Raw genomic sequence first — 72,089 nt, forward strand, 5'->3', positions numbered from 1 at the left:
AGGAGCCCGCATCATACCCGGTTAAGGGCCATTGGATGTGTATACACGTCCATGGTCCTTAAGAGGTTAAAGTTAGACATAGGCTTTAATAGTGACATGTTTATGCGGCTTCCTGATCGGCTGGGTGAGCTTTTTGAAAGACATTGGATTCCCTGAGGTCATATGATCCTTTTTCCTTTTCCTTTCTGCTGATGATGTTATTTAAGCACATTCCGATCAACTGAACCACCTGAAGTTGAATTCTAGCCAAACCCAACTTTTAGCAAAGTACTGATCGAACCTGGGTACTACGGGTTTGGTTCGTCATCACTACTTAGTATACTTCGCGTTATTAGCCCTAAGAATGCTGTTGTCTTTGTTTTTTTTCTACCTCCCTATGCTCAGTGTATGTTTTGCTCGTTCTACTTCCCCTCTTCCTCTTGATGTTTTGGTTCCTGAGGGACCAATACTAGGTCATTTCTTATTTTCTCTCGGGACAACTCTCAGTGGACGCTTCTTGCATAGATGACCAAATTTAACAATGAAGCAGGGAGAAATATGTGATCAATTCTAAGGTATGTGAGAAAAAAAAAGAAATATGGGGGCATAGTTTGGCCTCTGTGTAGAATGGCCACTTGAACAGAGAACTCCTGCAATAACAACGAATGACCTGGAATAATCTGCCGCCAGAGACTACAGGTTTCAATCGCAGCCTCAGCGACGATCATAACAACTATTGGCAGAAAGAGGAATGCAAAAACTGTGCAATTAAAGCCATTACAGCACTTCTTTTTGCCAGTCCTCCAGAGCATGGCTCCATGACTCTGCCTTTAGAGCCTCTAGACGGAACAAACCCCGAGTCAGGCGCCTGCAGTGAAGACGAGACCCACCAGGCTCAACCACCAACTGTCCTTTGAGGTCTCTGAGCACTGAAGCTTCCCAAACCCACCTCAGGGTCTTTACTAATGGTGCTCGGTCTGACCAGTTCACCAGTAAGCTGGCACTTTTTGCCGATGACATAATACTTACTATGATGGACGTCTTGACTTCCGTTCTTCATCTCTTTGACATTATAAAACAATTTAGCAACATTTATTTTCACAAGCTTAACTCTCCTTTTCCTCCCCCAACAACTTTTTCCTCTCTTCGCTCCCAGTTCCCTCTAGATTGGCCAGTCACCTATCTTAGTATTCAACTTTCTTACACCTCATCTCAGTTGTACCAAACCAACTCAGTTCCTTTCTCCCTATCCCTGATTAAAACTATGCAAGAATACTCCAAGAATTTTCTCACTTCTATATTTATACCGGACAATCCCCCATCTCATTGCCTAAGTCCTTCTATGTTACTTTGAACAAACAAATTGGGCAGTTTATATGGAATGGCAGAAAACCAAGGATCTCTAGATCTATAATGACCTTCCACAGAGGTCTAGATCTTCCCCACCTGGAAGAAAATCATAAGATGTGTCTCCTTGACCAGTTGAAACACTGGTGGTCCCAGAACCTGGAGAAGATATGGGTAGCATTGGAAATGGCCTGCTCAGCTCCTTTCTCTCTAAAGTCATGGATGCTTCTCCTTCACCTAAATCCTACCTTTTGGCTATCAACTCCTCAGATTTAGCCTGGGTGTGGGCCCTTAAAGGGGTACTCCCGTGGAAAACTTATTTTTAAATCAACTTGTGCCAGAAAGTTAAACAGATTTGTAAATTACTTCTATTAAAAAATCTTAATCCTTACAGTACTTTTTAGGGGCTATATACTACAGAGGAAATGCTTATCTTTTTAAATTTCTCTGATGTCATGACCACAGTGCTCTCTGCTGACCTCTGCTGTCCATTTTAGGAACTGTCCAGAGCAGCATATGTTTTCTATGGGGATTTTCTCCTACTCTGGACAGTTCCTAAAATAGACAGCATAGGTCAGCAGAGAGCACTGTGCTCGTGACATCAGAGAAATCCAAAAAGATAAGCATTTCCTCTGTAGGTATATAGCATTAAAAAGTAGTGGAAGGATTAAGATTTTTTAATAGAAGTAATTTACAAATCTTGACTACTGAAGAAAGGGTCCATTCATATACCCTGAAACGCGTCTAGTCAGTTTGCGTACTATCACTGACTGTACTTGGCACTTAAATTTTATCTGGACATACCTCTGTGGCCTTGCTGGTCCAGTCCGGAGACGACCCTGTTGATCTTGCCGCTCCGGTCCATAATTTACATCTAGTTTTGCGTGGATCCCCAGCAAGCTGTGGAATCAAAGCACATCCTGCAGGTGCTGGCACTGACATCACACGCCATCCTCACGAGGCAGGGGCATCTACTACCGGTCTGCAGCAGACCTGGTCTCCACGGCAGGACTTTTCCACCAGCGAGTGCCACCTCTGAAAGTGTCCATCCCCGACGCCTGCCAGTGCCGGGACTCGGAGGTAGCCCACCTGCAGTGACCATCCTAGTGCTAGATCCATCCAGCCTCACGGGAGTCTTCCGCTCTCAGGATCGGTAATGTACCACCAAGCTGCCTGTTATCTGTCCTAACACAGTGATACAGTGAAGCTAGCAACTGTGAACGTTAATACTTCCTCAGTTTAACACACCAAACATTGTTTCATTGCCATCCATTAAGAGGAACTTGTTACAATATTACATTATCATCTCTCCAGTGAAAAGGACTGTTTTCCAAGAGACTTTCCGGCAATTCAAGTAACTCTTTCAGTCCATATCAGCATATTTTGCCTTCACTATTTCAGTGCAATTTGTCTATAACTGTTCCAGTTTAATAGTGCATTCTGTGATATTAATTAGTTACCAGTGATAGTCTATTTTAGGTCATTGTCTACTTCTCTCACAATGGGCCCCTTGTGAGGTGGAATATTTTATATTTTATATACATTTTTAATAAAATCTGTATATCCATAATAATTGAAGCACGATCCTTGTTTCTTCAATTGATTCATATAGTTTACCTTCCTTGAGGTCTGGGTATTTTTGTCTCTTTTTCTAATATTTATCATTGGCACCATAGGTATAGGTGCATTACCCATTTGTCCTCGGTTGGTGATATAATTGTGAGCTGCACATATTTCTTCCTCTTTTGTTTCCTAGTAATTTACAAATCTGTTTAACTTTCTGGCACCAGTTGATAAAAAAAAAAAAAAAAAAAAAGTTTTCCATGGGAGTACCCCTTTAAACAAGATCTTCCCAAGGTTCCATGCCCTATGAATAATGTACCACTTAACTATCAAGAATAGCACATACCTTACTTGGATTTGCAACTCTGGAGGTCCTGTGGAATAACTTCCACTCAGGATCTTTTTGGCTCATAGGGGGATGTGCATTTTCTTATGCTATGTACAAAATGTGGCCTTCCACACAAGGAATTCTACAAAAGTCTTAAACTTAGAAGTCTACTCACTAGTGAATTTATACGACAACTCCAGTTACCACAAGTGTATCTTCCATACCTGAATAGCGACTCAAAGACTCTAAATAGTATAACATTTTTCTATAAGCTACTGAGTGATAGCATGTCTAAGCAAAATTTTATGATCAAATGGAAATCTGACTTACATGTAGAAATTTCCCTTAACCCCTTAAAGAGGTACTCCAGTGGAAAAAAATAATAATAATAAACTGGTGCCAGAAAGTTAAACAGATTTGTAAATTACTTCTATTTAAAAATCTTAATCCTTCCAGTACCATTATACCATTTGCCTACTGAGGAAGGGGTCATTCTTAGCACCCTGAAACGCATCTAGGCTTATATTCAAATCTGAACCGAGCGATACAATATAGCACTGCCGAATATATCACTGCCGACATACAAAAAAGAGAAGGAGGCCGTCCATTGCACCTGCTTTCCAAATCAGCTATCCTCCTCACCGGGTGTACTTACAGTTTGACCGCTCTCACCACGAGTATCCTGCTACAAGATCTACAGCGAGGGTCCGAGACGCCAACATGGGCACACTGCCAGTACGGACCCGCACAGAGGAGTCTCATGCCAGAGCTCTGCAGGCTTGTGAAGATCCCGTCGCAGTACGGGACCAGCGGCTCTGGATACAGTGAGAAAATCATACATTTGTGCAAAGACTAAGGGCAGCATGTTTAAACCTCCGCAGAGACTTAAAAACATATAACATCCAATTGCCGGATTATCAGTTTCCTCCGGATTATCGGCTTTTTGCACCAAACATAATTGCAGACTTTTATATTATCGGCAGTACTACACCTATTATCTCATATTTTTTTTGCAATTAGGGCCCAATGGCATAAGAATTATAATTTAATTCATTCGCTCTAATAATATGTTATATTTCATGCTCATTTTAGGTAACTTTTCATTTCAATTTTAATAAATATTCCATATTTTTTCAAACAAACTGTTTCTTCTCATTTTCATTGTGTGCCCAGTAGGGCAGTGTCCTTGAGGTGTGGTTAATTTGTATTCATAATTTACAAATCTGCTTAACTTTCTGGCACCAGTTGATTTAAAAAGAAAGTTTTCCACGTGAGTACCCCTTTAAGGACCAAGCTCATTTTTACTTTAACCTGTTGGGGACTGAGGGCGTACCTGTACGCCCTCTGGCCACTCCCTTTCTATAATGCGGGGCCAACAAAGGCTGGGACCCGTGGCTAATAGCATGGCACTGATCGCGGTGCCGTGCTATTAACCCTTTAGACGCGGCATTCAAAGTTGAACGCCACATCTAAAGTGAAAGTAAACTAATGCCTGTTAGCTAAGGGGGCTGTTCGGGATCGCCGTAGCGAAATCGCGGCATCCCAAACAGCTGTAGGACAGCAGGAGGGTGCCCTTACCTGCCTCCTCTCTGTCCGGTCACCGAATGACTGCTCAGTGCCTGAGATCCAGGCATGAGCAGTCAAGCTGCAGGATCATTGATCAATGGTTTCCTATGAGAAACCATTGATCAATGTAAAAGATCAGTGTGTGCAGTGTTATAGCCCCCTATGGGAGCTACAACACTGCAAAAAAAAAGTTAAAAAAAAAAGTTAATGAAGATCATTTAACGCCTTCCCTAATAAAAGTTTGAATCATCCCCATTTTTCCATTTAAAATTAAAACAGTGTAAACAAAAATAAACATATGTGAAATGAATTTATGAAAATATATAGTTAATTAAACCGCACGGTCAATGGTGTACGCGCAAAAAAATTCCAAAGTTTGGTCACTTTTTATATCATGAAAAAATGAATAAAAAGCGATAGGGGTTATGGCGGTCAGAAGAGGACAATTTTAAATGTATACATTTTCCTGCATGTAGTTCTTATTTTTTCCAGAAGTACCACAAAATCAAACCTATATAAGTAGGGTATTATTTTAATTGTATGGGCCTACAGAACAAAGAGAAGGTGTCATATTTACCGAAAAATTTACTGCGTAGAAACGGGAGCCCCCAAAATTTACAAAATGGCGTTCTTTCTTACATTTTGTCGCACACTGATTTTTTCTTCTATTTCGCCATAGAGTTTTGGGTACAATGACTAATGTCACTGCAAAGTAGAATTGGTGACGCAAAAAATAAGCCATTATATGGATTTTTAGGTGCAAAATTGAAAGGGTTATGATTTTTAAAAAGTAAGGAGGAAAAAAACAAAATTGAAAAAATTGAAAAACCCTCCGTCCCCAAGGGGTTAAAGAACAGAGCATTTTTGGCACATCTGACCGCTGTCGGCATTAATAACTCTGGGATGCTTTTACTTTTGATTCCGAGATTTTTTCGTGACATATTCTACTTTAATATAGTGGTAAATTTTTGTCGATACTTGCATCATTTCTTAGTGAAAAATTTCTACATTTTATGAAAAATTTTGAAGCTCTCTGCTTGTAAGGAAAATAGACATTCCAAATAAATGTTATATTGATTCACATATACAATAGGGGGGAGATTTATCATTGCTTTTAGAGCATTTTTTTTGTTTGTATATGTTTAGGCACAGTTCAAGCGCAAGCAGCATATTTTAAGACTTTTATGCGCCTTTCAATATAGACAGTTTTACTCTTTTTGCCTACCCGTAGAACTTTTTCTTTTTGACCATGCAGTGGTCACATATTTAGCATTTGCGACTTAATAAAGTCCAAAAATGCAGCTTTTTGTCACATTTTATTCCCCCAAAAAATTTATACAAAATTATCTAAAAGTTTTATATATGCAAATACAGTATAGAAAAAAGTGCAGATGACAGTGCAAAAATTGAGCACCATACTGCCCTATATGCGGAAAAATGAAAAAGTTATAGGTGGCCAATATAGGGCGATTTTAGATGACTGATTTTGTACAAAAAGTTTTAGATTTTTTTTAAGCGGTACAAAAATATAAAAGTATCTAGCCATGGGTATCATTTTAATCGTATTGACCCACAGAATAAAGAATTGTTACCATAAAGTGTACAGTGTGAAAATGAAACCTTCCAAAATGTTCAAAATTGTGGTTTTCACTTACATTTCCTCCCTAAAAAAATAATAAATAAAATAAAAAGTTTTGGGTTCGCCTACATTTTATGGTAAAATTAGAGGTTTCAGTACAAAGCCCTTATATGGGTCTGTAGATGGAAATATAAAAGAGTTATGGATTTTAGAAGGTGAGGAGGAAAAAATGAAAAGGCAAAAATTTAATTGGCCTGGTCCTGAAGGTTAAAATGGGCTTGGTACTTAAGGGGTTAAATATGTGTTGAAAATAAGTGTTTAAAATTTGCCAAGAATTTATTCTATATTCATTTCAATGAGGAGGGACTTTGCTGCTGATTAAATCTTGTATCCATGATAGAAAACCTTTTCTCATTAATGAAAGTTCCCGTATGCATTGGTTCTGAATGTATTTGTGTATGATATTCATATTCTGCTCTATAACGTCAACACTCGTATTTTGGCAGGCCTTTGTTAAAAATGTATTATTGCCTTTATTAACTTTGCTACTGTTCTCTGAACTCTTTCTAGATCCATAATAGATCTTAGTTATGAACTGTTGCCAAAATTATAATCCCAGGCAAGGAGAGATGTTACTAAGATTTATGTAGTAACAAAGTTATAGTGTCTTCCGGTAGATCAGTGCCTCTATCTTTGCATGTTAATTTGTTGCATTTTTTGCTACAGTCTGACATTGAAAGTTTTTAGGCATGTTTTTAGCCACCAAAAGTGATTCAAAATAAAAACATAAAAATGTATTATTGGCAGATATATATATATATATATATATATATATATATATATATATATATATATATATATTAATGAATATATTAATGTGGAATCTAATAAGATATCTTGAGGAGAATATAGTAAAATTTCCAAGATGAAGATGTTTTGTAAAAAAAATATGTTTGTTTTTACATATAGTATGAACAGACAACAACTTTCCCATAGACTTTCATCCTGTACATTGATGTAAAAAATACAAACACAACATTTCTGATTTTGTAGAAACAATTATTTACAATTAAATATATTCCTAAACAAAAAACTGCTACCGAAGCCTAACATGTCTAATCTTCTCATTCTAACATTGTGTTTCTAAGGCAACACATTGATATACATATAATGTTATGAATAAGTGCAAATTAAATGTGAAAATTCCACACTGATTGTCAAGAGGATGTCTTGTGAACCACAGGAAAAAGCATGCATGTGCGATTCAACACTACTGTACTTTATAATGAATTTTGTTAATATAAACAATTATTTTGAGGTGTTTTGTGGTGTTTTCTTTTTAAAAAAATATATCACTCACTAAACTGAAAGGGGTATTCTGGGCAAAAACATCTTATCCCCTATCGAAAGGATAGGGGATAAGATGTCTAATCGCGGAGGGCTTTCGATAGGGGATAAGATGTTTTTGCCCGGAATATCCCTTTAACACTGATGTAAAAACACAACCGAACACAAACATCTGGCCAAAAGGTGATGTAGTAGCAATGTTACCGGTTGTGTTGATTGAAAAGGAAAACATGGTCATTTGAAGGAAAAAATTTGAAATATAAGCAAAATATGAAGATAAAGGATATGAAGAATTAATAAGCTAGGAAGGGTAAGGAGAAGGAGGTGAGAGAGGCCACCAAAGAGTTTGTAGTATTGGACTGGTGCTGGCCAAAGTGTTGTGATTGGAATGCATAAAACCTGTCAACAATACATGAAAAATCTGCAAAATGACAGATAAGCAGCAAATTACAAAATGTGTTCTGCATTCTGATGTTGATACTGATATAAAAAAATCATAAACCTGAACTGTAAATTGCAGCAGACATGCAACTCAGATTCTGCTTCCCTAGTCTCAAAGTTTTGAGCCATGCACCTTTTGTGCACCGTTTTCTCATTTTCTGGTGGAACTTTGTTTTATTGTTCTATCTTTCAGAAAACCTTTTTTTTTTTCAACTATAATTTTTATTGAGCATATAGTGACAGAAGGACAAAGCAGAAAATCAGCCCACGTGCAGGTGGGGGTACAGTCAATGCTCACAATTTTCCAATACAAATAACAAGAGAGACAAAAATGGCATGAACAAGTATACTCAGTAACAAAAGTACCAGTCATGGGGAGATAACCGCACAAATGGCTTGACACAATAAATGCTCATGGTAAATAACATGGAGTATATCTAATAACAACTAACGAAAAGAATTGGTAGTGCATAGCGACACAACGTATGCGAGAAGAGGAGGGATGTAATGGATTACTGAAATTTGGGCAGCACGGTGCGCCGTAAGGGGGGGGGGATTAGGAAGCAAGAGCCAAACATGTGAAGTACGAGAGGTAACAAAAAGAGGAGGCAAGAGCAGAGGGGAACAAAGGCATGCAGGGGGCAGATAAAAGAGAGGGAAGAGGAGTTGAGTCACGGGGGGGGAGGTGGGAGAAGTAGATGACAGCAGGGATACGAGGGAAGAGAGGATTGGGAAAGAAAGAGGGCCAAGAAAGGTAATTAGAAGACATTAGGTAGGAGCAGAAGAGAAAAGAAGGAAGGAGGGGGCCCAGGGGAATGGAAGAAAGTAAGAAGAAGAGAGAAAAAAAAAGGAAAAGAAGAGGAATGAGCAGGTCTCAGCGGCCTTAGCAGGAAGAGAAAGCTGGGAAATGAAGGGGGTGAGAGTATAGGCATCCACGGTGGGCTCAGCCTTCAGAGCCACAGATATCCAAATCCATCCAGGGTCCCCAGACTTTGAGGAAAGAATCATGGGTTCTGTTGATTCTACTGGACATTTCTTCAACCTACAGATCTGGGTCACTTTGCTGAGCCAGTCCCATCTGGAGGGAGGGGGGGGGGGGTCTGCTGGAGCCAGTTAATGGGCACTAGGCATTTAGCCGCTGCCAATAGATGAGTAGCTAAGAGATCGGAAGAGGGGACGTATGAGACAGAGGGACAACCCAACAGGACTTCCTCAGGGGTTAATCGCGTGGTCTTACCCAAAAACGTGGAAAGCACAGAACCCACTTCTTGCCAGAAGGGCTGGATCAGTGGGCATTGCCACCAAATGTGTAGATGGTTGCCAACCTGTGCACTGCATCTCCAACACAAATTTGAAGCAGAGAGACCATGGTCATGCAGGAATTCAGGTACTTTGTACCAGCGAGTTAAAACTTTAAAGTGGTTCTCCTGTAGCCGTACACGCCTGGACAGACCATGCGAATTTAACAAGAATACGGGAGACCTCAATGTCCGTGAAAGACCGTCGAAGCTCTTTCTCCCAAGAGGCGAGCTACCCTGGCCTAGACGGGGGCAGGGCCTGTTTACACAATTTCCTAGCTTTTGACAGTTTCCAGGGATAATCAGTAGTAGGGAGCAGGGAGTGTTCGAAATCCGTTAGGTGTCGGAGAGGAAGAAATTTTTCGGCAAATGTCTTGAGGCAGTCCCTAACATGACGGAAGTGTAGGAAAGAAGTGTTACCTCAGGCATCAGGGCACGAAGTTGTTCATCGGACGGAATCCCACCATCAGGGAAAAGCTGCATCAGCGGTATGTGCGATACTCTAGTCCACATAGGCAGGTACGTTGATGAAGACCTCTCCATGACAATAGGCAAGAGGTGTGAGGGGAGTAAGAGGGAAATAGTGGGAGAGAGAGAAGGGGACAGAAAAGACCAGGAGGAGAAGATCCCTTTGTACAAGGACCACCCGTCGCGTCGTCTGTACCTACAGCAGGAAGGAGTAGGCAGCCAAAGGTCGCCCAGAAAATCCCCCATATAGGCTGTCCTGGCCCACTCAGCTACCTTCGAGGAGTGTGGTGAGCGGGTGAATTGAACCCAACGTTTAAGTTGGATTTCTCTGTATAGCCTACGAATGTCTGGGAACCCCAGACCCCGTCATGTTTCGGGCGAGAGAGGAGACAGTGAGGCATACGAGGTATTTGGAAAAAATGGATTTTATAGCAATAAAGAATTTCTCGGGTAGGGCAATGGGTAACATAGTGAGTTTGTATGAGATTTTAGGTAAAACATAACATTGCAGGACATTCCTCCTCCCTAACCACGATATCATAGGGACGTCATAGTCTCGGAGGATAGAAGTGATGTCCGAGAGTAATGGTACAAAGTTGGATTCGTAGAGAGCCACCATATTTTCAGTTATATTCACCCCTAGGTATTTGATATGTAAGGACGCCCATCGAAATTAGGATTGCTGACGCAGTCTAGAGGCACTCTCAGGGGGTAGTGTCACATTGAGCAGCTCAGATTTACTCACATTTACTCTGAAGTTGGAAACAACTCCGAAGTCAGTGAGGAGTTCCATCAGCGAAGATAGGTCATCCAGAGGGTCCGACAATAAAAACAACAAGTCATCCGCGAAAGCTAAAACCTTCAGTTCGCCATGCGGAGTGTTGAATCCCTTGATGGAGGGGAGTTGGCACGTCTTCTGGAGAAGGGTTTCCATCACTAGAATGAACAGTGAAGGGGAAAGGGGGCACCCTTGCCTGGTGCCGTTCATTATGTGGAAAGGGGGGGATATCGAGTTGTTCACCAGGAGAGAGGCAGAGGGGTTGGAATATAGCGACATGATGGCAGTAAAAAACGGTTCAGGGAAGCGAAAGTGCCGAAGGACTGCCACCATATATTGCCAGCTAACTCTGTCGAAGGCCTTCTCGGCATCTACTCCAAGAAGAGCCAATGACAGCTTGGAGGACTGAGCCTGCGAAATAGCCAGAAGAAGTTTCTCCGTATTTGTGCAGCCCTCCCTGCCCGGGACAAAGCCCACCTGTTCCTCGCCTATCAGGTGGGGCAGTCATTTTTTGATGCGTAGGGACAGAAGCTTGGCCCATAATTTGAGGTCAAGGTTCAGCAGGGATATTGGGCGGAAACTCCCACAATCCATCGGGTCTTTGCCTTCTTTGGCTATCAAGGTAATATGGGCTTCTAATGACTGATTAGGTATGCGGGCACCAGCAAAGAGGGAGGGGCACCAGTTAGTCAATTGGGGTAAAAGTATATCACAGAACTTTTTATAATAGGAGAGGGGGAGGCCATCAAGGCCTGGACTCTTACCTGGGGGGAATGAAGACAACACTTTCTCCACCTCCACCTGAGTAATGGGTTCAAGAAGAGAGGCTGCCATACCCTCATCCACATATGGGAGGAAGATGTCCTTCAAAAAAAAAGCAACGCACCCCTGTCAACCATAATCGGTGCCAAGGCCACACCATCCAAGTTATACAATTTAGAGTAGAATTGTTGAAATGCCACTGCGATGTCGGGAGTAGAGGTACAGAGCGCCCCGTTAGCCCCCCTAATCTCATGAATATGCTGTTTCTCTTTTGCCTTTTTAAGGAGGGAGGACATGAGTTTTCCACCCTTATCACCGTGGGCGTAGAAACGATGTCTGAAGTTGAGGTAAGCTTTGGAAGATTTGTAATTAAGGTGTTGTAAGAGCTTTTCCCTTAGGGAAACCAGTTCCCTCTGGGTGTCAATACTTCTAGATGATTTGTGAACCCTTTCCAGCAAGGCAATCTGACTCAACATGGAGTCTATCTCCCTCTGGTAGGCCTTCTTCAATTTTGTGCCCCAGGATATAAAAATACCCCGAATGTAGGCCTTATGAGACTCCCAGACAATGGGGATGGACGGGCCTGAGTCTACATTAGTTTCAAAGAAGGTAGTTAAGTGTGACTCAATATCAGCTCTCGCCTGCGGATTTTCAAGTATGTGTTCGTTGAGACGCCAACGGGTGACCCTGGCAGAAGAGGGAGGGGTAGAAATAGAGAGGAAGACAGGAGCATGGTCAAAAATAGAAATTATATCAATACCTGTGGTCGTGAGAGAGGGCAGCAGAGAAGAATGCAGGAACAGATAGTCCAGCCTCTGGTGGGAATTATGAGCAGCAGCAAAATGAGAGTAGTCCCTGACCGTGGGATTCCGCGTCCTCCAGGCGTCTATGAGGGATAAATCAGAAAGTTTGTTACGTAAACATGCTAGCGCTATGAGAGAAATAGAGGGTTTGGAGACAGACATATCGAGAGAAGGGTTGGGGGTAACATTCAGATCGCCTCCAAGTATTATGGGGCCATCGGCAAACAAGCGTACGTCATCTAAGACCTTCAGCAACCACGGAACTTGAGCATGGTTTGGTGCATAAATATTCGCCAGAGTGTATTTAGAGTTGTGTATCAGCACCCTCAAAAAGAGCACTCTTCATCAGAGAACTGTTGGAGGACTCTAAGAGGCACGCTCCTGTGAATAGCGATGGAAACACCTTTGGATGCTGAGGTTGCGTGGCATGCATGGAGCCAGGAGGGAAAGTGTTTGGTAGGCAATTTAGGTATTTTTTCACGTTTAAAATGGGTTTCTTGCAAAAACAATAAAGTGGAACGAAGCCTCCTAACTATCGAGAGGACGTGGCTCCGTTTATTAGGGGTCAACATGCCTCTCACATTAAAGGAGACACAGGACAGGGTGGCCATGTCAACAGGGTAAGGGAGAAATTAGCCCAGCAGGGGGAGAAGGGGAGAAATGAAGAACAGGGAGGGAAGACCGAGAGCTTCTGAGCCTCCGAAAAGAAGAAGCAAAGAAAGAGAGCAAGGGAGGAAGGGTAGGTGAGGGAAAGTAAAGAGAAGGCAATAGAGAGAGCCCAGAAAGGGCGAGTAGAGAAGGATCAGGGGACTGAGGGGGTTAGAGGAGAGAGGACAAGGAAAACCAGGGGAGGAAGAGAAAAGATGCAGCCAAGGGCGAGGAGATAGGAGAGGAGGGGGGGGTTTCTCCAGTAGAGGGGGGGGGGGTATCACCGAAAATAGGGAAAGGAAGAAACAAAATAAATAAAGAAAGAAAAGGTATGAGAGACAAGCTAGGTGCAGAGCAAAGTGTCAAGAAGCGGGGGGAGAGGGTAATCTAACCTGTGGCACACCTCATACACTACCAAATACATGAGGACTAGTCGAGCAGCGATGGGGACATTCAAAGTCCCAGCGGACAATAACACTATTACAAAGTACAGCGCACAAGGGTAGCACATAACTATGAGTAAGGAACAACACAGTGGCGTGACATCCGCAAATCAAACAACATGGCACTGGCAGGGAAGCTGTAAATAGCATCCAATAGTGGGAGGGGGAGGGGGAGGGCAAGAAGGGAATGGGGAGGGTAGGGGGGGAAGGGGGGCTGGGGATGAGGGGGGGGAACAAGGACAGGGTTAGGGGGGGAGTACAGGGAAAAAAAGGGGGGGGGGGAGGGAGGGGAAAGGAGAGAGGGGGGGTGGATGAGAAAAAAGTGAAGGGGGGAGGGGGGATCGTAGTGCAGGGATTAAAACCGTGGGTCAAAACAGGCTGAGCAGATGAAGATAAATTACAAGTGGAAAAATACAGGCCAGATAGAGGACAATGAGCCAGGTCTTCAGAGGGGTCTTCTTCTGTTTAGCTGGTTTGGAGCGGGATACCTGTTTCCATTCCTCTACTCGGGGAGCTGAGGCAGAGGTATATGGTCAGACAGCGGCATCCATGAGGGAACTGGAACTATTCGCCTCCCGTCTTTGAGGACCGAGAGGCCGAAGGGGAATAGCCAGGCATAAGAGAGTCCCTTGTCCCTGAGCTTGTCAAGCAGAGGTCGCAGTATGCGACGCTTCATTAACGTGGTGGGAGCAATGTCCTGATACAGCGCCACTTCTCCGTCACCATAGTAAATCGGCCGCTTCTCCCGTGCAGCTTGTAGAATGGCCGCAGTGTCCACATAGGACAAAAGGCCACAGATAACGTCTCGGGGCGGTTCTGACGGCTTAGGCCGTAAAGCCCTGTGGATGCATTTAATGATGACCCCGGACGCCCTCTCTACCCCCAGGAGGCCTCCGAATATTTCCTTAGCAATGTTAGGTAACGAGTCGGCCGCCCAGGACTCTGGCAGACCCTTGAATCTTATGTACTTTCGGCGGCTTCTGTTCTCCTGATCCTCAATCAAGGTAAGTGCGTTATTAACATGGGTCTCCAGCACCTCCACTCTTTCCGCCATGGCTGCCGAGTGTGTGGTGAGGTCTGCGCAGGCAGCTTCTAGCGCTTCAGTGCGATAGCCAATGGCGTGCACGTCTGACTTAATTTCGGCTAGGTCAGCACGTACCGGCTTCAAAGCTTGAGAGAGGGCCTTCTTCATAAACGATTTGAGAAAGGCAGGGGTCAGTGTCACAGAACTCCCCTCATCGGAGTCACTGTCAGGCTTCGTCTCCTCTTCAGTGTTGCACTGCGAGGCGGGCTCCAGCGCCATTTTGAGGGAACGGGCCGGGGAGCGGTCCTCTCTCTTAGTGAAGAATTTAGCCACGTCCGCCAGACTTTTTTGGCTTTTAGGCATATCCGTAGGGTCACTGGGCTGATAGCGACCAATCTTTCCCATCACAGTCCAAATAAAGTGGGAATAAAGTAGTGTAGGAGAGGTGCGTGGCAGGAGAGCTCAGACTCACACAGCCATTCCAGTCCGCGATCAGAAAAACGTCTTTCAGAAAACCTTTATGAATATGAGTATGCATGTTTTTAATGCGTAATGAATCTTCTTACTATTAAAGCAACAGAATTTTTTTAATGAAAGATAGTGTCTAAAACGTAGCTTTTAATTAGTGTTTCACTAAAACACACCAAAATAAACGTGAGCTCATCACCATTAAAAAGTTATTAAATGACAGGCTGACTAAATACCTGAGCAGTTCTTACTCAGGATTTATATTAAACGGTATTATGTCCTATGTAGGACAAAATATGCTACACATTCGTCAGTCCCAGAAGGGACAAATTCACTCCAATACTCGCGCCTTCAACGTGTTTCTGTAATCTGTAATTATCAACGTCATCAGGATGGCGAGGAGCGGTGATGGAGAAATGCACATACTGATATATAGATCATACACACTGGGAAGTGCCTATAGTATAGCGCTAAGTTAGTTGCACTATAATATGCCAATTTATCAACCCTGTGAATAGAGCATAGCAAGTATAATACAAAATATACACACTCCTATATAGCAACAATAGCTTGGTTTCCCTATCTCATGCCAGTTAAGTAAATCTGTGGGTATAAAATAATGTAGATTTCCGCCTGTAAAAGAAATCAGAGGAGCATCGTATATTCACCGGCACTCGAAAGTGTCCGTCACTTTTCAAGTGGTTTCTGTTTTAATGTGCCTAGAATAAAAAGAAAACTGGTCATTGTTGCGATCATGCTGATGCCTGCAATTAACCCTTCAGATTCAGTGGTCAATATTGCTCATGGCATCTTAACAATCTGCGGGGCTCAGGGGGACTCAGGGGGCTCATCAGACTCTGCATAGCACTGATCAGTGTTTGCAATCAAAAGATTGCAATAAATAGTCCCTTGTGGGAACTTAAAAATTAAATAAAAAAGAGTAACAAAAAGTTATAATAAAAGTGAAAAAGCCCCTCCCCCAATAAAAATATATTTCCCTTCTTTTGCCATTTTCTAGAAATAAATTTAAAAAATAAAATAGGAAAACATATTAGGCATTAACTCAGGTGAAAATGTCCAAACAATTAAAATATAATGTTAATGATCGATCCTGTACAGTAAAAAAAAATAAAAAGTCCAAAATTGGTGATTTTTTCAGTCACATCCAAGAACAAACTTTAAAGGGATACTCTGCCCTTAGACATCTTATCCCCTATTCAAAGGTTAGGGGATAAGACAGGGGTCTAAAACTCCCGGCCCGCAAATGGCCCATGAAACGAAAGTTTGTGGCCCACACCAGGTATGTGTAATTTGTATTGTCCGATGCCCGTTACATACAGTTCCGGGCGTTGGGCAGGAGACTTCTTCAGGCATTTAGCCCTGCTTTGGGCAAGCAGTGCTAAATGCCAGAAGGCTTTATTTACCTGACCCTCCTCCGCGTCTCTGGTTGGCCGGCCCGAGTCTGATGAGGGACACGCACAGGAGGACATCAGTGACATCACTCGTCAGGCCGCCGCTGGAGAGGAGAAGCGCAGTGCAGGACAGGTAAGTGTGTCTATGAGTGTGTGCGTGTTTGTGTGTGAGAGTCGAGGATGACGACGACAATGCTACCTAATGTGAGAAACTGCTTCTACCTAATGTGGGGAACCTGTTACTACCTAATGTGGGGAACCTGCTACTACCTAATGTGGGGAACCTGCTACTACCTAATGTGGGGAACCTGCTTCTACCTAATGTGGGGAACCTACTGCCTACCTAATGTGGGGAACCTGCTGCCTACCTAATGTGGGGAACCTGCTGCCTATCTAATGTGGTGAACCTCCAGAAGTAGCACCCCCATCATCCATCAGCTCATGCTATTACCACATGGGGTAGGGGGAATTGGGGGGGGTTGCTGATGGATGATGGGGGTACGACTACTAGTGGGGGGTGTTGCTGGTGGATGATAAGGGGTGCATGATGGGGGAATTATATGTAAGGGGCGCATGTGGCCCAGCCTCACCCAGCTGCTACCTCCAGTGGCCCCCGGATAATTTGAGTTTGAGAACCCTGGGATAAGATGTCTGATAGCGAGGGTCCCGCCGCTGGGACCCCCCGCGATCTCTCCTGCAGCACCCCCGTCATCTGGTGCCTGGAGCAAGCTTCATTTCATGCCTGATGACTGGAAATGCAGGGCCAGAGGATCGTGATGTGACAACCCCCTTAATGCAAGTCTATGGGAGGGGGCGTGGCAGCCATCACGCCCCCCATAGACTTGCATGGGGGGGCATGGCGTCACGATCCTCCAGCCCTGCCTCGCCAGTGATCAGGCACGGAATGAAGCTTGCTTCGTGCACCAGAAGACGAGGGTGCTGCAAGAGAGATCGCGGGGGTTCCCTGCGGCGTGACCCTCGCGATCAGACATCTTTATCCCCTATTCTTTGATTATGGAATGAAATGTCTAGGGTCGGAGTATCCCTTTACTGTTTTTTTCTGGGATGTGACTTAACATAAATGGCGTAAATGTAAAAAGATTAAAAAAAAGTCCAACATTGCTGATTTTCGGTCACATACCAGACAAAAAGGAATAGAAAGGGATAAAACAGTCAAATATATGCAAAAGTGGTACTGATAAACTTCAGATCACAGTACAAAAAATAAGCCCTGTTTAGGTGGGGGGGGGGGGGAGAAAGTATTTACTATCAATGGGATGAAGAAACAAGAAAATAATTGGAGTCACTCCAAAAATTGTTTGAAAAAAATTAGCATATTTTATTAAAATAAAAGCATATGTATCCACAGAAAAAATGTGTCATATAAATCAGTGCAAGAAGAATCCCAGAATACAAGCAAATCCCAATAGCAAACTTCCCCTGCTCTGGACAGTTCCTGACATGGACAGAGGTGTCAGCAGAGAGCACTGTGGTCAGAATGAAAAGAACAACTCAACTTCCTCTGTAGTATACAGCAGCTGATAAGTACTGGAAGGGTTAAGATTTTTAAATAGAAGTAATTTACAAATCTGTTTAACTTTCTGGCACCTGTTGATTTGAAAAAATAAAATGCAGCCCATTTTCACCTTAAAGGGGTAGTCCAGTGGTGAAAAACTTATCCCCTATCCTAAGGATAGGGGATAAGTTTGAGATCGCGGGGGGTCCGACCGCTGGGGCCCCCTGCGATCTCTCTGTACAGGGCCTCGGCTCTCGGCCCAGATAGCGGGTGTTGACCCCGAAGCGGCGGCCGACACGCCCCCTCAATGCATCTCTATGGCAGAGCCGGAGATTGCCGAAGGCAGCGCTTCGGCTCTGCCATAGAGTTGTATTGAGGGGGCGTGTCGGCCGCCACCTCGTGCGGAGGTCGACACGCCCCCTTCCCGCGGGCTGTTGGGGCTCCGTACAGGAGATCGCAGGGGGCCCCAGCTGTCGAACCCCCCGCGATCTGCAACTTATCCCCTATCCTTAGGATAGGGGATAAGTTGCTCACCACTGAGTCACCACTGGACTACTCCTTTAAGGGCCCTAGCATTTTTTGCACATCTGACCATTGTCACTTGAAATGGGCACTCTCATTAAAACTAATTTTTGGCATTGCACTCCTTATGGTAAATAAAAAATATTTCTAATATACTTTGTTTAAAAAAATCAAGTTTTCTATGTTTTATTTGTGCTTAAAGAAGCTCAAGAGCACTTTTTCCCCCATCTCATACACAGACTTAGGACCGAAGCCCAAACACAGGAACTGCAGCCTGGAGTGCTGAGGGGTGTGTCCAACTAACAGCATATGGCAGTTCAGTGTGAGAGGAGCTATGATAGGATGAGGCTGGACACACACCCTCAGCACTCCAGGCTGCACTTCGTGTGTTTGGGCCCTCAAAGCAAAAAGAAAGTTTATCAATGCTTTAGGTGTTTCACAGGAATAGCAGCAATGTGAAGGAGAAAATTCCTAGACCCAGGTATTGAATTTTTACAAGGGGTAAAAGGAGAGAAATCTCCCTTAAATATGTAACCCAATTTCTATCTAATATGTGGATGTTAAGTGCTCTGTGGGTGCACTAGAGGGCTCAGAAGGGAATGAGCAATAATGGGATTTTGGAGAGTGAGTTTTTCTGAAATGGTTACATTTAGGAAGCATGTTACATTTAGGAAGCCCCTATTGTGCCAGAACAGCAAAAAAAAAAAAAAAAAAAAAACATGGCATAACATTTTGTAATATTTTGGAAATTACACCCCTCAAGGAACATAAAATGGGGTACAGTGAGCCTTAATTCCCCACAGGTATTTGACACATTTTGTTAAAGTTGGATGTGTAAATGAAAATGTTTTTTTTTTTTCACTAAAATGCTGTTTTTTCCTAAAATTTTACATTTTTACACGGGGTAATAGGAGAAAATGCCCCCAAATTTGTAAACCCATCTCTTCTGAGTATGGAAATACCCCATGTGTGGACATCAAGTGCTCTGCGGGCACACTACAATGCTCAGAAGAGAAGGAGTCACATTTGGCTTTTGGAAAGCAAATTTACTGGAATGTTTTTTGGGGGGCATGTAGCATTTAGGAAACCCCTTTGGTGCCGGAACAGCAAAACAAAATAAAGAAATAAATAAAACCCACATGGCATACTATTTTGAAAACTACACCCCTCAAGGAAGGTAACAAGGGGTACAGAGAGCCTTAACACCTCACAGGTATTTGACGACTTTTCGTTAAAGTTGGATGCTTAAATGAATTTTTATTTTCACTAAATTGCTGGTGTTACCCAAAATTTTAATTTTTTACAAGGGGTAATAGAAAGTGCCTCCAAAATTTGTATCCCTATTTCTTCTGAGTATGGAAATACTGCATGTGTGGACGTAAAGTGCTCTGTGGGTGCACTATAATGCTCAGAAGAGAAGGAGTCACAATTGGCTTTTTGAAAGCACATTTTGCTGAAATTGTCTTTGTGGGGCATGTCACATTTAGGAAGCCCCTATGGTGCAAGAACAGCAAAAAAAAGCCCCACATGGAATACTGGTTGGGAAACAACACCCCTCAAGGAATGTAACAAGGGGTACAGTGAGACTTTACACACCACAGCTATTTGACAAATTTCCGCTAAAGTTGGACTTGAAAATGAAAAATTCTATTTTTTTCACTAAAATGCTGGTGTCACCCCAATTTTTTTTATTTTCACAAGGGGTAATAGAAGAAAAAGCCTCCCAAAATTTTTAACCCCTTTTCTTCTAAGTTTGGAAATACCCCATAAGTGTATGTAAAGGGCTCTGCGGGCGAACTACAATGTGCAGAAGAGAAGGAGCGCCATTGGGCTTTTGGAGAGAGTATTTGTTTGGAATGGAAGTCGGGGGCCATGTGCGTTTACAAAGCCCCTGTTGTGCCAGAACAATTGACCCCCCAACATGTGACCCCATGTTGGAAACTACACTCCTCATGGAATGTAGTAAGAGGTGCAGTGAGCATTTAAACCCCACTGGCATTTTGCAGATCTTTGGAACAGTGGGCGGTGCAAATGAAAAATACAATTTTCAAAAATCCAAAAATCTGTCAGACATCTGTGATGTGTAAATGCTCACTGCACCCCTTATTAAATTATGTGAGGGGAGTAGTTTCCAAAATGAGGACACATGTGGTGGGGGGGTCCACTGTTCTGGCACCATGGAGGCTTTGTAAACGCACGTGGCGTTCAATTCCAGACACATTCTCTTTGCAAAAGCCCAATGGCGCTTCTCCTCTCTTTTGAGCATTGTAGTTTACCAGCAGAGCACTTTACATCCACATATGGGGTATTTCCATTTTTCCTATTACTCCTTGTGAAAATGAAAAGTTTGGGATATCACCAGCATTTTAGTAAAAAAAAGAAAAACATTTTAATTTTCACGTCCAACTTTAACAAAAATTCTTCAAACACCTGTGGGGTGTCAAGGATCATTATGACCCTTTTTAAGTTCCGTGAGGTGTGTAGTTTCCAAAATGAGGTCACATGTGTTTTTGTTATTTTTTTGCATTTATGTCAGAACTGCTGTAAAGATCAGCCACTCCTGTGCAAATCCCCTCAAATGTACATGGTGCTCTCACTCCTGAGCCTTGTTGTGCGTCCACAGAACATTTTACATCCACATATGGGGTATTTCCGTACTCAGAAGAAATTTCGTAGACTTTCGAGTAGACCCCAAATTTGCCTTTTCATAAGGGTTAAAATGAGAAAAAGCCCTGCAAAACTTGTCAGGCAATTTCTCCCGAGTAATAGAGAAATACCCTATATGTGACCCCAAACTGTTGCCTTGAAATACGTCAGGGCTCCGAAGTGAGAGAGCGCCATGCGCATTTGAGGCCTAAATTAGGGACTTGCATAAGGACAGACCCGGATGCAAAAATTACACTTGCCTACTATACCAAAATTTCCCTACGGCAGTGTTTCCCAAACAGGGTGCCTCCAGCTGTTGCAAAACTCCCAGCATGCTTGGACAGTCAATGGCTGTCCGGCATCATTGAAGTTGTTGTTTTGCAACAGCTGGAGGCTCTGATTTAGAAACCATGCCATACCAGACCTTTCTCATTTTTATTGGGTGGTTGTAAGGGTTATGTGCAGTGTTTTACTTTTTATTTTGTGTACTGTAATGTAATGTATTATTTTAGGGTACAATCACATGGGCGGGTTCACAGCAAGTTCCTGCTGGGAGTTTGAGCTGCAGCAGAAGATTTGCTTCACCTCAAATTTGCAGCTAAAAACTCACTGTAAACCCCTGCCCATGTGAATGTAGCTGTTACGCCTAGCGCTCCAGGTCCCCGCTCCTCCCCGGAGCGCTCACGGCGTCTCTCTCCCTGCAGCGCCCCGGTCAGTCCCGCTGACCGAGAGCGCTGCACTGTCATGGCCGTCGGGGATGCGATTCGCACAGCGGGACGCGCCCGCTCGCGAATCGCATCCCAGGTCACTTACCCGTCCCGGTCCCCTGCTGTCATGTGCTGGCGCGCGCGGCTCCGCTCTCTAGGGCGCGCGCGCGCCAGCTCTCTGAGACTTAAAGGGCCAGTGCACCAATGATTGGTGCCTGGCCCAATTAGCTTAATTGGCTTCCACCTGCTCCCAGACTATATCTGCTCACTGCCCCTGCACTCCCTGGCCGGATCTTGTTGCCATTGTGCCAGTTAAAGCGTTTCCTTGTGTGTTCCAACCTGTGTTCCAGACCTCCTGCCATTGCCCCTGACTACGATCCTTGCTGCCTGCCCCGACCTTCTGCTACGTCCGACCTTGCTCTCGTCTACTCCCTTGTGTCACGATGCCGGCTGGCAGGTAGTGGATCCTCTGTGCCAGAGAGGGATTGGCGTGGACCGTGCTAGTGGACCGGTTCTAAGCCACTACTGGTTTTCACCAGAGCCCGCCGCAAAGCGGGATGGTCTTGCTGCGGCGGTAATGACCAGGTCGTATCCACTAGCAACGGCTCACCTCTCTGGCTGCTGAAGATAGGCGCGGTACAAGGGAGTAGGCAAAAGCAAGGTCGGACGTAGCAGAAGGTCGGGGCAGGCAGCAAGGATCGTAGTCAGGGGCAACGGCAGAAGGTCTGGAAACACAGGCAAGGAACACACAAGGAACGCTTTCACTGGCACTAAGGCAACAAGATCCGGCAAGGGAGTGCAGGGGAAGTGAGGTGATATAGGGAAGTGCACAGGTGAACACACTAATTGGAACCACTGCGCCAATCAGCGGCGCAGTGGCCCTTTAAATCGCAGAGACCCGGCGCGCGCGCGCCCTAGGGAGCGGGGCCGCGCGCGCCGGGACAGAACAGACGGAGAGCGAGTCAGGTAGGGGAGCCGGGGTGCGCATCGCGAGCGGGCGCTACCCGCATCGCGAATCGCATCCCGGCTGGCAGCGGAATCGCAGCGCCCCGGGTCAGAGGACGTGACCGGAGCGCTGCCGCGGGGAGAGTGAAGCGAGCGCTCCGGGGAGGAGCGGGGACCCGGAGCGCTCGGCGTAACAGTACCCCCTCCCTTGGGTCTCCCCCTCTTCTTAGAGCCTGAGAACCTGAGGAGCAGACTTTTGTCTAGGATGTTGTCCTCAGGTTCCCAGGATCTCTCTTCAGGACCACAACCCTCCCAGTCCACTAAAAAAAAATTTTTCCCTCTGACCTTTTTGGCAGCTAAAATTTCTTTGACCGAGAAGATGTCCGAGGAGCCGGAAACAGGAGTGGGAGGAACAGATTTGGGAGAAAAACGGTTGAGGATGAGTGGTTTGAGAAGAGAGACGTGAAAGGCATTAGGGATACGAAGAGAGGGAGGAAGAAGAAGTTTATAAGAGACAGGATTAATTTGACACAAAATTTTGAAAGGACCAAGATAGCGTGGTCCCAACTTGTAGCTAGGGACACGGAAGCGGACATATTTAGCGGAGAGCCATACCTTGTCTCCAGGGGAAAAAACGGGGGGAGCTCTTCTTTTCTTATCCGCGAACTTCTTCATGCGTGATGAAGCCTGTAAGAGAGAATTTTGGGTCTCTCTCCATATGATGGAAAGGTCACGAGAAATTTCATCCACAGCGGGCAGACCAGAGGGCAAGGGAGTAGGGAGGGGGGGAAGAGGGTGACGGCCGTACACCACGAAAAATGGGGATTTGGAGGAAGACTCAGAGACCCTGAAGTTATACGAGAATTCGGCCCATGGGAGGAGATCTGCCCAGTCATCCTGGCGGGAGGAAACAAAATGTCGCAAATAATCACCCAAGATCTGGTTAATCCTTTCTACTTGTCCATTGGACTGGGGATGATATGCAGAAGAAAAATTTAATTTAATCTTGAGTTGTTTACAGAGAGCCCTCCAGAATTTAGACACGAATTGGACGCCTCTATCCGAGACAATCTGCGTAGGCAACCCGTGAAGACGAAAAATGTGTACAAAAAATTGTTTAGCCAACTGAGGCGCAGAAGGAAGACCAGGAAGAGGGATGAAATGTGCCATTTTGGAGAATCGATCAACGACCACCCAAATAACAGTGTTGCCACGGGAAGGGGGTAAATCAGTAATAAAATCCATACCAATCAGAGACCAAGGCTGTTCGGGGACAGGCAGAGGATGAAGAAAACCAGCGGGCTTCTGGCGAGGAGTCTTATCCCGGGCACAGATAGTGCAGGCTCGCACAAAGTCCACAACATCCGTCTCCAGAGTCGGCCACCAATAGAAGCGGGAGATGAGTTGCACAGATTTCTTGATACCCGCATGACCTGCGAGATGGGAGGAGTGACCCCATTTGAGGATTCCGAGGCGTTGGCGAGGAGAAACAAAGGTCTTTCCTGGAGGAGTCTGCCTGATGGAGGCAGGAGAAGTGGAGATCAGGCAGTCAGGTGGAATGATGTGTTGCGGAGAGAGTTCAACTTCTGAGGCATCCGAGGAACGAGAGAGAGCATCGGCCCTAATGTTCTTATCGGCAGGACGAAAGTGAATCTCAAAATTAAATCGGGCAAAGAACAGAGACCACCGGGCCTGGCGAGGATTCAGCCGTTGGGCAGACTGGAGGTAGGAGAGGTTCTTGTGGTCGGTGTAGATAATAACAGGAGAACTTGATCCCTCCAGCAGATGCCTCCATTCCTCAAGTGCTAATTTAATGGCTAGAAGCTCTCGATCCCCGATGGAGTAGTTCCTCTCCGCTGGAGAGAAGGTCCTAGAGAAAAAACCACAAGTGACAGCATGCCCGGAAGAATTTTTTTGTAGAAGAACAGCTCCAGCTCCCACTGAGGAGGCATCAACCTCCAATAGGAAGGGTTTGGAAGGGTCAGGTCTGGAGAGGACGGGAGCCGAAGAAAAGGCAGACTTGAGTCGTTTAAAGGCGTCTTCTGCTTGAGGAGGCCAGGACTTGGGATCAGCATTTTTTTTGGTTAAAGCCACGATAGGAGCCACAATGGTAGAAAAATGTGGAATAAATTGCCTGTAATAATTGGCGAACCCCAAAAAGCGTTGGATAGCACGGAGTCCGGAGGGGCGTGGCCAATCTAAGACGGCAGAGAGTTTGTCTGGATCCATCTGTAGTCCCTGGCCAGAGACCAAATATCCTAGAAAAGGAAGAGATTGGCATTCAAACAGACATTTCTCAATTTTGGCATAGAGTTGGTTGTCACGAAGTCTCTGAAGAACCATACGGACATGCTGGAGGTGTTCTTCTAGATTGGCAGAAAAAATTAGGATATCGTCCAGATATACAACAACACAGGAGTATAACAGATCACGAAAAATTTCATTGACAAAGTCTTGGAAGACGGCAGGGGCGTTGCACAGTCCAAAGGGCATGACCAGATACTCAAAGTGTCCATCTCTGGTGTTAAATGCCGTTTTCCACTCGTCCCCCTCTCTGATGCGGATGAGGTTATAGGCGCCTCTTAAGTCCAATTTAGTGAAGATGTGGGCACCTTGGAGGCGATCAAAGAGTTCAGAGATGAGGGGTAAGGGGTAGCGGTTCTTAACCGTGATTTTATTAAGACCGCGGTAGTCAATGCAAGGACGTAGGGAGCCATCTTTTTTGGACACAAAGAAAAATCCGGCTCCGGCAGGAGAGGAGGATTTACGGATAAAGCCCTTTTTTAGATTCTCCTGGACGTATTCGGACATGGCAAGAGTCTCTGGGGCAGAGAGAGGATAAATTCTGCCCCGGGGTGGAGTAGTGCCCGGGAGGAGGTCGATAGGGCAATCGTAAGGCCTGTGAGGAGGTAGAGTCTCAGCTTGTTTTTTGCAGAAAACATCCGCGAAGTCCATATAGGCCTTAGGGAGACCGGTTACTGGAGGAACCACAGAGTTACGGCAAGGGTTACTGGGAACCGGTTTTAGACAGTTCTTGGAACAAGAGGACCCCCAACTCTTGATCTCCCCAGTGGACCAATCCAGGGTAGGGGAATGAAGTTGAAGCCAGGGAAGTCCAAGGAGAATTTCCGAGGTGCAATTGGGGAGGACCAAAAGTTCAATCCTCTCATGATGAGATCCGATGCTCATAAGAAGGGGCTCCGTGCGGAAACGTATGGTACAGTCCAATCTTTCATTATTTACACAATTGATGTAGAGGGGTCTGGTGAGACTGGTCACCGGGATGTTGAACCTGTTGACGAGAGAGGCCAAAATAAAATTTCCTGCAGATCCAGAGTCCAAGAAGGCCACTGTAGAGAAGGAGAAGGCAGAGGCAGACATCCGCACAGGCACAGTAAGACGTGGAGAAGCAGAGTAGACATCAAGGACTGTCTCACCTTTGTGCGGAGTCAGCGTACGTCTTTCCAGGCGGGGAGGACGGATAGGACAATCTCTCAGGAAGTGTTCGGTACTAGCACAGTACAGGCAGAGGTTCTCCATACGGCGTCGTGTCCTCTCTTGAGGTGTCAGGCGAGACCGGTCGACCTGCATAGCCTCCACGGCGGGAGGCACAGGAACAGATTGCAGGGGACCAGAGGAGAGAGGAGCCGAGGAGAAGAAACGCCTCGTGCGAACAGAGTCCATATCTTGGCGGAGTTCCTGACGCCTTTCGGAAAAACGCATGTCAATGCGAGTGGCTAGGTGAATAAGTTCATGTAGATTAGCAGGAATTTCTCGTGCGGCCAGAACATCTTTAATGTTGCTGGATAGGCCTTTTTTGAAGGTCGCGCAGAGGGCCTCATTATTCCAGGACAATTCTGAAGCAAGAGTACGGAATTGTACGGCATACTCGCCAACGGAAGAATTACCCTGGACCAGGTTCAACAGGGCAGTCTCAGCAGAAGAGGCTCGGGCAGGTTCCTCAAAGACACTTCGGATTTCCGAGAAGAAGGAGTGTACAGAGGCAGTGACGGGGTCATTGCGGTCCCAGAGCGGTGTGGCCCATGACAGGGCTTTTCCGGACAGAAGGCTGACTACGAAAGCCACCTTAGACCTTTCAGTGGGAAACAGGTCCGACACCATCTCCAGATGCAGGGAACATTGGGAAAGAAAGCCACGGCAAAACTTAGAGTCCCCATCAAATTTATCCGGCAAGGATAAGCGTATCCCAGGAGCGGCCACTCGCTGCGGAGGAGGTGCAGGAGCTGGCGGAGGAGATGACTGCTGAAGCTGTGGTAGTAACTGTTGTAGCATAACGGTCAGTTGAGACAGCTGTTGGCCTTGTTGCGCTATCTGTTGTGACTGCTGGGCGACCACCGTGGTGAGGTCAGCGACAACTGGCAGAGGAACTTCAGCGGGATCCATGGCCGGATCTACTGTCACGATGCCGGCTGGCAGGTAGTGGATCCTCTGTGCCAGAGAGGGATTGGCGTGGACCGTGCTAGTGGACCGGTTCTAAGCCACTACTGGTTTTCACCAGAGCCCGCCGCAAAGCGGGATGGTCTTGCTGCGGCGGTAGTGACCAGGTCGTATCCACTAGCAACGGCTCACCTCTCTGGCTGCTGAAGATAGGCGCGGTACAAGGGAGTAGGCAAAAGCAAGGTCGGACGTAGCAGAAGGTCGGGGCAGGCAGCAAGGATCGTAGTCAGGGGCAACGGCAGAAGGTCTGGAAACACAGGCAAGGAACACACAAGGAACGCTTTCACTGGCACTAAGGCAACAAGATCCGGCAAGGGAGTGCAGGGGAAGTGAGGTGATATAGGGAAGTGCACAGGTGAACACACTAATTGGAACCACTGCGCCAATCAGCGGCGCAGTGGCCCTTTAAATCGCAGAGACCCGGCGCGCGCGCGCCCTAGGGAGCGGGGCCGCGCGCGCCGGGACAGAACAGACGGAGAGCGAGTCAGGTAGGGGAGCCGGGGTGCGCATCGCGAGCGGGCGCTACCCGCATCGCGAATCGCATCCCGGCTGGCAGCGGAATCGCAGCGCCCCGGGTCAGAGGACGTGACCGGAGCGCTGCCGCGGGGAGAGTGAAGCGAGCGCTCCGGGGAGGAGCGGGGACCCGGAGCGCTCGGCGTAACACCTTGTACCGCGCCTATCTTCAGCAGTCAGAGAGGTTGAGCCGTTGCTAGTGGATACGACCTGGTTACTACCGCCGCTGCAAGACCATCCCGCTTAGCGGCGGGCTCTGGTGAATACCAGTAGTAACTTAGAACCGGTCCACTAGAACGGTCCACGCCAATCCCTCTCTGGCACAGAGGATCCACCTCCTGCCAGCCGTATCGTGACAGTAGATCCGGCCATGGATCCCGCTGAGGTGCCGCTGCCAAGTCTCGCTGACCTTACCACGGTGGTCGCTCAGCAATCGCAGCAAATTGCCCAACAAGGACAGCAGCTGTCGCAGTTGACCGCCACGTTACAGCAACTTCTGCCTCTGCTACAGCAGCAACCATCTCCTCCGCCAGCTCGTGCACCTCCTCCGCAGCGAGTGGCCGCTCCTAGCCTCCGCTTGTCCCTGCCGGACAAATTTGATGGGGACTCCAGACTCTGCCGTGGATTTTTGTCTCAGTGTTCCCTGCATATGGAGATGTTGTCAGACTTGTTTCCAACAGAACGGTCTAAGGTGGCGTTCGTAGTGAGCCTTCTTTCAGGAAAGGCCTTGTCTTGGGCCACACCGCTCTGGGACCGCAATGATCCTGCCACAGCCACAGTCCAGTCCTTCTTCGCTGAGGTCCGTAGTGTCTTCGAGGAGCCAGCCCGAGCTTCTTCTGCCGAGACTGCCCTGCTAAACCTGGTCCAGGGTAATTCTTCAGTGGGCGAGTACGCCATCCAATTTCGTACTCTTGCTTCCGAATTATCATGGAATAACGAGGCTCTCTGCGCGACCTTTAAAAAAGGCCTATCCAGTCGCATCAAGGATGTGCTGGCCGCACGAGAGATTCCTGCCAACCTGCAAGAACTTATCCATTTGGCCACCCGCATTGACATGCGTTTTTCTGAGAGACATCAGGAGCTCCGCCAGGAAAAAGACTTAGATCTCTGGGCACCTCTCCCACAGCATCCTTTGCAGTCTACGCCTGGGCCTCCCGCCGAGGAGGACATGCAAGTGGATCGGTCTCGCCTGACCCAGGAAGAGAGGAATCGCCGTAGGGAAGAAAATCTCTGTCTGTACTGTGCCAGTACCGAGCATTTCTTGGTGGATTGCCCTATCCGTCCTCCACGTCTGATAAACGCACGCACGCACCCAGCTCACGTGGGTGTGGCGTCTCTTGGTTCTAAGTCTGCTTCTCCACGTCTCACGGTGCCCGTGCGGATTTCTCCTTCAGCCAACTCCTCCCTCTCAGCCGTGGCCTGCTTGGACTCTGGTGCCTCTGGGAATTTTATTTTGGAGTCTTTTGTGAATAAATTCCGCATCCCGGTGACCCGTCTCGTCAAGCCGCTCTACATTTCCGCGGTCAACGGAGTCAGATTGGATTGCACCGTGCGTTACCGCACAGAACCCCTCCTGATGTGTATTGGACCCCACCACGAAAGGATTGAGTTATTCGTCCTTCCCAACTGTACCTCTGAGGTCCTCCTCGGTCTGCCATGGCTCCGGCTTCATTCTCCCACCCTTGATTGGACCACCGGGGAGATCAAGAACTGGGACTCTGCCTGCCATAGGAAGTGCCTCTCCCCCCCTCCCAGTCCCGTCAGGCAAGCCTCAGTGCCTCCTCATGGCCCCCGTCCTGGTGACACACTGCCCCGTGCCAGGCTTCGCCCTCTGCCCTCCCTCCCCATTCCCACTCCTGCTGTACTGCCTGCCGTTGAGGAAACCCTCCATTCTTTCCCGGTGTCCTCGTCCCAGGGGAGGCAGTTACCGGACAAAGAAAAGGGGAGACCTAAGGGGGGGGTACTGTTACGCCTAGCGCTCCGAGTCCCCACTCCTCCCCGGAGCGCTCACGGCGTCTCTCTCCCTGCAGCGCCCCGGTCAGTCCCGCTGACCGAGAGCGCTGCACTGTCATGGCCGTCGGGGATGCGATTCGCACAGCGGGACGCGCCCGCTCGCGAATCGCATCCCAGGTCACTTACCCGACCCGGTCCCCTGCTGTCATGTGCTGGCGCGTGCGGCTCCGCTCTCTAGGGCGCGCGCGCGCCAGCTCTCTGAGACTTAAAGGGCCAGTGCACCAATGATTGGTGCCTGGCCCAATTAGCTTAATTGGCTTCCACCTGCTCCCAGACTATATCTGCTCACTGCCCCTGCACTCCATGGCCGGATCTTGTTGCCATTGTGCCAGTGAAAGCGTTTCCTTGTGTGTTCCTAGCCTGTGTTCCAGACCTCCTGCCGTTGCCCCTGACTACGATCCTTGCTGCCTGCCCCGACCTTCTGCTACGTCCGACCTTGCTCTCGTCTACTCCCTTGTACCGCGCCTATCTTCAGCAGTCAGAGAGGTTGAGCCGTTGCTAGTGGATACGACCTGGTTACTACCGCCGCTGCAAGACCATCCCGCTTTGCGGCGGGCTCTGGTGAATACCAGTAGTAACTTAGAACCGGTCCACTAGCACGGTCCACGCCAATCCCTCTCTGGCACAGAGGATCCACCTCCTGCCTGCCGTATCGTGACAGTAGCCTGTACATATACACGGGGGGGGGGGGGGGGACACAACAACACACCTTCAGGTGTTGCACAACTACAATTCCCAGCATGCCCTTTGGCTGTCCGTGCATGCTGGCGGTTGTAGTTATGCAACAGCTGGAGGCACACTGGTTGCAAAACACTGAGAGTTTGTTACTTAACTCAAAGTTTTTCAACCAGTGTGCCTCCAGCTGTTGCAAAAGTACAACTCCCAGCATGTACGGACAGCCAATGGGCATGCTGGGAGTTGTAGTTTAGAACAGCTGGAGGCACACTGGTTGTGAAACACTGAGTTAGGTAACAAACTCTGTGTTTTGCAACCAGTGTGCCTTCAGCTGTTGCAAAACTACAACTGCAGTGACTGCTGAAGGGCATGCTGGGACTTGTAGTTATGCAACAGCTGGAGGCACACTACTACAACTTCCAGCATGCCCTTTAGCTGTCCGTGCAAGAGTTGTTACTTAACTCAGTGTTTCCCAAATAGTGTTTCTCCAGCTGTTGCAAAACTACAACTCCCATCATGCATGGTCTGTTAGTGCATGCTGTGAGTTATAGTTTTGCAACAGAATGAGGCACATGGGTTGGGAAACACTGAGTTAGGAAACAGACAATGTTTCCCAACTAGTGTGCCTCCAGATGATGCAAAACTACAGCTCCCACCATGCCCAGACAGCCGGAGGGCATGTAGGGAGTTGCAGTTATGCAACCACTGGAGGAGAACAGTTTGGAGACCACTGTTTAGTGGTGTCCAAAACTATTGCCCTCCAGATGTTGCAAAACTACAACTCCAAGCATGCTACTGCCCAGGCATGCTGGGAGTAGTAGTTGAGCAACATCTGAAGGGCCAGAAGTTACAGAACTACAACTCCCAGCATGCCTGGGCAGTCTAGGCATGCTTGGAGTTGTAGTTTTGCACCATCTGGGGGACTACAGCTTGGGCACCACTCTAGAGTGGTCTCCAAACTGTGGCCCTCCAGATGTTGCAAAACTAAATCTCCCAGCATGCCCAGACAGCCTTTGTCTGTCTGGGCATGCTTGGAGTTGTAGTTTGGCAACTCCTAGAAGGCAGCAGTGAAGATCACTTATCACTGATCTTCACTGCTGCCTCCGCCGCTGCCTCCGCCGCTGACTTCTTACTGCCGCCGAAGAAAAACACGTCATAAAAATTATTTATTTCTATGGTATGAGGTATGTTTCATGAATCCGGAATGCTAAAATACATATGGTGCACTAATAAGGGTGATACTCAGACACCCCATTTATATTGGTTCTTAAGTTGGTAATGGGAGTCATATGTTTATATACTCCTGATATGTGATATATGTACTTTCTTTATATTTAACTACATACATATATAAACAGCACTTACCGCTGCATATACACATGTATTGTCAGAAGTAGTTCTATTGATTTTTACCTTGCTTCCTGTATGATAATACCAATCACATTGGTATACTAGTTACCTAGTATTTTTAGACTCTTTTGTTTGCTCTCTTTTAGACATCTTTTTCTAGTTTACGTTTAGTGAAAGAAAGATGATTACTTCACACCTTTTAGTGAGGGGAGAAGCCCTAACCAGACCTCTGGTCCTATGGGGTTCTAATATTAAGCTGTTAAACATTGTTTTGTGCCATATCTGTATCTGAGATTTCTGTATTTGCTACAAAGTGTAAAAAAAAAGTGTGACTAATGCCTACTGAATCTAAGGAATAACAGTTAACGTTTTGATTTATTTTAAAGTGTCCCTGTCATAAAAAAAAGAACTTGACATGTAATACCTGTCAAACCTTTTGCCTATAATTTATGCAAGGTTTATTAAAAGGTTAGAGTCCATTTAATATAATATTCTATAAGAGTACCAGAGACTCCAGATATTTCATACTTTGCAGTGTTTCTTTGGGCCTCAAGAAGTACTGAAGATGTACTGTGAAGTGCGGAGCATCTGTAGCCTCCATTCAGCTGTAAACCCCCTTCTCTCTTTATGGGGGAGATTTATCAAAACCTGTCCATTGAAAAAAAATTGCGGAGTTGCCCATAGCAACTAATCAGATCGCTTCTTTCAATTTTGAAAAGGCCTCTGAAAAATGAAAGAAGAAATCTGATTGGTTGTTATGGGCAACTCAGCAACTTTTCCTCTGGCCAGGTTTTGATAAATCTCCCCCTATGTCTCTGTCCCCCCTGTATTTTTCCATCATCCAGCATGGCGGCCAGAGGTCCCCTTACATTCCTTCAGCCGTCTCCTGGGGTCTTCTTCTCTGGTCTCAGATCGAGCAGACCAGAGCAGAAGATAGCCGATAAGACTGATCAGTGCTATGCTCTATGCATAGCACTGAACAGTATTAGCAATCAAATGATTGCTATAAATAGTCCCCTCCCCGAATAAAAATGTAAATCATCCGTTTTTCCCATTTTACCCACAAAAAAAGAGTAAAAAAAAAATGTATAAATGTATTTGGTATGACCGGGTGTGTAAAAGTCTGAACTATCAAAATATATTATTAATTATCCCTTATGGTGAACGTAAAAAAACAAAATAAAAACTGTCCAAAACTGATGCTTTTTTGTCCCGTTTTATAATTTTTTTTTTATAAAAATGTAATAAAAATGAAAATATTAGCAAATGTGGTAACGATAAAAACTACAGATCACGGCACAAAAAGTGAGCCCTCATACTGCCCCATATACGGAAAAATTAGAAAGTTATAGGTGGCCAAATAGAACAATTTCAAACTTACTAATTTTGTTAAAATAGTTTGAATTTTTTTCAAAGCGGTACAATTATAAAAAGGCATATAACATGGATATCATTTATCGAATTAACCCACAGAATAAAGAAAACATGTCATTTTTACCGTTAAGTATACAGCGTGAAAACAAAACCTTCCAAAATTTGTTAAATTGAGGTTTTCAATTTTCTCACATAAGTAATATTTTTTGTTGTTGCGCCGTACATTTTATGGCAAAATAAGTCATGTCATTATAAAGTAAAATTGGTGACACAAAAAATAAGCCATCATATGGGTCTGTGGATGGAAATATAAAAGAGTTATGATTTTTAGAAGGTGAGGAGGAAAAAACAAAAATTTAAAATTTAAATTGGCCTGGTCCTTAAAGGGTTAAATAAACAGCTGTAGAGCAGCCATTGTAATATTTTGTATGCCAGGTCATTTAGTTGTCTATGCACATAAAACTTTTTTTTATTGAAGGTTCTGTTTAGAGATGAGCCAATTTTTGAAAAATTAATTTGCAGCGAATTGCTATTAAAAATGGCTATTTCCAGGGTTACAGAGAGCCTCAATAGGGATGTAGAACACTTTGCCTTGCCGTAAGACGCATAGGGAGTGTGCTTGGTTAGTGAAATACTACTGTTATTCAGTATGACATGCAGATTACAAGTGTACGTATAGGTTACACTTATGAGAGGACAATATGTCCTAGTGCGGTTAAACCTTAATAAGGCGTTAAAAGCAGGTGTGTAGGTATTGCTGGCCTTTAACAGTAACTGGCTCTTATGAGTTTAACACTAAAAAAACATACACCGCCTGAGTGTACATATAGGTTACACCCATGTAAGGACAATACGCCCTAGTACACCTGTATTAGGCGTTAAAAGCCCCTATTAGGTTTAGAGTAGTACACCCCAGTACAGACTAGCTTAAGAGTAGTACGCCTCAGTACAGCAACAGAAAAAAGTGTACTTTCTCTCCTATCCCTGCTTTTCTGCATTGACTTGGGCTTGAGGTGAATACATTTGCTGCTGTAAAGCATTTTTTTCCTCTGGATTACACACTCTCTCTGTTAAGAATCCCAGAAATGCCTGGCTGCAGCAATGGCTGCTGATTATATAGGGCTGTGACATCAAAGGGGTGGCTGGCTGCTGATAGGCTGCATGCCACCATGTGATTCAGGGTCATCCCTCCTACCCATCTTTCCCAGAATTCCTTTGCCCCATGTCCGCCATTTTAGCCCCCCAGCCTGCACAAAATGGAGTTTAATGAAACGATTTGTTTTATCGAATCTCGGCGATATTGGGATTTGTTACAAATCAAATTTTTCAGGAAATTCGTAACCAATTCGGATTCATCCGATTCGATTCGCTCATCTCTAGTTCTGTTCCATTTTTCTTCTGTTGGCTGCATGTGTTCATACACTTTGCTGGCTGCCATCACCCTAGCTGTCTGAAGGCGCAGTCTGATGCCCTTATCTATCCTCTCCTGGACAATGTTTTAAGCTTATTTAGAACCAATTTTAAGTTGACCTTTCATTTGGTGATATTGGTTTAGAAGATTGTTTTCACTCTGAATAGGAGCTGCCTGTAATTTTTGTGAAAACATACAGGTTACAGAAGAAAAGTAAAGTGACCAACATTTTCTTACTACCTACTGCAACAAAGGTTGATGTTTTTAACAAAAAATTTTATACAATACAAAAATGTAAAGGTGTATGAGACCTTTAAGAAACTGAAGAGCAGCTGCATAATACTAGAAGCGGGTTTGACTACTGACTGATGCATATATCATGTTTTAGATCCCAGCTGAACATCCACTTCAAAACACTGATAGATTATAAAGAATCAAAACACAAAACCTGTTCAAAAGGAAGCTGGCAGAATGCATTGGTAAAACTTTGGAAAAGATCATATTCTTGGTTTTCAACAGTACATTTTATGAGATAACCTGATGAATCGTAAACTTGCAGATGGACCAATTATGTGAATGAAGTGGAAAATGCAGATTACCCATTTCCATTTAAACCACCCTATTGTGTATTTAGAATTTAAATTAAACAGCAACAGTAGACAGTATTTTGCGTCATTTGAAACAGCTCTAAAAAAAAATTATTTTTCATGTCACACATTTCAGCCTAAGAAGCCAGTTGTATTTTCTGGAGTCCCTTTCACAAAGAGTGCATATGAATAATTCATTTGCTTAAAGCACAATATAAAAGGATTAGCCTGGATGTTCTTTCTTGCTGTATAATTGTAACAAATTAGTGAGGTTAAAGCTGATGAAGCTCTTCTCAGGTATTTGGAATACTTTATAGAACAGTTCAACATAAAATATAAGGTCTGGACAGAAGGTTAGGTATTTGAGGTGAACTCCAGTTATTCCAGAGAGAAAAAACAACAACTTAAAAAAGGTACATTATGCAAATATGTAATTTTCCAGCAGCTGCCATGTTTTGAACATTATGGATATAACTGAGTCATCAGTGGGTGATTCAGTCCTGTTGCTGTACTATTTGTACTATTACATATGAATACAGTGGAACTGACATGGGATAGAAGGGCAAATTTTAAAAGTGTACCTGTCATTTGCAAAAACTTTTTACATAATAAAATATAGCAGGACAAGATGGGCTCTTTTCACGCTCCTGGCTTCTCAATCAGCTTGCTATGTGAGCCTGAGACATGTCAGAGAGCCTCAGTGCACATAACCCTGCTTATCCTGCTCACATATTCGGTATTTTGTCTCTGCATAGAGACACAGACAATAGCTGCAGGGACAAGACGTAACATATAATGTTATTATCTACATTAAATACACACACACACATATATATATATATATATATATATATATATATATATATATCATTTTTTATTTTTTATTTTATCTGTTTATTTTTTTTTTATTGCAAAAAATCTTTATAAAAAGCTACATTGAACAAATGTTCAAACTTTGTGTCATGGTCACTGTTTAATTTCCTAGTTCTACAGTTAATGCATAGACTGCAGTTGAACCATATTGTGCTTTTTTCTGGTATACAAAAACTTAATAGGGGAGATATATATTAATATGCTTCACCTGCTGTTTAGGCATAGAAAAGGGGTTGTATAGGTTGAGTTTAAGGGGGAAAAAAACTCAATATAAGATGATCAGCTGTAGGGACACAACAGAGATATAGGTTGAACTTGATAGACTCTGGTCTTTTTTCAACCTTATGAACTATGTAACCATAAAGTTGAACTCTATTAGCAGGTCAACAAAAAGGGTATTCTTTTCTGCTTTATTGTATGCTCTTGGAGAAATAACCACAAGAGAAATATCTGTACAGTAATGGTATACCATATTTTTTTCAGTAAAACATAGAAATGCTATCTCCTGTACACCTGTCAAATGCCATGACATCTCATGATACTTATAATGGTTTAGGTTAAATGAATTTTTTATAATAAACATATATTTTAATCATTTTTACTTACATTTTTTTAATTTTCCATTTTACTGAATAATAAATTAAAGGGGTATTCCAGGCAAAACCTTTTTTTTTTATATATCAACTGGCTCCGGAAAGTTAAACAGATCCTTTTGTATCAGTTTTTATATGTGAGTATGCAATAAAGAAACTACCCTGAAAAAGAAGTCCATGGTGAGTCTGCCGACTTTTTTCACTATTTTTCTCTGCTTCAAGATTTGTGATTTGCTATTACCAGTCAGAGCACCACCAACACTTCGGGGAACACTCCTACACGTCCCATAGTCCAAGCCCGTGAGAATATCAGCAGCAGTGCCGGACATTACACTCTTCTTCTGAAGATTTGTTAATTACTTCTATTGAAAAATCTTAATCCTTCCAATAGTTATTAGCTTCTGAAGTTGAGTTGCTGTTTTCTGTCTAACTGCTTTCTGATGACTCACGTCCCGAGACTTCAGAAGCTTCAGAAGCTAATAACTATTGGAAGGATTAAGATTTTTTAATAGAAGTAATTTACAAATCTGTTTAACTTTCCGGAGCCAGTTGATATATAAAAAAAAAGTTTTTGCCTGGAATACCCCTTTAACCCATTCAGGACCCATGACGTAACGGTACGTCCCGACACCCTGGGTCTTAAGGACCCATGACGTACAGTTACGTCATGGGCAGTTCCGGTCCCCACCGGGCGGGGATCGGAGCAGGATGCCTGCTGAAATCATTCAGCAGGCATCCCGTGCAAATGCCCAGGGGACCCCCCCATGTCGGCGATCGCGGCAAATTGCAAGTGAATTCACACTTGTGATTTGCGCGATTCCGGGTCATTACCGGTCTATAGTGACCCGGTGACCCGGAATGTAAGGGGGATCGCGGGTGTCTAAGACACAAGGATCCCCCTGAAGCGATAGGAGTGAGGTGGCACGGGTGCCACCCCTTCTATCCCTGCTATTGGTGATCGGGGGCGGGGGGGTTTACTTTCGTTTTCCCCGTCCTGCCCTCTCACACTAGGCGGACGAGGACGGGGAAACGACGGGGACCGCCGCCGAAGATCCACTTAGCGATCCGGGTGGGCGACGGAGGCAGCGGGCGACGGAGATCGGCGGGCGGCGATGACGTGCGGCTGGATCTGACGGAAGCCGGTGAGTTGCTTAGCAACATCTGGAGGGTACAGTTTGAGACCATTATACAGTGGTCTCTAACTGTAGCCCTCCAGATGTTGCAAAACTACAACTCCCAGCATGCCCAGATAGCTGTTTGGGCATGCTGGAATATGTAGTTTTGCAACAGCTGGAGGGCTACAGTTTGAGACCACTATATAGTGGTCCCTAAACTGTAGCCCTCCAGATCTTGCAAAACTACAACTCCTAGCATTCCCAAACAACTGTTTGCTGTCAGGACATGCTGGGAATTGTAGTTTTGCAACAGCTGGAGGACCACAGTTTGGAGATCACTTTGCAGTGTTCTCTAAAACTGTAGCCCTTCAGATGTTGCAAAACTGCAAATCCCAGTTGTAGTTTTGCAACAGCTGGAGGCACATTGGTTAGAAAATGCTGAGTTAGGTAACAGAACCTAACTGAAGGTTTTCCAACCAGTGTGCCTCCAGCTGTTGCAAAAGTGCAACTCCCAGCATGCACGGTCTGTCAGTACATGCTGGGAGTTGTAGTTTTGAAACAGCTGGAGGTTTGCCCCCCCATGTGAACGTGCAGGGTACATTCACACGGGCAGGCTTACAGTAAGTTTCCTGCTTCAAGTTTGGGCTGCGGCAAATTTTTCGCCGCAGCTCAAACTCCTAGCGGGAAACTCACCATAACACGCCAGTGTGAACGTACCCTAAAAACACTACACTACACTACACTAACACATAATAAAGGGTAAAACACTACATAAACACCCCTTTACACTGTCCCCCCCAATAAAAATGAAAACCGTATTGTATGGCAGTGTTTCCAAATGGAGCCTCCAGCTGTTGCAAAACAACAACTCCCAGCATTTCCGGACAGCCACTGACTGTCCAGGCATGCTGGGAATTTAGCAACAGCTGGAGGCACCCTGTTTGGGAATCACTGGCGTAGAATACCCCTATGTCCACCCCTATGCGATCCCTAATTTAGTCCTCAAATGCGCATGGCGCTCTCTCACTTCAGAGCCCTGTCGTATTTCAAGGAAACAGTTTAGGGCCACATATGGGGTATCTCCGAACTTGGGAGAAATTGCACTACAAATATTGGGGGCTTTTTCTCCTTTTACCCCTTATGAAAAGGAAAAGTTGGGGCTACACCAGCTTGTTAGTGTAAAAAAATAAAAAAAATTTACACTAACATCCTAGTGTTGCCCTTTACTTTTTATTTTCACAAGCGTTAAAAGGAAAAAAAGACCCCCAAAATTTGTAACACAATTTCTCCTGAGTACAGAAATACCCCAGATGTAGGCGTAAAATGCTCTGCGAGCGCACAACAAGGCTCAGGAGTGAGAGCGCACTATGTACATTTGAGGCCTAAATTGGTGATTTGCACAGAGGTGTATGATTTTACAGCAGTTCTGACATAAACGCAAAAATATAAATACCCACATGTGACCCCATTTTGGAAACTAAACCCCTCATGTAATGTAATAAGGGGTACAGTGAGCATTTACGCCCCACAGGTGTCTGACAGATTTTTGGAACAGTGGTCCGTGAAAATGAAAAATTAAATTTTTCATTTGCACAGCCCACTGTTCCAAAGATCTGTCAAATGCCAGTGCGGTGTAAATACTCACTGCACCCCTTATTAAATTCTGTGAGGGGTGTAGTTTCCAAAATAGGGTCACATGTGGGGGGGTCCACTGTTCTGGCACCACGGGGGGCTTTGTAAACGCAGATGGCCCCTGACTTCCATTCCAAACAATTTTTTTCCCAAAAGCTCAATGGCGCTCCTTCTCTTCTGAGCATTGTAGTGCGCCAGCAGAGCACTTGACGTCCACACATGGGGTATTTCAATACTCAGAAGAGATGGGGTTACAAATTTTGGGGGGTCTTTTCTGCTATTAACCCTTGCAAAAATGTGAAATTTGGGGGGAAGCGCACATTTTAGTGAAATTTATTTATTTTTTTTACATATGCAAAAGTCGTGAAACCCCTGTGGGGTATTAAGGCTCACTTTATTCCTTGTTACGTTCCTCAAGGGGTCTAGTTTCCAAAATGGTATGCCATGTGTTTTTTTTGCTGTTCTGGCACCATAGGGGCTTCCTAAATGCGACATGCCCCCCGAGAAAAATTTGCTCTCAAAAAGCCAAATATGACTCCTTCTCTTCTGAGCATTGTAGTTCACCCGTAGTGCACTTCAGGTCAACTTATGGGGTACCTCCATACTCAGAAGAGATGGGGTTACAAATTTTGGGAGGTCTTTTCTGCTATTAACCCTTGCAAAAATGTGAAATTTGGGGGGAAACACACATTTTAGGGAAATTTTTTTTTTTTTTTTTACATATGCAAAAGTCGTTAAACACCTGTAAAAGGCTCACTTTATTCCTTGTTACGTTCCTCAAGGGGTCTAGTTTCCAAAATGGTATGGCATGTGTTTTTTTTTTTTGCTGTTCAGGCACCATAGGGGCTTCCTAAAGGCAACATGCCCCCCAAAAACCATTTCAGAAAAACGTACTCTCCAAAATCCCCTTGTCGCTCCTTCGCTTCTGAGCCCTCTACTGTGCACGCCGAACAATTTACATAGACATATGAGGTATGTGCTTACTCGAGAGAAATTGGGCTACAAACATAAGTATAAATTTGCTCCTTTTACCTCTTGTAAAAATTCAAAAATTGGGTCTACAAGAACATGCGAGTAAAAAAAGAAGATTGTGAATTTTCTCCTTCACTTTGCTGCTATTCCTGTGAAATACCTAAAGGGTTAAAACACTTACTGAATGTCATTTTGAATACTTTGGGGGTGCAGTTTTTATAATGTGGTCATTTGTGTGGTATTTCTAATATGAAGACACTTTAAATCCACTTCAAACCTGAACTGGTCCCTGAAAAATTGTGAGTTTGAAAATTTTGTGAAAAATTGGAAAATTGTTGCTGAACTTTGAAGCCCTCTGGTGTCTTCCAAAAGTAAAAACTTGTCAATTTTATGATGCAAATATAAAGTAGACATATTGGATATGTGAATCAAAATTTTTTTTATTTGGAATATCCATTTTCCTTACAAGCAGAGAGCTTCAAAGTTAGAAAAATGCAAAATTTTCAAATTTTTCATCAAATTTTGGGATTTTTCTTCAAGAAATGATGCAAGTTACCACCAAATTTTACCACTAAGTTAAAGTAGAATATGTCACAAAAAAACTATCTCGGAATCAGAATGATAACTAAAAGCATCCCAGAGTTATTAATGTTTAAAGTGACAGTGGTCAGATGTTCAAAAAAATGGCCGGGTCCTACAGTGAAAATTGACTGGGTCCTTAAAGGGTTAAGCTTATGAGACAACAGCAAGGTAAGATAGAAGATTTATCTATCTAGAGAGATAAGAGGATCATGTTTATTTCAGTTTGTGTTCCTATGACATCAGCTATTAAAAGTGCAATACTTAGCAAGTGGCATACATCTGATCCTTTATTGAGGGTAGTTGGGGGCATTGAAACCAATAGTTTTTATTTTTATTAAGGTGTTATCAATGACGTTTTTTTTTCCCATTTTACTATCTATATTCAAATATAATCCTGATATTTTGCAATTATGGCCCCAAGCCTAATTTTAGGCTGACACTTTCTATTGTGTTGAGAAAACCTTTCAGCAATCTCTTCATCATCACAGAATACAGTAAGAGGTGACAACAGTAGGCAGATAAGATATGATCAGACCTTTCACAATAGCTGATGTTCATAGCTCAGCCTGCTCTCTTCCATCTTCTAAATTAAATCAGCAGGAAAAATCAAGTCTGCACTGATTTCTGCAAAGGAATCTGCAACTAAATCTGGACAAAATCTGATTCAGTGCAGATTTGTCTTGCATATTTTCTGATAAATTGTTACAGAAATAATCAAGAGCACATCCTAATAACGTAGACTTACCCTGTCACATGACTTTCAGAAACAATAAAGCTCTTGCATTGTACACCTATCATATAAACAATCTGTAATAATTATTAAAGGGGTACTCCGGTGAAAAACTTTTTTTTTTTAAATCAACTGGTGCCAGAAAGTTAAACAGATTTGTAAATTACTTCTATTAAAAAAATCTTAATCCTTCCTGTACTTATTAGCTGCTGAATACTACAGCGGAAATTCTTTTCTTTTTGGAACACAGAGATGTCTGCTGACATCATGAGCACAGTGCTCTCTGCTGACATCTCTGTCCATTTTAGGAACTGTGCAGAACAGTGTATGTTTGCTATGGGGATTTCCTTTTACTCTAGACAGTTCCTAAAATGGACAGAGATGTCAGCAGAGAGCACTGTGCTCATGATGTCAGCAGACAGCTCTGTGTTCCAAAAAGAAAAGAATTTCCACTGTAGTATTCAGCAGCCAATAAGTACAGGAAGAATTAAGATTTTTTTAATAGAAGTAATTTACAAATCTGTTTCACTTTCTGGCAACCGTTGATTAAAAAAAAAAAGTTTTTCACCGGAGTACCCCTTTAAAGTTTAATAAGGCGCTGGTGGTGGGTGGGAGAATGGAGGGAGAGTCCATAAAACTGTTCTGCCACATGAGAAAACAGTATTTGTAATGAAGAAGTGTTTCCGCAAACACCAGACACACTGTCATTGAAATATAATCCAAATAGTTTTGTAGGTGTAGCAAACATTCAATGAAAATCAATATTTTAGAAAATGTTATAAACATGCTCCCTGCTGTTCCATACCTATAGAATTCAATGAATTCCTGAACATAATAATTATTATTCCTAACAATAATTCCTACACTACAAAAGTCAAACCATGTACTGACCTACAGTAATACAATATTTTTCCATTCCGTAATCCAAATGTATCAGAGGTGCCCTATTGCTCCTGCTTTGTTGGTCAGTGGCACCTACTGTACGGATTAATCTTGTCGTGCTTCCTAACTCTCACCTGTGTAGTTAGTGAATTGTGTCAGATGCAATGTGGGGCGCTTTAACCTCTGTGCTCCTTAATTGATTGGCTGAATTGCAGCTGCCTAAGCCACAAATCAATCCTTCTTTTCAATTCACCTGCCGCTGACCTTTTCAGCTTGATGAAATAGAAAAGGGAGAAAAGAAACAAGTAGAAAAAGTTATTGATGTCCAGAAAATTAGCCAAAGTGGTCTGTGTGGGGTGTAGGGAAGATCTATAGGTGAAAAGAAAAGATACAGAACTGAGAACATGGAGAGAAGTACTACAGAAAGGGCATTTAGTGTCAGGAAATTACATTTTTACAGTATTACAGTGAGTTATGTCCATAGTCTGTCTGGAAAGTATAGGGGATAAGATGTCTGATTATGGGGTTCCTGCTGCTGGAGCCCCCCGCGATCTCTCTGCTGCACCCGGCGTTCGTTTAGAGCATTGGGTGCAGAGTTGGAGGCTTGGGACGTCATGGTCATGCCCCGCCCGTGAAGTCACTGCCATGCCCCCTCAATGCAAGTCTATAGACTTGCATTGAGGGGGCATGGTCATGACTCACAAGTGGGGCGCGGGCGTGACGAGCCTCCGGCGCTGCACCCGACACTCTGACAGAACGCCGGGTGCAGAAGGGAGATCGCGGGACCCCCGCGATCAGACATTTTATCCCCTATCCGTTGGATAGTGGATAAGATGTCTAGGGGTGAAGTACCCCTTTAATATAACAAGAACACTTTGCATACCATAAATGTGAACTAACAGGCAAGATGAGTGGACTATAATGAGCATGCACAAACAATGATAACGTCCATGTACTAGTCGGTAAAGGGGCTATACGCCTTTGAGCGAGCATATGTACTGTGTGGCTATTGAATTCAAATTAGAGCAACAAATCTGCCTCAAATTTTGCATCAAAGTTAAATATTCCTCTGCGAAAATTATTGGGATTATTAAGAAGGCTTTTGAGGACGATGTATATAAGTGTGTTGTAATTAAAATGTGGCACAAGCAATTTAAAGGTGGTTTAGAATCTGTTTTAAGTGATCCATGTCCTGGAAGGCCCGCAACAAGCAGGACCACAAAAATGTTAAACGTCTACAGGCTGCCCTAAATAAAGGTTGGCAAGAGCTAGAAAATGATCTGGGGATTCCTAAAACTACAGTGTCCAAGATTTGATGCAGGAGCTTAGCATGAGACAAACTGTGTGAAGTCTCATGATGTTTAGATGTTGTTCTTTACTGTATTGCAATGTTTCTTGAATTGTGTATCATCTTTAATGAATGTCCCTGTTCTTAATATTTCATAACTGCATACTTTCTGGACAGACCTTGACATTAGATCAGTCATAGCATTGGATAATATTATGCAGGCCCCCTTCCATGTCAGGACCTCTAAAGGTGTCTGCTGGAATTTGGCAAGCATATTTTACAAGCATGGAGCCGCATCTCACTGTTACCATTGAATTTCTAAAGACTTAGTGGCACATATTTTTGCTGGATAACAGTCTTTGACTCAACAGACACTTCTGGAACCCGATCAAGCCGAAAAATATTTTGGCCAATCCTTAACCCTCTGTTTCCAATTCTGCTTTTCTTTTTTCCTTATAACCCCACCCCTATTTTGTTTGACAATGGATCACAATGTGTTACAAATTCATGTCATGCCATGGTTAAGAGCTTGTGAAGCTCAAAACGCATCAGTGTTTCTTCTATTTTTATAGACATGTCATAGGGTGTTTCTTTCTAATTTTTAATATAATATAAGTAAGATTGATTTTTATTTTTTCCCATTTATTGAGCTGTAGGGAAGTTCAAACACTTTAAAACACCTTTAGAGATCTTTTCCAGCCTGATGAGCATCAACAACACTTATCAGTTATTTATTTTGCTTGTGCCATAAAACACTTCCATAAACGTGTTTTGAAGACTAGACTTTAATATATTCTTGTTTATTTAAACAAAACAGAACACTCACTCACACTTCATCCCATTGATTGAAAACAAAAAACTCTAATTTTCTCCCCACCTTGATTTCTTTCTCTTTATCTACTTTTAGGAAAATATGATTTAGTTTTAGGTTAAATGTAGGTATCTAGGACATTGTATAAACATGGCCTCATGTTAAAAAGTAACTTTCCATATAAAGAGTTTTTACATTTGAAGTCAACGAGTGATTTATTCAGCAGGTTAAAGGATTAAAATGGTTTATTAAGGAGGGGGCTTTTAACTGAATAATAAATAAAGCTTATGAGACAACAGCAAGGTAAGATGGAATATCTATCTATCTATTTATCTACAGAGATAAGTGGGTTATGTTTATTTCCGTTTGTGTTCTTATGACATCAGCTATTAACCCGTTAATGACCATGGACGTCTATGCTCGTCCATGTGCCCTTAACAGGGTATGACGCAGGCTCCCGACTCGAGCCCGCGTCATACCGGCCGGCCCCAAGCTGATACTTGTAGCTGAGGGCTGGCGTTAAAAGCCAACATGCAGTGATCGCTGCAGCCGACTATTAACCCTTTAGATCGCCGTTGTCAAAGCTGACAGCGGCATCTAAAGGTGCCTTTTATCCCATCCCTGGTGGTCAAGTGGGGTGGATCGCCCCCCGCAGCACGATTGCGGGGGAGATGATCCACTGTGGAGGTAGCCTGAGGGCTTACCTCTGCTCCTGTGCCGGCTTTGGCGCTCAGAATGATAAAGCTTTGCAGGACCAGGCTTTATCAATCGAGCGCAGAGCACACAGATCAATGTGATTCTATGGAACCACATTGATTTGTATGAGGAAACAAATGATTCCTCCTAAAAGTCCCCTAAGGGGATGGAAAGTGTAAAAAAAAAAGTAAAAATAAAGTCTAAAAACACACATTAACCCCTTCCTTATTAAAAGTTTAAATCACCCCCCTTTTCTCAAATTCCATATAAAAAATATATAAACATAATAAAAATAAACATGTGGTTTCGACGCATGCTTAAATGTCCGAACTATAAAAATATATTATTAATTAAACCGCACGGTCAATGTCGTACGTGCAAAAAAATTCAAAAGTCCAAGGTAGCGTGTTTTTGGTCACTTTTTATACCATAAAAAAAAGGAATAAAAAGCGATCAAAAAGTCCGATCAAAAAAAAAATGGTACCAAATAAAACTTCAGATCATGGCGCAAAAAATGAGCCCCACATACGGAAAAATGTAAAAGTTATAGGGGTCAGAAGAGGACAATTTTAAATGTATTAATTTTCATGCATGTAGTTTTCCAAAAGTACAACAAAATCAAACCTATATAAAGGGTATCATTTTAATCGTATGGACCTACAGAATAAAGATAAAGTGTCATTCTTACCGAAAAATTTACTGCATAGAAACGGAAGCCCCCAAAATTTACAAAATTGTGTTTTTTGTTCAATTTTGTCGCACAATGATTTTTTTTCCCATTTCGCCATAGATTTTTGGGTAAAATTACTGATGTCATTTCAAAGTAGAATTGGTGGCGCAAAAAATAAGCCATCATATGGATTTTTAGGTGCAAGATTTAAAGGGTTATGATTTTTAAATGTAAGGAGGAAAAAACAAAAGTACAAAAACAGAAAAATGCTTGGTCCTTAAGGGGTTAAAATTGCAAGTGGCATACAATTTTATCTGATCTCATGTTGAAGGTAGTTGGGGCACTGAAACTAATAGTTTTCTTTATTAAGCTGTTGTCATTTATGTGTTGCCTCTGTGGGTAAACTATACAAAAAGATCCCTGGAGCTCTGGCTTCCATTTTCAATAATTGGACCCCTGCAATTGTGCTACAGGTGGTAACCCCTTAAGGACCGGGTTTTTTTCCGTTTTTGCATTTTCGTTTTTTGCTCCTTGCCTTTAAAAAATCATAACTCTTTCAATTTTGCACATAAAAATCCATATGATGGCTTATTTTTTGCGCCACCAATTCTACTTTGTAATGATGTCAGTTATTTTGCCCAAAAATCTACGGTGAAACGGAAAAAAAATCATTGTGCGACAAAATTGAAAAAAAAAACGCCGTTTTGTAACTTTTGGGGGCTTCTGTTTCTACGTAGTACATTTTTTGGTAAAAATAACACATTATCTTCATTCTGTAGGTCCATACGATTAAAATGATCCCCTACTTATATAGGTTTGATTTTGTCGTACTTCTGGAAAAATCATAACTACATGCAGGAAAATTAATACGTTTAAAATTGTCATCTTCTGACCCATATAACTTTTTTATTTTTCCGTGTATGGGGCGGTATGAGGGCTCATTTTTTGCACCGTGATCTGAAGTTTTTAACGGTACCATTTTTGCATTGACAGGACTTATTCATTTTTAAATGATATAAAAAGTGACCAAAAATGCACTATTTTGGACTTTGGAATTTTTTTGCGCACACGCCATTGACCGAGCGGTTTAATTAATGATATATTTTTATAATTTGGACATTTCCGCGCGCAGTGATACCATATATGTTTATTTTTATTTTTATTTACACTGTGTTTTTTTTTGTATGGGAAAAGGGGGGTGATTCAAACTTTTAATAGGGGAGGGGTTAAATGATATTCATTCACTTTTTTTATCACTTTTTTTTTGCAGTGTTATAGGTCCCATAGGGACCTATAACACTGCACACACTGATCTTCATCATTGATCACTGGTTTCTCATAGGAAACCAGTGATCGATGATTCTGCCGCATGACTGCTCATGCCTGGATCTCAGGCACTGAGCAGTCATTTGGCGATCGGACAGCAAAGAGGCAGGTAGGGGCCCTCCCGCTGTCCTGTAAGCCGCGATTTCACCATGGCTATCCCGAACAGCCCACTGAGTTAACCGACAGCTTTTACTTTCGGTTTTAGCCGCGCGGCTCAGCTCTGAGCGCGCGGCTAAAGGGTTAATAGCGCGCAGCGCCACGATCGGCACTGCGCACTATTAACGGCGGGTCCCGGCTTCACTATGATGTCGGGCCCGCCGTGATATGATGCGGGGTTACCGTGTAACCCCGCGTTATATCAGGGGAGCAGGACCAAGGACGTACCAGTACGTCCTTGGTCCTTAAGGGGTTAATGAGTACATCTAAGCATCACAACTGCTTGAGGTGCCATGATCAGTGTGGATCATGGCATCTAAAGGTTTAATAATGATCATTAACAGGATAGTTAATGTCCACCATCAGCAATAAGGTCCTAGCTGCTGATAGCAGACGCTACCTGCAGTCTATGAGGCTGCTGGCTCTGTGCTTGCTTCTTATATGGAATGCTGCTTACAACGTAAAAGTATGTCCTAGTGTGTTAAGTTCCAAGCCACCAGGACATACATATACGTCGATTGTCATTTAGGGGTTAAAGATCTCCTGGTTTGAAACAAACATGCAGTAGTATCTGGCTTTGTGAGCTTCTGCAGAGTAAGAATAATACATGTGGACAATAGCCTTATTGTAAGCACATACTAAATACACATGTAAGAAATTAAGCATAAAGGTTAATAAACAGGTTTACTACCTACTGTAAAATGTGTGTAGCTTAAGATATGTTCACATACAGCAAATTTCTCTGTGATCTGTGTTACAGTAAATCTACAGACATAACTAACAAGCTGCATATTTTCACACTTTAGGTAAATTTTCAAATGGATTTTTTCCATGGTGTGTGGATTTCTTTTAATCTGCAGCATATTATCTGCATGTGAACGTGTCATTTTTTCTTTGTTCTCTGTGTTCTTTTACATTGGTAAAACAATCTTTCAGAGATTAAGGGAACACATAAAATCACTAGAAATCTGTGTTTCTTAAGATTGATAACTCAAAAAAATATACATACAGATAAAGTTGCCATTCCACACAACTTTTTATTTTTATTTTGTTTTAAGTAACACAACACAAGAAATAAACAAAAAAGTAATGTAATGTAGATCAGTGCAGAAGACCCGGGAGACCGACGGAGGCAGGTGAGAGGACCTCCATTTGCATTAAAGCTGATCGTATCCCTGCGGCAGTGCCACGAGCGATCAAATCAGCCCTTATAAGTACCGCACTGCCACAGATACCGTGATCTGTATTGATCACAGCATCTGAGGGGTTAATGGCAGACATCAGCGAGATTGCTGATGTCCGCCATTACTGGCAGGTCCGCGGCAGCTGACAGCCGCCAGAAACCGCCGGGAATGAAGCGAGCGCGTCTCCTGCACTAGCGGCACAGCCGCACCGTAAATGTATGGCGCTGTGCGTTAAGTGACACTATGCAGAACTGTACATTTACAGCGCATGTCCTTAATGGGTTAAACCAGTAGTATAGACTCTTTTTCTTTGGCATTTTAAGTAAAGTGATACATTCATGTTAACTTAGTATAAGATAATGAATGACACGGCATCCGAAACTCTTCTCCGACTTGCTGCTTTATTGCCACTAGCAGGGCGTACAACGCGTTGTTGGTGTAGTGCATCCTCGTTGTACGCTCTGCTAGTGGCAATAAAGCAGCAAGTTGGAGCAGAGTTTCGGGTGCCGTGTTGTTCATTATCTTATATTAAGTTATCTTGTGTATGCTGTGCTTGAGACACAGGCACTGAGTGATCTGCAGAGCACACAGACCTGCGGGGTTAACTCCTGAGCCTAGGAATTGGAGTGGAGTGGTGCTGATGGCTATCTCTCAGGAATTGGATGTATTCATGTGACTCATAGTTTGACTCAAGTTCTACTGAAGAACTGGGGGGGGGGAGGGGTACCAATTTATAATACCCTTTGGCCCTGATTTACTATTGTAAACCTGACATGTTTTGTCGGGTTGTGCGCGAGATTCTGGAATCTACGCCAGAATTTGCACAAGAATTGAAAAAAAACCAACAACTCTCCATTTTACTGATAAAACCCAAAAAGTGCTATGGTTACCAGGAAAGGGGACGTAGCTACCGAAAAGGGGTGTGTCTCCGACATTTTCACAAAAACCCAACATATTTACTAAAGTTTGCACAGAAAATGTGGTGGATTTGAGCTGAGAAAAACCCTACAAATCAGGGCATGTGTAAAAAAAAAAAAAAAAGCAAAATGTATGGAAAAGTGTTAAGGAAAGTGAAAGAAAACCTTAGTAAATACCAGGGAAAAAAATTGTAGGGAATTAAGATCCACAAAGATAACTACACTAAATCAGAGCCTTTGTGTTTTTTAGACTTTTATGGGAGAAAAAATGCCAAGATCTGTGGTCTGTTATATTTTTTAATCCGGTGGCAGACTTGGTGCAGGGCAGGAGCACGCTGACATCATCGTTGCTTCTCCTCCGCTTGGCCCCACTGCGAGCAGGTCTGGGGAAACAGCAGCAATGACGTAAATGTGGTCCATGAGCTCCATCAGTGCTCCAAGCCTGCTGCTGAATTAAAGAGGATAACAGACAAACTGGACCAAGGATCGATGGTGGTAGTCAATGTACCAGAAATCTACATCAGAATGGTATGAGGGATTGTGTTATACAAACCAACTGTTCTGGCACTCTTCAGTGTACCATACAATTGTATGAAAAACTAAATATATATATATATATATATATATATATATATATATATATATATATTTGTGGAGTTAAATTTAAAATAAAAAGCAATATACCTTTTTAAATGTTTTGTATGATCTTATACCTTTTACATTTTTCTCCACCTAATAGCATCCATCATTCTACAATGTTAAAAAAAAATGGTATACTGTCCAATTAAAGTTGTTTTTTTTCTTTTTTTGTTTATTTATTTATTTATTTTTTTCCTGGATCATAATCTGGGAAATGTGCAGAGGTCTGCAATATTCCCTCCAGCAAATACATTTAAAGATACATAGATAAAGAAAATCCAGTTCCTGGACAAAGTCAGATCTTTATTGATCTATTTCAAAATGCCAGTATGTCACTACATGTTATATGCAAGTACCCTTAGTGATGGCCAAGTATGACTTGGGGTGCTTGCATACATCTGCAATGTGTCAGGTACATACTGGCTTTTAAAAATGGATCAATAAAGAATTGAATATTTTTGCTTTGTCCAGGAACGTGATTCTCTTTTCTGTGTATCTTCCGTATTGCCTCATTGATGGCCTTAAAGCTTTCCATTCTCTATTGTATACCATGCCCTACTGTGGTCTGGACACTGGAAGTAGGGGAGCAGTGGTTGTGAAATAAATAGAAGTCCTGATGGAAAAATATTTCCGTGCTTATTCCATAACCAAATTTCCTTAACATGTACACAATACATGAATCCACCCTCATGTTGTATCCACCCATGGCATATTTGTTGCAGAAATGTTGCAGCTTTATTCATCTTAATTGGGTTGTTTTGGAGGTAAAAACATGGGTGCAGATGAGCCAGAAAAACTGTTACTTGACTTGCAGAGGATCCCGAAGAGGATGTGCCGGAGCCCCGAGGACAGGTAAGAGACATCACCGGAGCTCAGGGGGCACCGTAAACGGCTATCCGGCGGCAGCTGAAGCAGTCAGCGCTGCCGGATAGCCGTTTATGCGATGGCCCCGACATACAAAAGCATCATATGCTGATGCTGCCTTCAACATGCGATGGCCTCTGAGAGGCCATCGCATGTTGAAATTATCATATGTCGGGGCCATGGTAGGTTGAGGGGTCACTGTACAAGAAAAAGTGCTAACAACTTTATACAGACAACAGGTCTCCCCTGAGTTTCACACCAGTCCTCCGGTGCACTTCAAAAGGTTTGGCTTTATTCAGGAGATGATCTCACATTTTTAAGTGTAAGAAATTTTTTAGATACTTTTCTATTGGGTCTGAAAAAGTGGTGTGGCCTTTGTAAAGGGACATCATTTTGGGGAAAGGTGCGTGGCTTAATGTGTGCAAAAATGTGGTGTAAATTCTGATGCAATATAAGAAAATTAAAGGGGTACTCCACCCCTAGACATCTTATCCCCTATCCAAAGGATAGGGGATAAGATGTTAGATCGCCGGGGTCCCGCTGCTGGGGACCCCGGGGATCGCTGCTGCAGCACCCCGCTATCATTACTGTGCAGAACGAGATCGCTCTGCACGTAATGACGGGCAGTACAGGGGCCGGAGCATCGTTACATCATGGCTCCGCCCCTCGTGACGTCACGACCCGCCCCCGTCAATACAAGTCCATGGGAGGGGGCGTGGCAGTTGTCACGCCCCCTGCCATAGACTTGCATTAAGGAGACGGGCCGTGATGTCATGATGGGCGGAGCCATGACGTCACGCTGCTCCGGCCCCTGTATCGCCCGTCATTACGCACAGAGCGAACTCGCTCTGCGCAGTAATGATGGCGGGGTGCCGCAGCGGCGATCCCCGGGGTCCCCAGCAGTGGGACCGTAGTGATCTAACATCTTATCCCCTATCCTTTGGATAGGGGATAAGATGCCAGGGGCGGAGTACCCCTTTAAGAGATGGTCAACATTTAATTTAAACAGTCTTCTGATGCGCCATATTTATCAGTCAGACTGACATACTGGGATGAATCTGATGCATCTGAATACTGTCCGTCTGAGTTTTTCCAGTCTTAGAATTAAACTGTTTTAGTAAATTTGGACCTTGGATTCCAGCAGCAAATCTGCCACATGTAAATTTAAGATCTTGCAAGCAAAAAAAGACTGAAACATACTGTTATGTTTTGTTTTTGTTCCTTAGAAAACATATGTTCTTTTTTCCCATTTCTCATTATGTGTGAGGATATTTTTTGCAATTTTTTTAATATTTTTGGTAAACTGCGAGATGACTGTTTTCAACAATTAGCACTTGAGAAATCACTGATTCACATTAAGGAAACAGGTAACAAAATGTTTAACATATTTTATAAACAGTATTATAAAGTGTATTTTTTCGTCTAATACTGCTTTCTGTGGGTTACCAAGAGGAAGGGGCAGACAGAATAGTGGATGACTGCAGAATGAGCATTTTTGGAGTGTACTTGTGGTCTTTAAAGTGTTTTTTCAACTTGCAAAGTTTGGGGATAACTATCTGACAGGTCAAGGGGAGGGGTCCAACCACTGTTTCTCCACATAATTTCAAAAGCAGATATCCAAATCTTCTGTTGGAGCGACAGGTCTCATGTAGCCATTCACTCTTTATGGGAGCCATGGAGACAACCTAATGTTATTCTTACACCGCTCCCAAATAGAAGAAAACATGCAAATCGGCACTGATGTATCTAAATATCCTTGCTTATCAGATAGGGGTCGGTCGGACATACTGATTTATAAACCAGGATCTCAGGAGGGGCTCACGCAGAACATAAATAGTTCCCGTAATATCAACACATAAAGATAAATAAAGGAGCACTCACCCAATCAATCGTCCCAGGGCTGGCAGACTGTCACTAACGTGTAGTCATATTGTAGTGGGGAGGCGGTACTGCCTCCCCACTACGATATGACTACACGTTAGTGACAGTCTGCCAGACCTGGGACGATTGATTGGGTGAGTGCTCCGTTATTTATCTTTCTGTGTTGATACTAATGTTATACTTGATCATCTTGTTTCTGGCAGTTTTCCTAGAGAATAAATGGAGCGGGTGCATACATGTGTGACATGCTGCTCTATTATAACAAGAGACTTAGTTACCTTTTCTCAAGATGACAAGGGGCCCAAGAGGACAGACCACTCCCCCTATAACCAAATAGTTGTCCTCTATCTTGTGAATAGGAGATATCTTTGTAAATTGGTAAAAACCCTTGAACGGGAATCTGTCAGCTCTATATCATGTTCAAAGCTGAAGTCAGACACACAGAGATAAAACAAATGACCTTTTTCTAATCTAGTGTTTCCTAACCAGGGTGCCTCCAGATGTTGCAAAGCTACAACTCGATACGGCCCCCGGGAAAACATGTGATTATCTTCTCGGGTCGCCTCCCGTGGCGGGGCCGGCCAGAGCAGGTAAAGACAAATCTAAATACTAAAAGTCAGTGTTTCCCAACCAGGGTGCCTCCAGTTATTGCAAAACTACAACTCTCAGCATGCCTGAACAGCCAAAGGCTGTCCAGGCATGCTGGAAGTAGTAGTTTCACAACAGCTGGAGGCACCCTGGTAGAAAAACAGATAGGTGTAAAAGGCCACCAGGAGGAAAATAAAAAAAAACTTCTGCTCACCTACTCCCGGTCCTTGCAGATGCCGTTCCCCTCCGTGCGGTCCGGGGTGTCCTCTCTCATTATTCAACTTGTCGGACCTTTCTCTTTTCAGCCAATAACTGACCGCAGTGGTGTCACGTGTCAAGCCAGTGATTGGCTGAAGGGGAAAGGACTTGTTCGGCAGCAAATACACTAGGTTTGAAATTTGCCCGGCAAACCTAGTGTGTGTTGCTGCATAACAAGAATGTGACAAGGGGGGATGAATGTGACTGGGGGAAGAATGTGACAAAGGGGGGGGGGAAGAATGTGACAAAGGGGAGGAAGAAGGTGACAAAGGGGGGAGGGGAATGTGATAGGAGGATGTGATAGGGGGGGGATGTGACATGGAGGGAGGAAGAATGTGACAAAGGGGGAAATGTGACAGAGGGGGGAATGTGACAAAGGGGGAATGTGACAGAGGGGGGAATGTGTCAAGGGGGAAGAATGTGAAAAGGGGGGATGTGACAGGGGGGAGGGGAATGTGATAAGGGGGATGTGATAAGGGGAGGAATGTGACATGGAGGGAGGAAGAATGTTACAAAGGGGGGAATGTGACAGAGGGGGGAATGTGACAAGGGGAAAAATGTGACAAGGGGGGGATGTGACAGGGGGAGGGGAATGTGTCAAGGGGGGGATGTGACATGGAGGGAGGAAGAATGTGACAAAGGGAGGAATGTGACAGAGGGGGTAATGTAACAAGGGGAAGAATGTGACAAGGGGGATGTGACAGAGGGTAATATGACATGGAGGGGGGGGATGTGACAAGGGGGGATGTTACAGGGGGGGAATGGGATAAGGGGGGGATGTGTTAAGGGGGGGATGTGACGGAGGGAGGAAGAATGTGACAAAGGGGGGAATGTGACAGAGGGGGGAATGTAACAAGGGGAAGAATGTGACAAGGGAGATGTGACAGGGGGGAATATGACATGGAGGGGGGGAATGTGACAAGGGGGGATGTGACAGGGGGGAGGGGAATGTGATAAGGGGGGATGTGTTAAGGGGGGGAATGGGACATGGAGGGAGGAAGAATGTGACAAAAGGGGGAATGTGACAAGGGGAAGAATGTGACAAGGGGGGATGTGACAGGGGGGGGGGATGTGACAAGGGGGAAGAATGTGACAAGGGGGAGGAGAATGTGACAAGGGAGGGGGAGAATGTGACAAGGAGGGGGGAGAATGTAACAAGGAGGGGGAAGAATGTGACAGGGGGGAATGTGACAAGGGGGGGGATGTGAAGTGGGTAGGTACAATACATAACGCCAAATTTCCATGCTAAAAATTGTACCACATTTGGTACAAATTTCCTGACATAATCATATCGCCAGAGAGGTTAAATGTATGGCACAACCAAAAAATATACTATTTGTGTCGGGAAATTTATAAAAAAAACAGCAATTTTGCAAATTTGGGAAGGTTTCGTTTTCACGCTGTACACTTTACGGTAAAATAGACATGTTTTATTTATTCTGTGAGTCAGTATGATTAAAATGATACCCATGATTACATATGTTTCTATTATTTTACCGCAAAAAAAATTGCAAACTTTTTAACCAAATAAGTGCTTTTAAAATCCCTCTAATTTGCTGACCTATAACTTTTTCATTTTTCCGTATAAGTGGTGGTATGAGAGCTAATTTTTTGCGCCGTGATCTGTTCTTTTATTTTGATACCACATTTGCTTATGTAAAACTTTTAATACATTTTTTATCAATTTAAAAAAAAAAAAAAATGTTATAAAAAAAAAGTGCAATTTGGGATTCTTTAAAAAAAAAAATTATGTTCCTGCCGTTCACCGTATGGGATAATTAACATTATATTTCAATAGTTCCGATACCAAATATGTATATTAAAACATTGGGGGAAAAGGGACAATTTAAATTTTTATTCGGGGAAGGGAATGTTTTACTTTTATTTTTACACTTTAATAGTCCACATAGGGGACTATTTATAGCATTTGATTGCTCATAATGTTCAGTGCTATGCATAGGGAATAGCACTGATCAGTGTTATCAGTGATCTTCTGCACTGGTCTGCTCGATCTCAGATCAGAGCAGAAGACGCCAGGAGATTGACGGAGGCAGGTGAGGGGACCTCCGTCCGCCATTACAGAGCAGCGCTGCGGGCCATCCAATCATGCATTTTTCTGACCACACTCCCACAGATGCGGTGATCTGTATTGATGACGGCATCTGAGGGGTTGATGGCAGACATTTGCGCGATCGCGGATGTCGGCCATTACAGGCGGGTCCCTGGCTGCTATCAGCACCAGGGAACTGCCATGCATGACCGGTGCATCACTCCGATGCTCGCGGTCATGTACAGGATGTAAATGTACGTTCTGGTGTGTTAAGTACCCCCGCACCAGGATGTGCATTTACCTCCTGTGTTGTTAAGGAGTTAAAGGAACAAGATTTCTGGTTCTAAAGCATTTTAGAGAGAACCTGTGGCCAACCTCCCAAAAGAAGGATACTGTTATGAAAAAGCTTAGAGTGCCCTGATTCTTGATAGATAAAAAGGGAGGAGACAGGAGCACTCCCTGTGAAGTACAGTAACAATATAGATGGGCCCCAATAATCAAAGGACTCACCGGATCAAGTTGTGCTATCTGGAGGCACAACACTCATAAAGGTATGGTGGACATATCCTTTCGGCTGGTTGTGTGGATACCACGATCAGGAGATCCACTCAGGACTGCAGCTGTACCCGCCCTCGCAGCAGCGTGGGAAATGGAGGTAGGGGAATTTGCACCTATTCGGTACAGATGGTGGGAATATTTCAGCGCTGTCCACAACCGGTAAGTGTGAATTCTTATTCTTTATTGTACATGTAACGCGTTTCAAGGACGCTCCGTCCTCTTCTTCAGAATCATTCTGAATCTTGATACAGCCTCCCGTTCCTGTCTGATAATTGTCTGACAATTCATGGAATCATCAGATGAGTAGGAACTTAATTAAAATAATTTGATATCAGGTGATAGGTGGGATTATACAGTCAGGGGGTGTAAATGTTATACACCGAGGGGCCTGTAACACACCCCTGACTGTATAATCCCAGCCATCACCCTAAATTTACTCACATTATTAAAATTCATTTTAGGCCCCTCTGATGACTCCCTGCATTGTCAGACAAATTATAAACCCACTTATATTGGGAACAGAAGAGCACATTAAGAAACTGTAAAAAGTTAAACCCTCAGCTTTTTAATGATAGTAAAATTTCTATTTTAAGTAAGTCATATTAACACAATTAGCTAAGGTATGCCTATTTTTTAAAACCAATAATGCAATATTTAAAAAACACAATTCATAATGTCAACTTTAATTCCAATTGTTATTGTAAAGATCTCCAAGTAGTAATTTTAACTCCTTCAGGACAAAGGGCGTGCCTGTACGCCCTACGCATGGTCCCGGTGTTTAAAACGGGGTCACACTGTGACCCTGCATCATACCGGGTCGGTCCCGGCTATTAACCCTTCAGACGCGGCGATCACCGCGTCTAAAAATGAAAGTCCAGCAACAGGAGAATACAGCAGCACACTGCTAGTACAAAGATATTGATAAAACATGAGTATATAGATAAAACATGAGAAGCTATTCAGCTATGGTGCAGTAATGAAATAGTGAGATACTTAGCTTGCAATTTGGCAGCCAAATAGTTTGAACCGTCCCACCACGGTAAGGTGATCTCATTGGGACAGACCCTACACTATGAATATGCCTCTGTGTGAATAGATCAGCAGGCATTGCAGGATCTGGAACATCCAAATCACCTTATATACACCTGATAGAGGTGGGTGGGGTGCAAGAACCAACATTGAGGTAGCCACTCCCCCATATTCTTTGTTTGTAAAAATGAAAGTAAACGCTTCCCGGCAGCTCAGTCGGGCTGATCGGGACATTGCAATAAAATCGCGATGTCCCGATCAGCTAAGACGCGAGCGGAGACCCCCTTACCTTCCGTCGCGTCCGATTGGCGTTTGATTACTCCAAACCTGAGCTACAGGCTTGAGCAATCGAGCCCCTATCTCGCTGATCCATGCAAGCTATGGCTTTGCAGGGATCAGGGTAAGAGATCACTGTGTGCAGTGTTATAGTCCCCTATGGGAGCTATAACACTGCAAAAAAAATGTAACAAAGTCATTTAACCCCTTTCCTAATAAAAGTTTGAATCATCCCCTTTTCCCATGAAAAAAAACCAGTGTAAATAAAAATTAAAATAAACATATGTGGTATCGCCGCATGCGGAAATGTCCGAACTATAAAAATATATAGTTAATTAAACTGTTAATGGCGTACACGTAAAGAATTCCTAACTCCAACATAGCGTATTTTTGGTCAGTTTTTATATCATGAAAAAATGAATAAAAAGCGATCAAAAAGTCTGATCAATACAAAAATGGTACGGATAAAAACTTCAGAACACGGCGCAAAGAATTAGTCCTCATACCAGCCCTACGTGGAAAAATAAAAAAGTTATAGGGGTTAAAAGATGAGAATTTTTAACGTATACATTTTCCTGCATGTAGTTCAGATTTTTTTTTCCAATGTACGACAATATCTAACCTACTGTATATACTCGAGTATAAGCAAAGTTTTTCAGCACGATTTTTCATGCTGAAAACGCCCCCCTCGGCTTATACTCGAGTGAACTCTTCGTCTGTCAATCCCTTCATCAGTGGTCTTCAACCTGCAGACCCCAGATGATGCAAAACTAGAATTCCCAGCATGCCCGGACAGCCATCGGCTGTCCGGGCATGCTGGGAATTGTAGTTTTGAAACTTCTGGAGGTCCACAGGTTGAAGACCACTGCGGCCTTTGTCATCATCCAGCCCCCCCCCCCCCTCCTTTTGTTTTGTACTCACCCCCCCTCGGCGGGAAGTTAGGGTGAGCTGGTCTGGACCATCTATGCTGCAGGGACCGTCCGGTAGGGATGGTTAGTCGTTGCGGGCTGTCCATTTTCACTGGGGGGGCCTCTTCTCTGCGCTTTGGGCCCGGCCCCGGAGTAGTGACGTTGCCTTGACAACGACTCACAGGGACGTTCAAGCACAGGTGGTGATAATGACGGGGGGTAGGGGGATGATGACGAAGGCCGCAGTGGTCATCAACCTGCGGACCTGCAGAGGTTTCAAATCTACAACTCCCAGCATGCCTGGACAGCCGATGGCTGTCCGGGCATGCTGGGAGTTGTAGTTTTGCAACATCTGGAGGTCCGCAGGTTGAAGACCACTGATGAAGGGATTGACAGGCGGTGATTATGAAGGGGGGATGATGACGGGGGTCTGGATGATGTATTTCCCACCCTAGGCTTATAGTCGAGTTAATAACTTTTCCTGGATTATTGTGGTAAAATTAGGGGCCTCGGCTTATATTCGGGTCAGCTTATACTCGAGTATATACCGTATATAAGTAGGGTATCATTTTAACCGTATGGACCTACATAATAAAGATAAGGTGTTATTCTTACTGAAAAATGCACTGCATAGAAACGGAGGCCCCCAAAAGTTAAAAAATAAACAAATTTTCCTCAATTTTGTCGCACAATGAATTTTATTTCCATTTCACCATGAATTGTTTGGTAAAATGACTAATGTCACTGCAAAGTAGAATTGGTGCCGGAAAAAGTAAGCCATAATATGGAATTTTATGTGCAAAATTGAAAGTGTTATGATTTTTAGAAGGTGATAAGGAAAAAATGAACAGAAAAACACTGTGTCCTTAAGGGGTTAAACTCAGATTTTTTTAATTATCATTATTATTATTATTATTTAAAAGGATTTTTGCATGATTTTAAAAAGTTTTTTTTCTAGTAAACAGCACCTCTCTTGTTTATGGTTTTTTCCTTAGACAACATCAAGCATAACTGTAGGCCCTTGCTGTCTGGGTCATAATGCACTGGGGCTTCAATGTATGCCCCGGAGCATTTAATGACTATGAAGTAAGCGGAGGAGCTGCTCTCGCTTCATATGCGGTGAGGGATGTCCATTATCAGTAACCTGGACCTCACTGTTATTGATGGGCAATGGTGATCCCGCCTTTGCCGTCATTAACCCTTTAGATGCTGTGACCAATGTTGATCACTGTGCCAATGAGTGAAAGATAGCAGTAGCTCAGTGGAGCTCATTGGAACACCACAACATGATCGTGGCAGTCCAATTAGCATAATTGGCAGCAGAGGGTCCCCTTACCTGCAGCCTAGAAGAGCCATGCAGTATCAATAGAGCACCAATCTCACTGTTCAATGCTATGCAGTAGAATAGCAATGGACAGTGAATTCTGTTTAGTGATTCCATGTAAAAATCCCATATGGGGCTTCAAAAAGTGTTTGTTTTTTTTCTAAAATTACATAAGCCCTACCTTAATTAAAAATAAAATCACTTTTATTTTCCTATTATACATTTAAATAAATAAAAATAAGAAACATATTCGGCATTGCTGCATGCTAATTGTCCGACCTATTGAAATATATTGTTTATGATCCTGCATGGTGAAGGGTGTAGCCATGTAAAAAAAAAAAACAAATGTCAAAAATACTTATTTTTGGTCACATCATATATCAGAAAAGGAAATTAATAAAAAGTGACTAAAAAGTCCAATCAAAACAAAAATGGTACTATTTAAAATAACAGCACAAAAAAATCAACCCCCATATAGCCCCGTATACAGAAAAGTAAAAAAAGTTAGAGAACAATTTTTAGCATACTGATTTTAATTTACAAAAAAAGTACAGTATAAGAAAAACTAAATAAATTATCGTATTGACCTACAGAATAAATTAAATAAATAAAACATCAATTTTATTGTAAAATAAAAAAGGTCATTTCGGTAAAAAACAAGCCCTTATATGGGTCTGTGGATGAAAAAATAAAAGAGTTATGCCTCTTAGTATTTGTGAAAAAATTCAGAAACTCATTTCTAGTGCAGATCAAATAAAAATAGACTGTAAAAAGTTCCATGAAGTTATTTCTACTACAGCTTTCCTATGAACTGTCCAGAGTAGGAGCAAACCTCTCCTGCTCTGGACAGTTCCTAAAATGGACAGAGGTGTCAGCAGAGAGCACTGTGGTCAGGCAGAAAGGAAAATAAAAAAGAAAAGAACTTCCTCTGTAGTATACAGAAGCTGAAGATTTTTAAATAGAAGTAATTTACAAATCTGTTTAACTTTCTGGCACCAGTTGATTTAAAAAGAAAATGTTTTCCAGTGGAGTATCCCTTTAAGCAACATGAAAGGTTGTGCAGAGTAGATAGTGTAAGGTTCGCCCAATTTCTAAACAGCCTGAGTGACTGTTAAATATCTGGTGCAATCTTAGACTGCCTAGAGTAAGTAAGACTTGGGAGGCAGTAAAAAATATCTGGCAATGCGTCTTAGATTCCTTCCAGAGCAGTAGAAAAGTGTCAGAGGGAGACTGATGATCCAACTGATCCCATTCATTTGAATGTAACAGTTTGGATTTATCCAACACTTCAAACAGGATGCTAGGATTGAATAATTTAAATCCAAGATGCTAGATCATTTTTTCCCAGACATTGTCCCTCATTTACTATTCTAAACCCGACTTGTTTTGTCGTTTTTTTTTTGGCGCATCTTTGTCTGCAGACATCGTGCGCCAGTCTGCGACACGATGAAAAAAATTTTCCCGACGGACCCGATCTGGATTCTCCCAAACCTGAAAAAGGGGCGTAACCCGACATTTCTGAGCTTTCCCACATATTTATAAAGGTTTCCAACCCGAATTTGTTGAATTGTTGTGGATTTTTTCCCGACAACTCAGAGGAGTTAGAAACCAAAACCTACAAAACCTACGTGCGACAAACAGGATGCGACATAATAATAAATATCAGGGGAAAAAAGCAGTCGGGTAAGAAAGCAACATAGACTTACAACCCGATTTTCTAAGTAAATGAGGGCCATTATCTGTCCAGGAAAGATAGGAGGCCTAGATACACATAAGATGCTTGGCTGGTCCTTGTGAAATTAATTGGTTTGGATGACTTTTTATTTTTTAAAGTGTGTGGATGCCTTCAAAATCCATAGGGCAAGCAATCTACCACTGTGTGCTGGCCACCTGACTCTTACAGGCTGACTTTCATCCATTTAACCAGTCTTTTTACCCAGCTATAGCGTTTTCTAGGAGTAAAGTCTCTTAAAACCCAAACCTGGCATGGTAACTCCATGATAGCAGAGTGTGATGGATTGTCATGACAGACGAGGGCCTGAGAAAAGTGTTACTGTTATTTAATGTAAAAAATACTTTTTTAACAGCAGTTAATACTTTAAAGGGGTCCTTTTTTTTTTTTTTTTTTTCAATCAACTGGCTCCAGAAAGTTAAACAGATTTGTAAATTACTTCTTTTTAAAAACCCAGTTAGTATCAGCTGCTGCATGCTCCTGGGGAAGCTCTTTTCTTTTTGAATTTCCTTTCTGTCTGACCAAAGTGCTCTCTGCTGACACCTCTGTCCATTTCAGGAACTGTCCAGAGTACAAGCAAATCCCCATTGCAAACCTATCCTGCTCTGGACAGTTCCTAAAATGAAAAACCTATAAATACGCCACTACAGCGTATAGGGTAAACCCACCAAGAATAAAAATGTATATAATAAAATAAATAAAAAATATATTAATCTGATAAATCAATAACCATCAAGTTAATAAATATAGTTTTATTTTACAAAAAATACATATATCATACACAAGCAAAAAAGATTGATAAGAATATATAGCTATATAACATACATAAAAATTATTGTCATTAGCGCAATTTGATAATGTGTATAATTATTTAATATTTTTTTATATATATATATATATATATATATATATATATATATATATATATATATATATAAATGTAAATAAATGAACTTAAAAAATGCAAAAGATGGCAGAGTACTCCTTGATAAAGCCGGTCACGGTGAAACGCGTTGGAGGTGATTGCAGGGAAGTGGAACCTACCTTCTTTTTACATGTGGGGTCAAGTATTTACATTCTGACACCTTCACTTTTAGCACCTTATTTTGTTTTGTTTTCTTGCACTGCTTTTTTACATTTATTGTATACACTTATATTTCTGTGTTGCACATTGCACTTTATGCATATTTATATTTCTAAGGTTAAATACACTTTTTATGCTTTAAACAGAGTGTCACATTGCACGTATTTTATAGCAACAGGTGTTTCTATGATCCATTGGTGATCAATTGACCCCCACATTTACTCCTTTCTTTTTTACATCCTTTTACCGTCCCTGCCATCTTTTGTATTTTTTAAGTTCATTTATTTACATATATATATATATATATATATATATATATATATATATAAAAACATTTTTATTAAATAATTATACACATTATCAAATTGCGCTAATGACAATTCTTTTTATGTATGTTATATAGCTATATATTCTTATCAATCTTTTTTGCTTGTGTATGATATATGTATTTTTTGTAAAATAAAACTATATTTATTAACTTGATCGTTATTGATTTATCAGATTAATATATTTTTTATTTATTTTATTATATACATTTTTATTCTTGGTGGGTTTACCCTATACACTGTAGTGGCATATTTATAGGTTTTTTAGTGGTTGTTTTGGGTTTTCCCCAATTTTATTTAGACCACAGTATATAGGACTTCTTTTTAGGTTGTTGCAGTTCCTAAAATGGACAGAGGTGTCAGCAGAGAGCACTGTGGTCAGACAGAAAAGAAAATTCAAAAATAAAAGAACTTCCTGTGGAGAATATAGCAGTACTGGACGGATTACGATTTTTAAATAGAAGTAATTTACAAATTTGTTTTACTTTCTGGCACCAATTGATTTAAAAAAAAAAAAGTTTTTCAGTGGAGTACCCCCTTTAAGGGTCCCCGGTCTTCCTGGACCTAATAGACTGCTTATCACATTTGAGGCTCCCTTAATATGTTGGCTTGAACTTTTTTGTATATAACATAGTGCTTGTAGGAGTTTTATTACAGCTTTCTTTTATATATTTTTTAAATATATTTGATTTAGCTGGAAATATGTGTGAGATTGTAAGTAAATAAAGCATCCAAAGGAATAAAGCCAATTACCCTTTCCCATGAGTTGACTCAGTGGTTTAGGTAATTTCCTTCTGTCTTTATCTGTAAAATCATTTGTAAAAAGTGTACAGTATGTCTTTCTTTTATGTATTTCTTTAATTGCACTTTTCATCTTACAATATGTCTTCCATGACTTGGATGCTGTAAGTTGAAAGCTAAGCTTTATTAAGAAAGGTTTGTCAACTTCTAAATTTTTTATGTCTGCACTTCAAGAACATCTTTGATGCTTATTAGAGATGAGCAAATTGAGGGTTTAGATACTGTGAAAGGCCAGGCAAAGTACCCACCGGCTGAAGGTGTACTCAAATACGTTTTTAAGCATACGGTAGTGCATTTTTATACCCTCATAAGTGCATACCACATACATGCATCTAATTAGTGTACTATTTTGTACCTGTTAATCTGTCAAGGGCCTAGATACTGTGAAAGGCCAGGCAAAAGTATTCTCCGGCTGGTGTTGTACTCAAATACTTTTTTTTTAGCTTACTGTAGCACATTTTTATGCCCTCATAAGTGCATTCCCCATACGTACATCTAAGTAGTATACTATTTTGTACTTGTTAATCTGTCAAGGGCCTAGATACTGTTAAAGGACAGCCAAAAGTAATCACCGGCTGGTGTTTTACTCCAATACGTTTTTATAAGCGTACTGTTGTGCATTTTTTTGCCCTCAGAAGTGCATACCATACCACATATATATACATCTAAGTAGTGTACTATTTTGTACCTGTTAATTTGTCAAGGACTAGAGACTGTGAAAGGCCAGGCAAAAGTACTCACCGGCTGGTGTTGTACTCAAATACTTTTAAGCGCACTGTAGCGCATTTTTATGCCCACATAAGTGCATACCACATATGTACATCTAAGTAGTGTACTATTATGTGCCAGTTAATCTTTCAAGGGCCTAGATACTGTGAAAGTCCATGAAAAATTACTCACCGGCTGGAGTTGTACTCAGATACTTTTTTAAGTGTACTGTAGCACATTTTTCTGTCCTCATCAGTGCATACCACATACCTACATCTAAGTAGTGTACTTTTTTGTACCTGGTAATCTGTCAAGGGCCTAGATACTGTGAAAGGACAACCAAAAGTACACACCTGCTGCTGTTCTAGTCAAATACTGTTTTAAATGTAGGGAGGCATATTGTACTTCCCTCATATATGCACTAAGTATGTCAGGCAGAGAAGTTCCAGGACGTGCACAGAGGAGTGGCAGAGGCCTAAATTCTGCAGGCAGAGGTCACAGCAGACTAGGGGCGAGTGGCGGCTGGAGTCGCAGCGAGAGGCCTGAGCTCCCGGTATCAGCTAGCAGTCGTGTCTCAACCAGCAACCCATCTGCCATCATTGATTGGTTATCACGGTCATCCACTTCATCACAAGTGACATCTGATACCCCCAGTCAACAGTCGGTGGGTTCCTCAGACACAACCCTCAGTTTGCATGGCCCGGGAGCAGTCCCTGTCCTCCCATTTCCTCTGTCCTATGCTGTTCCCTCCCCTACAGAAGTATCTCATGCTGTGGGTTCAGCTCCATTCTTCAGTGAAGACGATATAATAGAGGATAGTCAGCACCTACTGCCCAGTCAAGAAGTGGATAAGACATCCACTCCAACAATCCATCGGCGAGGCCATGTCCAAGATACAACAGTATGGGCCCACTCATCCAACAGCACAGAAGCTGAATGTGCTCCTGTCTAAGTTGCTGTTGCTGCAGCCCCTCCCTTTTCAAGTGGTGGACTGTGCATCTTTCATATAACTGATGTCTTGTGCTGAGCCGAGGTGGAAAGTGCCAAGCCGTCATTTCTTTGTGAAGAAGGCAGTTCCGGCCCTGCACAATTTTGTGGAAGAGAAGGTGGGCCAGTCCTTGATCCTTTCGGTGTGTACCAAAGTGCACGGCAACGCCGACGTCTGGAGCTGTAACTATGGTCAGAGACAATACATGTCCTTTATGGCTCACTGGGTGAATGTGGTTCCTGCAAAGCCACAACACCAACTCGGACAGGTCACGCAGCTTCCTCCTCCATGCTCTCAGTCCGTTGGTCCTGTGACAGTGTGCGACTTCACCTCCTCATCCTCCACTGTGTCCTCAGCCGCCACTGCCCAGACAGGTCTCAGTGCCCCTTCAGCATACCATGTGTGCAGGGCATGGCGGTGGCGAACAGAGTCATACAGGGGAGGAACTGCTAAAAGTCATTCGTAAAGAAATCAGAGCATGGCTTACTCCACGAAAACTGGAAATGGGAACCATGGTGAATGACAACGGGAAAAACATCTTGTCTGCACAGGGACTGGGAAGGTTGAGAGATGTGCCCTGCATGTTCAATCTGGTTGTCAATTGGTTCCTGAAGTGTTCCCCTCATTTGCAAGACATCCTAACAATGGGAAGGAAACTTAGCATGTACTTCAGCCACATGTACACTGCAAAGCACACCCTCCTTGAGCTGCAGTGTCAGAATGGAATCCCCCAACATAGTCTGATTTGTGACGTTGCCACATGTTGGAATTCCACCCTTCATATGTTGGACCGACTGTACGAACAGAGAAAAGCCATCACTGATTTCTTGATGATCCAAGCGGATAGGGGTACCCCCTTGTGTAACTTCAATGTGAACCAGAGGCAGCTCATACGTGACACCTGCCGTTTGCAAAGGCCCATTAAGGAATCCACATTATTAGTAAATTGCCAGGATTATGGGACGAATGACGTCATTCCACTGCTTCATTTCTTACAACACGTGTTAGAAACGATGACTGGAGACGTGATGTCTACATCTCCAGGCCACTGGAGACGGGGCGCCTACATCTCATGGCCACTTGAGCCCTGTGGGGGCTGAACTGGAGGGGGCGGGGCACAGTGGATCACAGTTTAGGTTTTGCCAAATTAGTGATTTTTCCAGCAATCTGACAGGAGAGGAACAGCAGGAGCAGCCAGAGGAGCTAGAGGTTTATGAGGAAGTCGAGACCGAGGACCCAGACACACCATGGCAGTATGTAGTGGGGACAGAGATTCCCACCGAGTCACATGCACAAATGGCATGATGCTTGCTCATTTGCTTGCGTAGTGACAGCCGAATTAACTTCTGGCTCTCCAACTTATTGGACCCTCGCTACCACCACAAAATAGGGGACTTTTTATACACCGACTTAGAGGGAGGACAAACTGACCTACTACAGAGACATCCTATGTAGTCAGTGGGTCCATGCCTATCGGCGCCATCGTCAATCCTCTCGCAGGTCTGAATTGGGGGGCCCCCTGCGCTAACCTTCCACTGCCATGGTTGCTGGGGAGGGGTTGGGTGGCAGGAGCAGTACCAGCTTCATCAGCAGCAGCCTGAGTCTACAGTCGCTGATGAGTACCTTTCTTCTCCCGCATAGTGAAGCAACTCATCAGCAGCAGGTAGACATGGAGCAGGACCTGAACCAGTAGGTGGTGGCATACCTTGACATGCCCATGCCAACACACCTTGAAGATCCACTGGACTTCTGGGCAGCCAAACTTGATTTATGGCCGCAACTAGCAGAGTTTGCCCTGGAAAAGCTATCCTGCCCAGGCAGTAGTGTGCCATCAGAGTGGGTGTTTAGTGCAGCGGGGGCCATAGTCACCCCAAGGAGAACTTGTCTGTCCACAAAAAATGTGGAGAGACTGACCATTGTGAAGGTGAATCAGGCATGGATAAGTCAGAATTTCCACCCACCAATGCCTGATTCATGGGACTAGATTGGCCATGGTGCCACACCCACACTTCACAAATATGGATAGTGCCAAACAGATTTAAGGCGTGTTACGCCAAGCGCTCCGGGTCCCTGCTCCTCCCCGGAATGCTCGCGGTGTTCTCTTCTCTGCAGCGCCCCGGTCAGGCCGGCTGACCGGGAGCGCTGCACTGACACTGCCGGCGGGGATGCGATTGGCATAGCGGGACGCGCCCGCTCGCGGATCGCATCCCAATCTACTTACTTGTCCCGGTCCCCAGCTGTCACGTCCTGGCGCGCGCGGCTCCGCTCTCTAGGGCGTGCGCGCGCCAGCTCTCTAAGATTTAAAGGGCCAGTGCACCGCTTATTGGTGCCTGGCCCAATCAGTGTAATTAGCTCACCTGCTCCAGGCCTATATTACCTCACTTCCCCTTCCCTGCTTTGCCGGATCTTGTTGCCCTTGTGCCTAGTGAAAGCGTTTCTGTGATTGCCTTACCAGTGTTACCAGACCTTCTGCCGTTACCCTTGACTAGTGTTGAGCGGCATAGGCCATATTCGAATTCGCAAATATTCGCGAATATATGGACAAATATTCGTCATATATTCGCGAATATTCGCATATTCGTTATATTCTCGTTTTATTTTCGCATATGCGTACATTCGCGTATACGAAAATTAGCATATGTGAAAATTAGCATATACAGAATTTACACACGCGAAAATTCGCATATGCGAAAATTAGCATATGCTAATTTTCGCATATGCGAATATTTTCACGCCAGTCTCACACAGTAGTATTACAGCCTTCTTTACACCACACAAGCTGGAAGCAGAGAGGGGTGATCACTGTGATGTGTACTGTGAAGAAAAAAAAAAAAAAAAACGAATATTCGTAATTACGAATATATAGCGCTATATTCGCGAAATTCGCAAATTCGCGAATATGCGATATTCGCGAATAATATTCGAATTGCGAATATTCGCGAGCAACACTACCCTTGACTACGAACCTTGCCGCCTACCTTGACCTTCTGCTACATCTGACCTCGCCTCTGTCTAGTCCTTCTGTCCCACGCCTCTCTCAGCAGTCAGCGAGGTTGAGCCGTTACCGGTGGATACGACCTGGTTGCTACCGCCGCAGCAAGACTATCCCGCTTTGCGGCAGGCTCTGGTGAATACCAGTAGCAATTTAGAACCGGTCAACCGGTACGGTCCACGCCAATCCCTCACTGACACAGAGGATCCACCTCCAGCCTGACGAATCATAACAAGGCGCTGCTCCACAGTTCCAAACATTCCTCCGCACCAGACCTTTTTTTCCCCCACCTTCATCACCGGGTACTGGTATTGCCACCCACTGCACCACTCTATCACCGGGTCACTTTCAGGACTCTTGATGCTGCTGCTGCCACCTCCTGGCTGGGCCATTAAGCCACTATATGGTCTCTTCATGCTTTACCCCCTCCAGGCTGTGCCATTCAGCAATTATATGGTCTCCTTATGCTTCAGCCACTTCCAGGCTGTGCCATTCAGACACTATATGGTCTCCTCATGCTGCCGCAAACTCTAGGCTGTGCCATTCAGCCACTATATGGTCTCCTCATGCTTCAGCCACTAGTGTTGCTCGCGAATATTTGCCATTCGAATTTTAATCGCGAATATCGCATATTTGCGAATTCGCGAATTGACAGATTAACAGTGCATTAACTCTGTGATTTTTTGCCCTTTGAAATCAATAGGCCCATTGTGGTCTATGGGGATATCATGACATGTAAAACTGTAGGATAAGCAGGAGGCAGGAGGGTCTCGGCAGTACAGTGGATGGGAGACAGTACAGTGGATGGGAGACTGTACAGTGGTTCGAGTTCTGGGGTGGGACGGAGTGTTACAGTGTTGTGATTTAACTTTTTTACTCGTGATTGACAAATGTAGGTCAATTGGTAATTAAGAGAGCCTTTGAACCATGGGAACTAGGTCAATTGGCGATTAACTGAGTGTTTGAACCGTAGTAACTAGGTTAATGGGGTACCAAATATGGGTATTGGGGTTAATTGAAACTGGATGTAATGTGTAAGGCTGGGTATGAATGGGAGGTTAAGGAACATAATGGGATATTTATCAATACCTGTGCAGAGTAAAGGTTGCCCAGTTGCCCATAGCAACCAATCAGATTGCTTCTTTCATTTTTCAAAGGCCTTGTTAAAAATGAAAGAAGCAATCTGGTTGCTATGGGCAACTGCACCACTCTTCCTCTACACTGGTTTTGATGAATCTCCCCCATAGAGGGAGATTTATCAAAACCTGTCCAGAGGAAAATTTCTGAGTTGCCCATAGCAACCAATCAGATTGCTTCCTTCATTTTTCAGAGTCCTTTTCAAAAATGAAAGAAGCGATCTGATTAGTTGCTATGGGCAACGGTGAAACTTTTCCTCTGGACTGGTTTTGATAAATCTCCCCCATAGGTGGAGATTTATCAAAACCTGTGCAAAGGAAAAATTGTCCAGTTGCTCATAGCAACCAATCAGATCGCTTCTTTCAATTTGCAGAGGCCTTGTGAAAAATGAAAGAAGCAATCTGATTGGTTGCTATGGGCAACTCAGCAGATTTTCCTGGAAAAGCTGCTGAGTTCCCATAGAACCCAATCAGATCGCTTCTTTCATTTTGCAGAGGCCTTGTGAAAAATGAAAGAAGCGATCTGATTGGTTGCTTATCTTACAGTTTTACACACTGTAAGATCCCCATTGACCACAATGGTTTCAATGGGCAAAAAATCACAGAGTTAATGCACTACCCCGTTAGTTCCCTATACCATTAAAGGGATGGCTCAATATTGGTGAATATTCGCATATGCACATCGATTTTCGCATATGCGCATACATTTTCACAAAGGCACATAGAAAAATAAACGAATATGCGAATTTCGAGAATATATGACAAATATTGGTCCATATATTCGTGAAATATCGAAAATTTGAATATGGCCTATGCCGCTCATCACTATCAGCCACCACAAGGCTGTGCAATTCAGACACTATATGGTCTCCTCATGCTTCAGTCACCTCCAGGCTTTGCCATTCAGACACTATATGGTCTCCTCATGCTTCAGCCAACTCCAGGTTGTGCCATTCAGCCACTATATGGTCTCCTCATGCTTCACCACCTCCAAATTGTGCCATTCAGCCACTATATGGTCTCCTCATACTTCAACCACTTCCAGGCTGTGCCATTCAGACAATATATGGTCTCCTCCAGCTGCCACAAACTCCAGGCTGTGCCATTCAGCCACTATATGGTCTCCTCATGCTTTACCATCTCCAAGGCTGTGCCATTCAGCCACTATATTGTCTCCTTATGCTTCAGCCACCTCCAGGCTATGCCATTCAGACACTATATGGTCTCTTCATGCTGCCACAAACTACAGGCCGTCATTTAGCGACTATATGGTTTACTGATGCTGCTGGGCCTGGGACATTACCTAAAAATATTTTATGGTAGCACTAGCTACCATAAATCTTCAATTTCAATTTTAAAATTCATCTTTTGATCTTAGGGATTGTGAAGCCCTTGTCACGATGCGGCTGGCAGGAGGTGGATCCTCTGTGCCAGAGAGGGATTGGCGTGGACCGTGCTAGTGGAACGGTTCTAAGTTACTACTGGTATTCACCAGAGCCCGCCGCAAAGCGGGATGGTCTTGCTGCGGCGGTAGTAACCAGGTCGTATCCACTAGCAACGGCTCAACCTCTCTGACTGCTGAAGATAGGCGTGGTACAAGGGAGTAGACAAGAGCAAGGTCGGACGTAGCAGAAGGTCGGGGCAGGCAGCAAGGATCGTAGTCAGGGGCAACGGCAGGAGGTCTGGAACACAGGCTAGGAACACACAAGGAAACGCTTTCACTGGCACGATGGCAACAAGATCCGGCGAGGGAGTGCAGGGGAAGTGAGGTATACATAGGGAGTGCACAGGTGAACACACTGATTGAACCAACTGCGCCAATCAGCGGCGCAGTGGCCCTTTAAATCGCAGAGACCCGGCGCGCGCGCGCCCTAGGGAGCGGGGCCGCGCGCGCCGGGACAGGACCGACGGAGAGCGAGTCAGGTACGGGAGCTGGGGTGCGCATCGCGAGCGGGCGCCACCCGCATCGCGAATCGCATCCCGGCTGGGAGAGGAATCGTAGCGCACCCGGTCAGCAGATCTGACCGGGGCGCTGCCGTTGCGAGGATGTTGCGAGCGCTCCGGGGAGGAGCGGGGACCCGGAGCGCTCGGCGTAACAGTACCCCCCCCCCTTGGGTCTCCCCCTCTTCTTGGAGCCTGAGAACCTGAGGACCAGACTTTTGTCTAGGATGTTGTCCTCAGGTTCCCAGGATCTCTCTTCTGGACCACAGCCCTCCCAATCAACCAAAAAATTTTTTTTCCCTCTGACCGTCTTGGAGGCCAGTATCTCCTTCACAGAGAAGATGTCAGAAGAGCCGGAAACAGGAGTGGGAGAAACTAGTTTGGGAGAGAAACGGTTGATGATGAGAGGTTTAAGGAGAGAGACATGGAAGGCATTGGGAATACGAAGAGAAGGAGGAAGAAGGAGTTTGTAAGAGACAGGATTAATCTGGCACAAGACTTTGAAAGGACCAAGATAGCGTGGTCCCAATTTGTAACTGGGGACACGAAAGCGGACATATTTAGCGGAGAGCCATACCTTGTCTCCGGGAGCAAAAACGGGGGGAGTT

Source organism: Hyla sarda, chromosome 5 (genome assembly GCF_029499605.1).
Source record: "Hyla sarda isolate aHylSar1 chromosome 5, aHylSar1.hap1, whole genome shotgun sequence".
Taxonomy (NCBI): domain Eukaryota; kingdom Metazoa; phylum Chordata; class Amphibia; order Anura; family Hylidae; genus Hyla; species Hyla sarda.